This window comes from Sciurus vulgaris (genome assembly GCF_902686455.1).
Source record: "Sciurus vulgaris genome assembly, chromosome: 8".
Classification (NCBI taxonomy): domain Eukaryota; kingdom Metazoa; phylum Chordata; class Mammalia; order Rodentia; family Sciuridae; genus Sciurus; species Sciurus vulgaris.
The window spans coordinates 116,705,949-116,769,156 of NC_136468.1; the positions used below are offsets into that span (position 1 = coordinate 116,705,949).

The 63,208-nt window shown below is 49.7% G+C and overlaps 1 protein-coding gene and 1 pseudogene across 9 annotated transcripts; one reads left to right on the top strand and one right to left on the bottom strand.

Annotated features, from left to right (window-relative positions):
* The first annotated feature begins 38,745 nt into the window (after positions 1–38,745).
* Positions 38,746–40,087, top strand: LOC306667304 (large ribosomal subunit protein uL3m-like; annotated as a pseudogene). Its single transcript has one exon. The product of its transcript is annotated as a large ribosomal subunit protein uL3m-like (transcript).
* A 3,223-nt stretch (positions 40,088–43,310) lies between these two features.
* Positions 43,311–60,331, bottom strand: LIF (LIF interleukin 6 family cytokine). Of its 8 annotated transcripts, none has more exons than XM_079150797.1 (4): positions 60,198–60,331; positions 49,567–49,686; positions 47,695–47,873; positions 43,311–46,979 (listed from the first exon to the last, which is right to left on the bottom strand). In XM_079150797.1, the coding sequence occupies exons 2-4, from the start codon at positions 49,583–49,585 to the stop codon at positions 46,569–46,571; spliced, it is 609 nt and encodes a 202-aa protein (XP_079006923.1). In that variant the 5' UTR covers positions 49,586–49,686; positions 60,198–60,331; the 3' UTR covers positions 43,311–46,568. The 8 variants fall into 8 exon arrangements, with proteins under 8 accessions (XP_079006923.1, XP_079006925.1, XP_079006926.1 ...); XM_079150799.1 differs by lacking the exon at positions 60,198–60,331 and adding an exon at positions 51,872–52,026; XM_079150800.1 differs by lacking the exon at positions 60,198–60,331 and adding an exon at positions 50,012–50,029.
* Between the last annotated feature and the right edge of the window lie 2,877 nt (positions 60,332–63,208).

Here is a 63,208-nt window from a genome sequence, read left to right on the forward strand (position 1 = left end):
ATGCCCTTCAATTGATGAGTGGATAAAGAAACTGTGGTATATATATACAATGGAATATTACTCAGCCATAAAGAATGATAAAATTATGGCATTTGCAGGCAAATGGATGAAATTGGAGAATATCATGCTAAGTGAGATAAGCCAATCTCAAAAAGCCAAAGGACAAATGATATCGTTAATAAGTGGAGGTTGACACATAATGCGGGGGAGGGAAGGGTTAGTGTTAGGGTTAGAGTTAGGGTTAGGGAGGGGGGCAAGTATGGAGGAAGGAAGTACTGTATAGATGGTAAAGAGGGGTGGGAGGGGTAGGGGGAAGGAAAAAATAACAGAATGAATCAAACAACATTACTCTATGTAAATTTATGATTACACAAATGGTAAAAAAAAAAAAAAAAGAAACAAAATGAAAAGGGTTGGAGATGTAGCTCAGTGGTAGAGTGCCCCTAGGTTCAATTTCCAAGTACCAAAAATAAATAAATAAATAAAAATAACATTCATGAAGTAAACATTGTAGTTCAGATTAATCATCTGGTCCCTACGCATCTTGGTTTCCCAGGATGTTATAGCAAATAGATTGTTTTCCCTTAGTTTTAAAAAAAAAAATCCAATAGTTCTGCAGCTCCTTGGGACTTTATAAATATTCCTTTGTTTTTAACTAACAACAACAAAATGTTTTTAATATCTAAAAACTGGAAGACCAGATCATTTCTCTCTCTCAATCTCTCTCCCTCTCTCTCTCTTTCTCTCTCTCTCTCTCTCTCTCTCTCTCTCTCTCTCTCTCTCTCTCTCTCGCTCTCGCTCTCGCTCTTCCTCTTTCTTCCTCTCTATTTTTTTCCCGGGGGTGTGAGTACTAGGGATTGAACCCAGGGGCACTTAACCCTGGGTGACACTGAGCCAAATTCTCAGGCCCTTTTAATTTCTTTTTTTTTTTTTTTTTTTTTTTTTTTTTTTTTTGCGGTGCTGGGGATTGAACCCAGAGCCTTGTGCTTGCGAGGCAAGCACTCTACCAACTGAACTATATCCCCAGCCCCTTAATTTTTAAACTTGTTTTTTTGAGACAGGGTCTCACTAAGTTGATAAGGATCTTGCTAAATTGCTGAGGCTAACCTGAATCTTGCAATCCTTGTGCCTTGGTCTCCCACGTTGCTGAGATTATTGGTGTGTGACACCATGCCCAGCACATCTGTCCCTTGAGCACAGCTTTGGCTGGAGTTTTATGAGAGGCTAAGCATATGTAGCCCTAAGCATATGTAGATGCTGATTTTAAGTGGCCAATGCACAAATCTTGTTGGAGGAGGGTTCTGCCCAAGACACCAACTGGATACCACCTGGGAAGGGCCTAAGCCCCACAGAGGGTTGTCAGCATTCTGGATACCACAGGGACTCCAAGCAGAGAAAGGTCTGGCATGGTACAGGATAGCTTCATAGAGCGGGTAAATGTTGAGCTGCGTTTTAAGGGAAGGTCAGGGCGTGGATACTTAAAAAAGAATCAGGCAGGAAGAGCATTTCCTACTAGGAGAAACAGAGTCACAACTGACTTGGAGTTACAAGAATAGAGGAGATTTTTGTTACAGAAAATGTACCAGTGTAGTATGATTTCCAGATAGATCTGGAAAAGTTTCAGGACAAATTATGAATTAAAGGTTTATAAACACTTATAAAATCATGACCCTTAAGAGTCAAGCACAGGTTCACCAAGAGCTAGTTACTTCCTGTTTTTTTCATAAGATTACTAGGCTGGTAAATTAGAAGATGTAGAGAGGATTCTTGCTGGAATTTGGTCTTTTCTAATGTAAAGTTTCTCTGAACCTATGGGAGAGTAGAATGGAAGGCTTGGGGTTCTATTATGCTCTTATTTCAGCAGGGCATCTGACATAGGCTGCAGTACTCTTGATAAAACTATCATAAACATCCATCCCCAAAGAGCTGGTGATTGCGCAGGAGTAGGAGAGAGGACAGCCCCAATGTTGACAGGGCTCTACATTTGGCCCATTTCTTTTTTCCATCTTCATTCCTGTTTACCAATAACATAAGGAAACACACAACATATATATCTATCAGAGTTTCAGATGATATAAAACTGGAAGGATCAATAAAACATATTCATTGACATAAAAAAAAAAAATCTTGCAGCCAGGTATGGTGGCACACACTCATAATCCCAGCAGCTCAGGAGGCTGAGGCAGGAGGATCGCAAGTTCAAAGTCAGCCTCAGCAACTTAGCGAGGTCCTAAGCAACTTGCAAGACTCTGCCTCTAAATAAAATATAAAGAAAAGGGCTAGGGAGGTGGCTCAGTGGTTAAGTGCCCCTGCGTTCAATCCCCAGTTCAAAAAAACTTGCTTATTTTAGCAGGAAATGCCACCTTCCAGAAACTTGCCAAAAATAATGAACTCAAAGGGGAAGTGGAGAGGTACTCCTCTTTCAACTATGTTCTCTAGGCTTTCTAGAAAAGGTGGAATATAGCCAGGCATGGTAGCATAGGTCAGTGATCCCAGCTACTTGGGAGACTGAGACAGGAGGATCTTGAGTTCAAGGCTAACCTGGGCAACACAGTCAGACACCATTAAGAGAGAAAGAAAAGAGGGAGGAGGTGGTGGAATTAAGGGAAAAAGAGAAAAAAAGGCAGGCAGGCTACAGGGAATTGTTTCTTAGGCCACATACATGTGAAGCTACGAAAAAGGTGATATTATAGGCATGGAAGGAATGGGCACTGTTCAAAAAGGAACATCCTGCAACCATGGCAAAACTGGAAGTCTACAGTGTGACCCAGCATGCTTTTGGCATAGTAGTAAACAACTTAAGGGCAAGTTTCTTGCCAAGAGGATTAATGTGTGTATTAAGCACTCTAAGAAACACATGGAAGAAAAATGATCAAAGAAAGAAGGAAGCCAGAAAGACACCTGGGTTCAACTGAAGCACCCACCTGCTACACCCAGAAAACACACTGTGAGAACAAATGGAAAGAAGCCTGAGCTGTGAGACCCTCGTCCTATGAATTTGTGACATAATCAGTACAAAACAAACAACCAAAAAAGACCTCTGGACTGTCAAAAATGCTTTTAAAAGATCTTTCTGGACTAGAATGATAGGTAAAAACAAGCAGATGTCATATAGTAGGTAAAAATATAAAATACTGTACCAAGGGACAAGCTCTTGAAATCATTTGGAGAGACCTATTTTTATAACAGTTGAAACAGTGAAAAGAGACTAAAAGCTTTTAATTGCCCACTATGTGACCCAGCAGTGTGATGAGCTTGGCAAAAAAGATGGTGTTTGATAAACAAATCTTGTCCTCATAGTCTTTAATTCAACCAAGCTTTATTTAGCTCCTAACATGTCTCAGGCACTGGCTGGGGCAATGAATACACTGAATAATGAGACATGAGTTCTTGCCTTCACACGGCCTGCAGCTTAATGAGGGAGAGAGACAGGCACAGGAAGTAAACAAACACATAAAATCATGTTTTGACAGGGGCCTAGAGGGACAAATGAAGGTGAGAAAGAGAGGGATAAGGGCTCCATTTTTCACAAGGTGGTCAGGACAGGCCTCTCAGAGACCATCTGAAGACAAAGGAGAATTAGAGAGGCAGGACTTGCCAAGGGACAAAAAGTACATTGGCTCTGAGTCTAGAAGGAGCTTGATGTGTTCTCCAACTGAAAGACCAGCAAGACTGACTGACCCCTACTGTGGCCACCAATGTCCATTCTTCCAGTTTTCCTCAGTGATGGGGTTCTGACACAGGGCCACTGCATGTCACAGCCTCCCTTGCAGTGAACTAGGACCATGGGCCAGAGTTCTATCACTTGTGATGTGTGTTAACATCACAATTGGAATGCTAACAAGCTGTCTGTTTGGGGAGCTGGGCCCTTCAGAGGTGAGAAAACCCTCTCTTCACACTCTTTCCTTTTGTAACTGGCTGCATTTCAGACATGGCAGCAACCCAGCTTGGACAAGAATACCCCATGGAAAAGCAGAATTCACCTGGAAGGGGCCTGGGTTGCAGAATGACTGCAGCAAACAGGATCCCTTCTAACCTGGGTCACTCACCTGGGACAGATCTTGCAAGAGAGAAAAAGCATTCTATATTCTTTAAGCCACTGAATTACTGATACATTTCTTACCTAATCTAACTGCTATAGAAACAAAAGAGATTCAAGTGCCTCCAGCCAGTCCACAGGTAGAATACTGCATTTAGTTCAGAAGGTCCCTCGTTTTTTAGGAGTTGTTTGAGGGGGCGGTGACAAGGGATGCGGACATGTGAAAATCAATGAAAATGTGTTAAAAGTGGTTATTTAGTCTGAAAAAGAGGTTTCTCTGGAGTGGCATAATAACTGCCTTCAAATGAAGAAATGAAGTTGAATTGAGATAGTCAGTGACACTTTTGATGTTTGGCATTTTTGATGGATAGATACTGCTTCAGTGAAGGGAAGCGTTTTCTAACAATGTGGGATGCCAGGGGAAAGACCAGATTGCTTTGGGTTCCAGAAGCTTCTCCCTGCCATTACCTCCAAACAAAGACTGGTTACCCACTGAGGAGACATTGTAAGGGTGATTCTAGCATCCTTGTGAAGATCCCAGTGACTTCTAGGATTTGGGGTAGAATGTAGTAAATAATGCAGTTTGAGACCAGGTCATAATGGGAACTGAATGTCAGTTTGAATTGAATCTGGAGTTAAGGGAAATCTTGAAGTTTTCTGAGCAGAGTAGCAACATGCTCAAAGCAATCTCCTAGGCCAATGGAAGGAGAAAATTGTCCTGATTTTTACATCCCATGTTTGTCATTTCGTCCTTATACTCCCTGAACCAGTAGTGATTGAAGGAAAGCCAAGAGTAAAGAATATTGATATTCTTTCATTTTTGAGACAATCAAAAACTGTTTATGGGCTTGTATTTTGTTTTTTAGATTTATCTTCCAAGATGAATGATCCTTTCATTCCAAGGAACTCAAAGTACTTTACACCCTAACCTCATTTATGTTTGCCACATATCTGAACTGCTGTATCAGGGGCAAGATGGTCAAACCTCATCTCTCAGATAAGGAGAAAGGCTCAAAAAGAGGGGAAGTGAGTCGTTCAAGGTCACAGTGAGTCAATGGCAGGGCAGGATCCTTGACTGAGGTCTCCCAACCCACACTGCCCCAAGCCCATGCCAAGGGTGCCCTCAACTAGGCATGTCTCCCACATACCAGAAAAAATAACCTGAATAAATATTTTTTCCAGAGTTGGGAATTAACCCACACATTTAAGGTTTGATCAGCTTCACTTTGCAGATGAGGAAAGTGAGTGTCAGCAAAGGCCTATCTGACTTGAACCCAGTCCCTGGTGTTCCTGGCACTAGATCTTATCTTCCTATTTACCCATAAAATGGTAGACTCAGGAACATCCCACATGATGGCCTGGAATCATGTAGGCCCTCGCCGTGAGCTCCACTGTCTGAAAATACAAAGGCTCATACTGTATTGGCTTTGGCCACCAGAGAGAGAGAACATTCTGCAGTCCTTGAAAACATACAGCTGAGGGGGGCAGGGGGAAGTGTGTGGAGCCTTGTACTTACAAAGTCAAAAGGGAAAACATGTGTTTTCCATTTGTCTTAGGATGGGAAAGAAAAACTTTTCCTTTCACTTAATCTTGGTTCAAACAAACAGAGAGCCTGCCCTTTTTGTAAACTCACCGAATGTCAAATATTGTTCACTAGTGTGGCATCGACTTACTAAGCCACTGGAGAGCCACTTTCCTCACGTAATCCCCTTGGCTAGAAGGCTCTTCAGCCTGAAGAGGGGCGACTAAATGAATACACATTTCCTCTGATGAATTGGACAAGAGTCAGCCCGTGGAGTCAGGTTTCCAAATCTATAACCTCTGATTTCAGCCAGAGGCCCGAGGCAACACGGTCTCAGTCATGACTCAGGATTTTGTGAGTGAAAGCAAGCACGTCAAGTGATGTAAGAAAATTTCCCCAATCCACTGGCCTCCTCCTCCCTGGGGAATTCAGCAGAAGAGCACTGGGTGTGTGGGGGGTGGGAGGGCATCGTGTCCCTGGGTGCCCAGTTGCCTGGCACACCTATCAACCATTGCAGTGCCCAGGGTCAGCGCTTGACAAAGGAAGTACTCAGTGACAATTACTTTCCTGTTGGCCCAGAGCTCAGATAATTGCACTGCAATGTGTGTGAGAACCTCATAAACTAAACCAAGAAACAGAGGGGCCAGGTCTGGACTAAAGGGAAGTGTCAGTGGGGGTGGTAGGGCGGGTTAGTGATGCAAGGCTGCCTTTGAAGTCACTTTGTTTGTGAAAAGTCTGCTGCGCTCCCTTCAGGAAACTCCACTGGAATGAGGTCTCTGTGCATGAGGGGTTTAAGGCTATTGTCTTTGGCTCTGATTTTCACCTCAAGCTTTAGCTAGGACATGTATAAATCCCATAACAACAGCCTGACATGAAATTGCTCACCCTCTCATTGCATCAGGGGACTTTTACTCAGGCGGACTTTGAATGCCTCATTGTTTAATAAGACAGGAAGTTTACTCTCAATGTAAATGAGGAATCTTTTTTTTTTTTTTTTCTCCCTTACCTCCTTGGAAGATCCACAGAGGCCTGCCTTGTTATCCCCAGTCTAACTCCTTGTCTAGCAACTTCCAGGAGAGCAGATGCAGCTAGCAGTAGCTGCCTGGTTTCTTCCTCAGCTTAGGGGTTTTCTTAGGACCCAAGCTTTAGGCAGACTTTCTCCTGAAGGTGGCTCTAGGCGATGTGTTAAGACAGGGCAAATTTGGATCTTATGACAAAGGCTGACTTTTCTGTTTCCAAGTTCTTACTTCTGATCTGGACTGAGGTCTCCTTGTTACATACACACAGGGAAATCTCATGATGCCTTTAGCCCCCTGCCCCCCATCACACACACACTTGGGATATATCTCATGGTGATTGGCGCTCATTTGGAGTATCAGCTAGGACTCTGAAGTCAAATGACAGACTAACAGATATTGCCAAGAAGATGCCTAATGCAGAACCGCAACCCTACCCTCCATTAGAGCAAATCTCTGAGAAGAATAAAATTTTCTAGGAAACAAATTTATGGGCTCCTTCATCTCACTTCATATCCTGAGACAAACTCTTACACTTACAAAGGTACAAATATAACCCTGTCACCCTCTCGCTGATGCCCCAGCCAAGAAAGTGACTGAGGGAGATCCTCAAAGAGAAAGAAGTTCATAGATAAAATCACTTTGAGTCAAAGGAAACCAGATAAAGACGATGAAGAGGGAAATGACAAAGACACTGACTTTGTGGAATGAGGTTTTAATTTGGTATGTATCTCCAGATTCTTTTTTCCCTACATATCTGAAAAGAAATCAATAATGTGTGGGTATGGGTTTGGGGGGGGGGGTTAAGAAAGAAAAAAGTTGGAAACTTTTCATAAGAACAAGGAATCTAAGGTTGAATTACCATTACAATTGTCCTCATGTTTCCAAGAGTCATTCATCGTGGGACCTGACAGCAGAGGTGCTAAAGATCTATTTGTTTAAAAATTGCAATATTGACCAGAGTTTCGTATGTGTGCATGTGCGTATACACACGTACATATGTGTGAATTTTCATTTGCACCAACTCAGGTACCATTAAGCAAGAACTAGGTGGCATAGCTCTGCTCTCAGACCTTTGAATCATTTTCAGAGGGTTTTTTCCTATAACCTAGGAACACCTGAGTGCCCAGGTGTCTCCCTCCAAGATTGTGATTTAATTGAGCTGGCCTGGGATCTGGGGACAGAGTATTTTTAAAGCTCCTCAGGTCATTCTAATGTGGCCCCAGAGTCCCTGTCCACTAGTCGAGTGGACAGTCCCCTAATGCGGCCTCTCTCTATTGGCCCACAAAATGGGGCCACACGTGCCGGATACTTTTCTTGACTCAGGCACTGCTGTTCCTCTCATCTCCCTGGTCCCATCCCTGGTTTCACTCCACACTTCACCCACCAGGGATCTGGCCTCTGTGACTATACCATGGCAAGAAAATTCTTTCAAGTATAACAATTTCAGATGGTCATTAATACTCAATATGTCACAGTATTTGTAACGAATCCCATCATTCTCATCCCATCTTATCTAATATGATAAGAAAAACCAAGCGTTGTTCAGTGGCACATGTCCACTCAACTGGACCTTTCCTCAGTGAATCTGTGTCCCAGCCTCCTAAGGGGCCAGCGCAATTCATCTGTGGAAGTCACAAATAACTAAGTGTCATGAATCTTCAGGAAACTCTGGGACCTGGCACAGGGCTTGACACATTTTAGGTGGTCAGCAAACTTCTGGTGAAATTCAGAATATTACTCTATGAACTCAGGGTGCTTCCCCAACATAGTGTGGTTCTAGAAATTCAAATGACTGAACCAAGGAAGAGTTGAACTGGTGATTACCAAAACCCTTTCAGAGAAGGCAGCAAGGGGCCTAACTAATCAAGAAATGCAGGGGTGATCAGCACCTATCTCCCCACTTCTCCTTCTTCCCATCCCTCAGGAACAGCATTTTCTATCATTGCAGATGTAGGACTCAGGGACTTCCTTTCCACCAAGAAAGAAATTTAATTGGTGGAGTTATAAACCAGGGCCCTTCTGGGTGGGGATGATGCTGTATGTTATAGCTTATAAACAGTAAACAAGGGAATTTTTCTTCAGTCTGTATAAACACCCAAGTGACCCAGATTCTCAGCATGCCCCATCCCACCTCACTGGATGGAGGTGATAGATATGGAACCAGCATTTGTTAGTTTGTGGTGTTATATTGTATTACACTCATAGTATTTTTTTAATTTGTTCTTTTCAGTTATACATGACAGTAGAATCTATTTGGATATATTACTTATAGTATTTTTGTTACTATTTTCTAATATCTGGTAGGACTAGCCCCTCCCAAACCCACTACTCCTCTTTTTTAGAACTGTCTTTGTCATTTTCAATCACTCATCAAATATGATATTTTTAAATCAATGAATTCTGCTGGGGTTTTGGTTGAAATTATAAGGTCAGCAAATTAATTTGAGGCTGAAGAAAATTACTAAATATAATTTTCTATTTAACAATACCCATTTTATTCAAATCTCTTAAAATTTCCAGATAACATTGTGTGATACTATCAAGAGCCCACACAGGCTTGTTGCTAAGCAATTTATGACCTTGGGTGCTACTGTAAATATTGTGATTATGGTTCTTAGTAGCATATATGTGCAGACTAATGCCCTAGCCTTGTTTATCTTATGTTTACCTTTTATTCAGTCATTTTTCTAAATCCTTGTATTAACTCCAGTAGTTTTTAGCTGCTTCCTTTACATTTTTCAAGGGTATCGCCACATGATTGTGAAAATTTTTCATGTTTGTTGATGACCAAGTCAAGGGCTGTCAGTGGTCCAATATATTGGTGTTCTAAGGTTGCTATTACACAGGACCACAAACTAGGTGATTTAAACAGCAGAAATGTATTCTCTCACAGTTCCAAAGGCCAGAAGTCCAAACTGAGGTACCAGCAGAGTTGATTCCCTCTGGAGGCCTGGAGGGAAGATCTGTCCCATGCCTCTCTCTTAGCTTTCAGTAATTTCTGGTAATGGTTGGTGATTCTCAGCTTGTAGATACATCACTCCAGTCTCTACCTCTGTCTTCACATTCTTTTTCCTCATGTGCCTGTGTCCCCCAAATCTCTCTTTCCTCATAAGAATATCAGTCCTTGGTTCTAGGTTTCATCCTAATCCACTGTGACCTCATTTTGACTTGATTACATCTACCTTTTTTCAAAAAAGGTCACATTCACCAGTACTGTGGAAGGTTAGGATTTCAACATCTATTTTGCGGGGACACAGTCTCACAACATCCAGTGTTCCTGTCTCTGACCAGGCTACATCTAGAATTTTGGAACCACATTTCAAGATGTGTAATGAGAAAATTTCTTGTGTCCTGATGAAGGGGACCACACAATGAAGAATCTTGCAGTCACAAATATGAGAAATGATTATGGAAACTGTATTCACCTTGGCTCTAGGTCTTTAGAAGAATGTAATTGTCTGCCTTCTCAGAGTTACAGGGCTTTCCTGGTATACCTAATAAGTATTGTTCCAGGGTAAGCATTCAGAGGAAAGAATTTGGCTCAACATAAGTTTGGCCCAAAGAGCCAAAGGATCTTTGGAGTACATCTACCAAGGACTTGTACTTGCAACAATAGTGAGTTACCTCATCCTTCGCTCATCTGACAAAAATGTTTGAGACCTAGGATATGCCAGGCAGCAGGCCCCAAGTCAGATGGGGCAATACCAGGCTTAACTGAGAGACTCATGCCTTGCCCTCAGGAAGCCTGCAGTTTAGTGGACCCTTAAGGAATCCGGGTAGGCTGACAGGATATGTGTGTTGAGGTGTTTCAGAATTAAGGCACCATGGTCTTTAAAATCTTTGAGAGAAAAAAAAAATTGTAGAAGAATGCAGAACCCCATCTTGTAGAGTCACAAAGCCATTAGCATATTTAATATCTGAGAACTCCTATCAAAAAAAAAATCCTTGCGAGGCAATTTATAAATCAAGCAGGGGATTAGGGGCATGAGTAGGTGGGTGGAATGAATTTTTTAAAACCCAAATTTTAATGAACATGGGGCTTTCTTTGGCAGGATACATGCAAAATAGCAGACTTCCTCACACCATCACACAATTCCTACCCTCAGAGGAGAATTTTTATCTGCCCAAGTCTCAGATTCCACTCTCCTGCTTCCAATTACAGTGTTCTCAGCCTTACCCCACCCACCCTGAGTAACAAATGCTCAACAAACAAACAGCCCAGACCCACAATGGCTGCTGGGGCCAGAGCCACCTCAGTGAAGAAACCGAATCCCTCTCCCAGATCTCAGCAGACAAAATAGCCCAAGCCATAGGTGTTTCCCCTTCTGCCTAGGACACCCAGCCAGGGAAAGCAAAGCGAGAAAGCGCTAAATCAAGTATTTTCAGCAGAACCAGGCCCTGGGGTGGAAGGGAGAGGCCTCCACTCTCAGCGGCTGCTCCCCCTTGATGAGCCAAAACAGAGTTGGTGCCAGGAAAGTTAATCTGCCTTGAGTACAGCAGAGCCGCTCCCAAGGTGCACAGGGAGCCCTGGGCCCAGGGCACGACTAGCCCAGGAAGCTTGGCTTGACGTGGCGTGGGAGGCCAAGGCAAACTTCATCCTTGAGGCCCAGGTGAATGCCAGCCAAGCCTCCAGGACAAGGAAGCCCATGTGCTTGAATGCTGCCCTATGGCCTGTGAAAAGATAAACATGTTTTAAAAGATCTGCCGTTGGTGTGGGAAGATGCCTGGTACTCCCCACCTCTCCCTCTTCCCCACATGTGGGCACACTCCTCACCCAGGGTGGCGCACACCAGACGCATGCAATCCACCCTTACATCTGCACACATTATGCTCCTACACGTTAGTGTGCACAACCAGCACACATCCTCATGCATAGGTGCACCTTCACATACACACATGTATAAACACAGATGTATATGCACACATTCCCTTACAATACAACGCCCTCACACATGCACATAAACTCTGACACATATCCTCACACACAAATCCATACACAAACATATACCCTTACACATGGATGTACATTCATCCTCTTTCACACACATACATTTTTTTTTCTTTTCTGCAGTGCTGGGGAATCAAACCAGGGTCTTGAATATTCTAGGCAAGTGTCCTAACCACTGAACTACATTGCCAGCCCTTGCACATCCCTTCTCTCTGATGCTTCTTCCAGAACTAATTTTGCTCTCTCCTCCATGACAAGGGAAGACCAATAATAACATCTTATTGGGTCAGGTTTCAGTTCAGAGTTCCTGGGCTGGCACCCAGATGAGCAAAGGCCCAGACCCCAGGGCCATGCACAGGTCACAGAGTAATGCTTCAGCAGTCATCTGTCATGGAGAGAGCCAGGCTCGAGTTGGACCAATATGGTTCTCACAGTAGCTCAGTGACCCTGGACCAATTATATAACCTCTCTGGGTCTCAGATTTTCATTTAGAAAAGGAAGCTAAAAGCATCCACCTCATGGGGTTGGGAAGACCAAGATGAGATAGATGCAGTAGCCAACCACAGTAGGTGTTCAGCAAAGAACTTGTTCCATTTTGCTGCCTTGGATCACCAGAATTCCCCAGGTTGCTGTTTTCCAGGGACTCAAGTATGTTGGGGATGGGAACTAATGAAATTCAAGTGCAAATACTAAGGACATTCATATTGTTGCTGCTCCTGTGCACATTGTATAAGGCATTCAGCTGTCCCAACTCTCCCTTTGTGAAATCTGACCACCCAAGACATTCCCAGGGATCTTTTGAGAAAGGAGCTACGTTTGGGCAACTTCAAAGGTAATGGGAAAGATGAAGGTTTTCATGTACAATCCTACAGTGGCCAGTTGGGGAAAGCAGAGGAAAGAGAAGAAACTATGGGGAAAGAGATCCAAACAGACAGAACCTGAAAGAGTTCCCGGGGCTGCTGCCTGAAACATCTGGAACTGTACTAATAGGCATGAAGGGAAAGAGAAGCCGCCAAGCCTGCTCTTGGCAGGAGCCCTGAGAGATGCCTGAGGGGACTGAAGCAGACAATGGGATTTTTCCCAAGTTATTGCAACTTCCTTCTGGAGCTGGTGTGGTGTGGCGACTGAAACACGGAAGTGTGCCCTGAATTCTCTTCCCACCAGTGGCCTCTGGGCCTCAGTTTCTCTGTCTGTAGGTAGAGAGTTCAGCAAAAATGAACCGGCCCATATCTTTGAGAATAAGATAAAAATACAATTTTGTGAGTGCCTGACACTGTGCCGAATTCTGCATAAGCATCATCTCACTTAACCCTTAAGACAACTCTGGAGGTGGCAATTATACCCATTTCAACTGCTCAGAGAGCCCTGCCTGAAGTCGTGGAGCTGGCAAGAAGGAGGAATGGGGATCTGGGTAGGGTGAGAATCTGAACCCAGGACCATTTGCTTCATCCCTAGCGCTGTGAATCTGCTCTACTCTCCTGCTTCACCCCCGCCACCGGGGGAGTCAGGATGCTGTTGTGACCTGGTGGGCTGCCAGAAATTGCTGTCTGCATGACCTCAGTCAGCCTCCTCCTTTCACAGCCGGGGACAGTCAGAACCAGTGACTGGCCCAGGGTCATGTTGTGTCCTTTCCTCATTCCCGGACTTCAGGCTCCCTGACGATCCCAGGACAGAGCTGGGGAAAACTTCTGGGACATTCCCTCGGGAAAACAGCTGGAAGGCGGGGCCAAGTTGGGGGCTTTTGTGACCCAGTGACGAAAGGATTATTTCCCCCTTTTGAGAAACACTTTGGCATCAGAGGAGTTTTGGGGGAGGTGAGAAGGACTTGGCAAGGATCTGATTATAAGCCATCTGGAGGCCAGTGTGAGCACCAGAAAAGCTGCAGCCCTTTCTGTTTGGTCCTGTTCCTTGAAGGTGGCCACAGCCCTCTGTGTATGGGAGGCTCAGCCACTGCTCCACTCCAGCCTGATGGAGAAACTCAGAGAGAAATTCTACCCCAAATCCCCAAACGGGGACATTCCCGCCATGTGAGTTGGCAGCCTTTCGTCCTGTGGGACCAAGCAAGGAATGATCACACACACTTCCTCACCCGGAAGTGAGTCTCCCATCATTGCATCAAAAGGGTGACATCCCAACAGAGGTCACCATTGCTAAGCAACTCCCTGGCCAGGGAATGCGCTTAGCATTTGCATTTTCTTGCTTCATCCTGGCCATGATGCTACTGTGTAGGAGCCATTTACACTGGAGGACCTCTGGGACCCAGAGGATTTTAGCAAGGCGATGAATGATGATGGTGGAGCCTGATCCGAGGACCTGACATACGAGCTCAGGCCTCTACCTGTGACACCGTGATGTACCTGTTGCCAATTCCAGGCACCTCGCAAGACACCGGAGCATCATTTAAGCAGAAGTGGTTCACTTCCTGGCTCTCACCCTGTCCTACTTTCCCTTTTGAATTGGGGACCTCAACAGGGACAGAGCCCCAGGAGGTCCCACCCACACCCTCCAGTAGCCTTGTTCACCCATGGATGAGTCAGCTGGAATTTTCGGACATCCTGGGCTCAGTGGCTATGGTACCAGGAGCTGTCAGGAGGTAGGAATGCTGGGAGTTCATTCCATCCTACCTGCCCTCCCCCAACACCCCCGCCCCCTCCCACCCAGTCTGCAAAAAAGTTTGGAAGGTGAATCTCACAACGTTGGTCAAGAGTTTGGGACGACAGGTGCATTCGAAGATGAGGACAAAGACTGATTCTTTCCTCAGAGCAGCAGGCAGTTTCTCATCCCGCCCACACATGTCCGCATTCCAGGCTCAGATCCTTTCAACCCTGGGCTCTGTGTAGGGCAAGAAACCACTGATTAGGAAGCAGGAGGGGAAACATGTCCCAGGTTCTTAAAGCACAGTTAAAGAGTTGACCTCTTTAGCCAGCTCCGACTTAGCCTTGCAACTCTGCAATCTTGAAACACAACTTTGACTGTGTCACCCCTCAAATGCATTTAGACACCCCACATAGATTTTTCCAGCACCTTCTATGTGCAGGACACGGGTCAGAGTGGTAAAGAGCATCGTGGTATTCCTTTCCTTAGGAGGCTTTCCTTGCAGTGAAGAGCTCAGACAAGTGAGCATGTAATTACATGTGACCAGTCTGATGAGGGAACACATCAGGTCTATGATAGCATGTAGGGGAGGGGGCTTCTTTAGGATGAAATTGAATTGATTTATGTACTGCCCAAATATGTCACCTTCCCACCCACTGGTCATATGAAGTTTCCCTGCCTGCTTCCTTCTTCCTCCTATCTTCCCAGGATCGGTACCTCTCAGGCATCCAACCCTTGCCCACCCACTGGCCACCTTCTCATCTCCTTCCTGGATCATGAGCCCCTTGGGGACAGGGAGTGTGGTACTCTTGTATACCAAACCTTGCCTCATGGGATTTCTCTCTAGCACAAGTGCCCCAAGGCCCTTTATTTTGGGGAGACACAAAATAAATATTTATTTAGGGAATGAGCACCCCAGACTCTGGCTGGCTGTGGAAGGTCGTGAGGTCATGGAGCAGGGGCATCTCAGCAAAAACCACACTTAGGAAACACTCAGTGCTGGGATCCAGCTCGGACCCCATGGATTCTGGAGGTTCAGGTCACACCATGCCACGCAGGAAGAAGGGCTGAGGGTGGAGACGGTGTGAGCAGGCTGTCTGCCGGAAGCTCAGGCCCCAGATGTTGCCTTGATTACCTATCAAAATGAGCAAATGCCAGAAATCACCCAAAGCCTTGCTGACGCAGGGCACTGGAGGGAGAAACCGCTGGGTTGATTATCTTGGCTTTATCCGCCACATCTGTTTTAGCTCAGCATCTCTGCTTTTCATGTTTAAAGAGATGGCAACCAAGTTACAGAATCTCAGAGCTGGGAAAGGCCTCTGAAGCCCTCACATCTCACCTCATTCCTTTGTAGATAAGGGACGGGTGGCTCAGAGGCGGTGACTCAGCCACGGCCACACAGCTAGTGAGACTGGGTTATGGCTCTTGCCCTGCGGACCGGAACTTTTCCTGGTTTTCTAAGCTGCCTCTCAGAACACACCAAGTCATCTCCAGGTTTACCCCAATTAGGCCTCATTAAAGAGAGGAGCTGCCCAGGGCCCTCTCTCTTGCCCTTCTCTCACTGACTCACAGAAATGGGAACAGAGATAGTTTCTCTTGTCACCTAATGTTCTGTTCTATCCATGGCCCAGGTTCCCTTCCAGGGACATTTACAAGGTGTCTTCAAAGAACGCATTCACCTTCCGGTCAACCCTGAACAATAGGCCAGTTCTCAGCTGCAGAACCACAGCCCCCGTGAGTACCAGGAGTCAGAGACTGACTTTCATGACCAGTCATGCTGTCCTCGGCAAGGCCTCCCCAGGCATGCCAACTCTTTCCTGAGCCCCTCCGTTGGGTAGTCAGCCTCCACTCAGGTTAGGTGGGCACTCGGTATGGGAGGTGCTTCACATCCACTCTGGAAGGGATTGTAGTCCCTCCACCACCCCTCATCTTTCTTCTAAGAGATGTAAAAACTGAGGCTCAGAGGGGTTTAGTTACCTGCCCATGGTTACCCAGCCAGTGAGTGGCAGAGTCAAATTCTAACCCCAGTATGACTCCGGGAACCCATATCGTCCCACAGGCCCTCTCCACGTGCCTGGAAGGAGCTGGAAGCATTTCAAGATGTCCTCACATGCTCAGAAATTATTTCCCCAGTACCCGAAATCCCGTCTCAGGATTTGTCTCCTGGGGGACCCCAGCCCTGGGTGGGCAGGTATTCCTTCCTAAGGGAAAGGCTGGGAGGAGGGAATAGGGGGAGCCCCTTGACAAAGGTGTCATTATCATAGAAATGATTGGAGGCCTGATATCAAGGCCTAGAGGGTGAGGCCAAGGGACTAGAGTGGACAGCAGGAAGGAAGTGGAGCAAGAGAAGGCCCCTGAGTGCTGCCAGGGGGCAGGGCTGGTGGGGGCAGGGCATGAGAGCAGCACCGGAAGTGGGGGTAAAGAGGCCACCCTCAGAACCCCCAGGGGCTGGCTGGGGGCAAGAGCTGGTTTTGGGGTGGAAGGTGGAAGGACCAGTGTGACCAGGAGGCATTAGTCAGCGGTGGAGGTTTATGAAAGGAGGGATTGTCGGCCTTCCTTACTCACTGAGCCAATTGGGTCGCCCAGAGCCCGGGGTGCGGGGCTGGTATCAGAGAGGAGCGGGAACTGCCAGGTTGAATGGCCGGGGCCACAGGGCCAAGTGTGGGGGCCCTGCCTGTGAGTCACAGCCTTTTGCTGAGTTTCTTCATTGTCCACTGTCCCTGGGACAGAGGGACCAGAGCCCTGGTGGGAGGTCTGACTCCTCCCTCTTGAGATAGAGGAGACCCAGGGCTGGTTCACTGACACCTACCCCACAATCTCACCCTGCTGAACTGCTGCTCCCTCCAGAAACCTACAGAACTGCAGCCACAGGGGGAGATTCCGGCATCCCTCCACCCTGCCTTCTCCTGTCATTCTAGCAATCATCCTGCTGATTGTCTTTGCCCCACATTTACTTGCGAAAGTTACCTACTGAATATTATTCAGCCTTGAAAAGGAATGAAATATGGCACACCCTGCCACCTGAGTTAAACTTGAGAGCACCACGCTGAGTGAAATCAGCCAGGAACCACGGGACACACACTGTGCCATGCCAGAGTCATCAAAATCTTCAAGACAGAAAGTTGAATAGAGGTTACCAGGGTTTGTAGCAGCGGGTGGGAAGTTAGTGCTTCATGGGCGTGGAGTTTCAGCTGTGGAAGGTGAAAAGGACCTGGGGACAGGTGGTGGTGACAGCTGCACAGCAATGTGGATGTAGAGATTAAAAGTGACCACTGTGGAAAATTTCACGTTATAAAATATAGAAACAATAAAGAAAAACAAGCAAAGATTAATCTACTGTTCAAACTATATAGAGAGCATAAAAATAGACATCCTCAAAATCCCACCTTAAGGCACTGTAGCTCAATGATAGAGCTTAGCAATAGTGAGGCTCTGGGTTTGATGCCAGCACATAAATAACTAAATAAACCCAATACTATTATTGACAGTTTGGAAGTTTGGGGTTTTTAAAAATTACTTATTTATATGTTTATTTCTTTCTTTATTTAACAGTACCTGGGATAGAACCCAGGGGCGCTCTACCACCGAGCTATATTCCCACCCTTTTCTTTTCTGTTTTCTTTTAATTTTGAAACAGGATCTCACTAAGCTGCTGAGGGCTTCCCTGAGTTGTTTGAGGTTAGCCTCGAACTTGAGATCCTCGTGCCTCAACCTTTGGAGTCACTGGAGTTGCAGGTATGCGCTACCATGCCCAACTTCTTTTCAAATGTTTAAATGTTCCTACACAACCATGTATGTGTGAGCAAAAATAAACCCCAAGGTAGGAAGGGAACATGGTCCCAGGTGCCAGCCATACTCCTCATCTCTGTCTCTTTGAAGGATAATGTCAGGTCTACATCCATGGGTGTCAGGCAGCAAGGTCATGTGAAGTTCACAGCAAGGCATTAACAGTAACCGCCATGGGGTGATGTCTTAGATGTGTCTGGCTTGGTGCTAAGCCCTTTACACGCATGAACTCACTTAATCCTTACCCCAGCACCATGAGGAAGGTATATTGTTATGCCCGCTTCAAAGTCCACCTCATAAATAAAGACTCAGAGGCATGAGAGTAAAGGAGATGCCCATGAGGCTGGAAGGAAGCAGAGCAGGGTAGACTGTCAGGTGGTGTGGCTGGAATGTGCAGACATGCCTTGGTCACCACACGTTCCCCTCCTAGAGCACACCGAGGCTTTGGGGGGCATTTGCATGGTTGGTAGTAATCCCTTAATTTCTGGCTTCCCTGTCAGCATTCCCAGGAAGAGGGCTTGTGCCATCGTGTTCTCTATTTGATCTTCTCCAAGTCCCGGGACACAGTAGGTGTTCAACAAATATTTGTGGAGAGAACAATTCTCATTCATTTCTCTGTTTGATCTTCTCCCACACCCCCGTAAGGTAGCAGGTTAGGAAGTATGATTGCTGCTGGTGTGAGTCACATGGTTAGCCGGCGAGATGGAGTGACTCCCTCCAGGTCACACGGCCAGGGCCTGCCGAGCTGGAGTCTCAGGCTGCTGGCTCCCCTCCCAGGCCTTTCCAATTCTGTCATCCAGAACTTGGCTCCTGCTGTTAGAGGACAAAGATATTAATTGGGAGGAGGAACCCTTTGAGTCATTACCAGCAGTAATAATAATTACAGTCATGCTTATTGTAATCTTTAATTTATGTAACCCCACTTCCTCGGCACCAGTGAAGTAGGTGCTAGTGTAATCGCTGATGGATCAATCTACACATAGACAGAGAGGCTGAGTAACTTCATCAACATCACACAGCTAAAAAGGGAAGAGCTAGGATTTGGGTTCTGTCTCGTTCCAGAGCCCACAGGTCACATGCTGCAAAATTTTCTGGTCCAAGCAGTATCCTCTGCTGGACCCACAACACCGGTGGGCTGCATGCTGGTGAGGAGGGCGGCTGAAGGAAATGCCCATTTCCTCCCTTCTTCACCCAGTCTGCCCACTTGTGCGCCCTCAGGGCTCAGGAAAAAGCAGGAGCAGGATGAAGCTTCCCTGCCCCCAGGAGCCTCTGACCTGGCAGGAGAGGCGGATCTGAACGACATCGTTATGTGGTTAATTGTTTCACTAGAGTGAAGATGTGTGTCACCGAGGAGAGTTGGTGCTTAGTCAACCTCAAGAGCACTAGGCAGGTGGGAAGTGGGAAGCTTGCCCCTTAGAGCTTGCCATCTTAGCTGAATCCTGGGGGCAGGTAGGAATCAGGGAGCAAAGAGCCGAAGATCTTTCCAAGGCAGGGCAGGAGCTTGGCTCTGACTGGGATGGAAAGACGCTGGCATGACTGAGCTGACAGGGGAGGAGGCAAGGAGTTGAGTGGAGGGCGCAGGGAGGGTGGGCCAGTGCAGACCTGCCCAGTGCCTGAGTCTGTCCACATGAATGAGAGCCACTCTTGTCCTCTTTACTTTCACTATTATCTTCAGCAAAAGGAAATGCAATGTTAAAAGTCCCCTTCCTCTCCAGGTTTCTGGGCTTGGGGGACCATCAATAAGCGTCTATTCCACATCACCATGTGTCTGATACAGTTATTTGCGATGAACAACATGCTCATGTTCTTGTTTGATCTTTGCAACCACCTGAAGGGAGCAGGGAAGAAGAGCAGTGTCAGGCTCCTGGACAGAGGAGGAAACTGAGGCAGAAAGAGGTGGCAGCATCTGAGGTCCAGGCCCTCCTTTTGCAGAGGCCTTTTCTCCATAAGATGCACTTAATGGCTCCTCCGTCTCTTTGCCAGGGGAAAGGGGGTGCAGGTCACGTGACATAATCCAGGTAAAGAGGCAATCAGGTAGAGGCTCAGCGTCAGTGTTCAGTAAATGGTGGCTGTTATCATGTCATTATAACCATAACCCTGACTCTTCAGCTTCCTACTCTTGGCTTCCTCCTGAGCACTTGCTCTGCTGTGTGCTGGCACCATACCAGGGGCTGGGAGGCAGGGAGGTATGGCATGTGTTTCCTGCTCTTAAAGAACTTACAGTCCAGCAAGTCGGGCAGGTCAGAGTGGCCCGTAGCAGCCAGGCAAAGCCAAGGACCAGGGATCCCTAGACTTGCAGGCAAGCAAGGAGCGGGTAGAACTGGAGCTACCCTTGAAAAGCAGTTTGAACTTCTAAAATGGGTAAGTGGCCCTGGGGACGTACCCAGGAGCAGATGGGGCTGAGGTTGGTGAGTTAGCAAGGGTCACATCCCCCTAGCCTGGAATTGTGGCACCATATCAGTTGGTAAGCAGGTATGAGATCACCACTTGGACAATCACAATCAACCCTTCAGTGAAAAGCTAAATACTAGCATCTGTTTGGAATTCTGTGTGTGTGTGTGTGTGTGTGTGTGTGTGTGTGTGTGTGTGTGTGTTGCTGGAGATTGAACTGAAGGCCTTGCACATACTAAGCGAGCACTCTACCACTGAGCTACACCCTCAGCCATTTTTATATTATTTTAAGACAGGGTGTCTAAGTTGCCCAAGCTGACTTTGAACTTGCAATTCTCCTGCCTCAGCCTCCTGAATAACTGAGATTAGAGGCCCACATTCTTTTCTAATTATAGAAGTTTTGTTGTTGTTGTTGTGTTGTTGTTTTGTTTTGTTTGAGATGAGGTTTCACTGTGTGGTCTCAGCCCAAGTGATCCTCCTGCTTCAGCCTCCTGAGTAGCTGGGACGATAGGTGCATGGTTTATAAAAGTAAATTTTACAGGAAAGGTGGGATGTGTATGTATGTGCACATGCACAGTACATCCAAGAATGAGAGCCAAAATCATTGGAAGCTCACCATTCCAGATAGCCTGCTTAACCCAACGGAATACAAGAATACAGTCTTCTATTTATTTCTTAAAAGGGCTAATTTAAAGTGCTGTAAGAGGGGAAGTTGAGGAAGGTTACCAGGACCAGGGAGGTCCAGAATGACTTTGAGGAGGAAGTAGATGCCAGGGGTTGCCTGGGATGGGGACTGGTCAGTGGGGATTGGGTTCTGCTAGCTCCAGTGACCTGGGCCCACAGGGTACCCGTCCTTCTGAGGAGGGAGAGGAGCTTAAGGAGCCAGGGTTATGGGGCAAGGTGAAGGAGGGGATGTGCGGGGACCTTCCGCTGATTGGCCCCGTGCTGTGGGGCCTTTATCAGGAATCCACAGACCCTGATAATCATCACCATCTATCTGAAGCTGGACTTCCAGGAGCTCAGGCCTGTCACCCTCGAGGCCAGAGATAAGGCAGCCCTGGTCATGGGGCTCTGACTGTTGGTGACCAGGAAGAAACCAAGGAAGGATGATGGCCAGTTGGAAGAGAGGCCTCCCAGTGCCTTCTGACCAACTTCCCTGGCCACTCTGAGTCAGAGAGAGCAGGCCCGGGGAGGAAAGAGTCAATAAGAATGATTCTTAATACCTCACATTGGTCCTGTGACTTTTGGCTTACAAAGCACTTCTGCTTCCATTCTTGGCATGCAAGGATCCAGTGGGGCCTCAGAGCCAGCCCGAAGTCCAATCCCCAGGCCACACTATCTGACTTTGTGACTGTAGGCAGGTGACATCACACTTAAGAGCTTCAGTTTCCTCAGCTTGTAAAGTAACAACTGTAATGCGGTCTCTCCTTTTCTGAGCTCAGTGCCCAGCCAGCCTTCCCCCGGTCCCCTTCCCCTCCCAGTGCCTGCCCCTTTCTCCAACAGGCACCACCTCTGTACCACACCAGACACCCAGGCCCTTGCCAGGCCGGGAGCTGAGTCAGACCTCAGTTCACCAACGTGCTGCTGGGGTGAACGAGCCCAGACAGCCAGAGATTCTTGTCCCAACTACCACCCGGCAGCCAGCATTTCCCAGGCCCATGGGAAGCTGGGTGAGAGAGAGGGACGGAGGGGAGCCCGGATGGAAGGCTCTGATTTTGCCAGCGAAGGCTTTTGTGTTCAGGAATGCCAGGCCAGGGCAGTGCACTCTGCCAGTGAGGAAACTGGCCTCCAACAATAATGTTTCCCCTGGATTTTCTACGAAGCATCAGTTGCTTTCTAATTCAAACCATCAGGAGGAGGCTAACATGTGCTGAGTCTCAAAATGCCGTAGAAGAAAACTGCTGCACAAGCCAGACAAGAGCTGGCCTGGAAAAGGCTGTGGCCACGGGGACCCTAAAACCCAGGCCTCCCTGGGTCCAGCCCAGCCTCCAACCTGAGCACACTGGCCAACCATTCACTCCACCCACACCCAGCAGAGCCCACTGGGCACCAGAACTTGTGCAAAGCTTTTGGAGGGACGCTTATTATTAGAGGGTCTCTTGGAGCTGCCTCCAGGGCTCCAGTGGCCAGCCTCACTGTTTAGCAAACAGAAGGTTCAATACTTATCACTTTACACCTACTAGGATGGCTAGAATCCAAAATTTAGATAATAACAAGAGATAGGCAGGATGTGGAGATGCCAGCATCTGAGCACATTGCTAGAGGGAGTGTGGTGGGTATGGCTACTATAGGAAACCAACTGGCATTCCCGCAAACTTTTGAGCATAGAGCTACCAGGTGACTCGACAATCCCACTCCTATGTATATACTGAAGAGAAATGAAAACATACTTCCACACTAATACTTGTACACAAATATTCATAACAGCATTATTCAAAATAGCCAAAATGAGGAAACAACCCAAAAGGATAAACAAATGTGGCATATTCATAGAGTGGAATATTATTCAGCCATAAAAAGGAATGAAGAAATGATACATGCTATGACATGGGAGAATCTTGAAAACATTAGGCCAAGTGATAGAATCCAGTCCCAAAAAGCCACCACATATCATTCAATTTGTATGAAATGTCCAGAATAGAGAAATACAGAGACATGGAAGCAGATTATCCATGGACTTCCTGAGGTGGAACATGGGCATGGAGTGATAGAGAAAGGGCCCAGATTTTTTTTCTTTTTGAAGTGATGGAAATGTTCTAAAACTGACCATGGTGTTGGTTGCACATATGTGTGAATAAACTAAAAACCACTAAATTTTACACTTGTATGGTATGAGTAGTCAATCTCCATACAGCTGCTTAAAAAAAAAAAAAGAAAAGGTTTTAGGGACAACCTTTGAGGAACTCACAAGTGGGGGAAAGCCTCTGCCCCCAGACGCAGTCACATTCTTACCTCCCTGTCTGTCAGGATGGCCTGCCACCCAGGGATCACATGCCCCCACCCCCACGGCTCCCCAGGAAACACGGTGCCTGAGGAGAAATCGAAACAGAAATGCAGGTGTCTGTCCCTGGGCAGATTCCAAGAAAGAACAGAAAGTGGCTTCCACAGGAGACAGCTCACCAGCTTTGAAGGGAGGAAGGAAGCCCAAGCCACGAGAGGAAGCGAAAGAGAAGGGTAGGTGTGAGAGAGAAGCAGGTGCCCCCGGTAGGGGCCATGCGAGCCACAAAGGTCACACGCCACATGCACATGGCCTTACGGGACACTTCCCACCAGTCACTCCATTGGCCTCCTGTCTCCTCATACCCTGACACTCTCCTCCTTTCCCACCATGGTCCCCTTGAGTCCCTATCACCCTGGCATTTGTGGGTCTTGGATCTGGAACCAGAAGATCTGGGATGAGCTGAGTCTGATTTACAGTGTTAATGATCCTCAACTTGCTCACCTGTAAAATGGGATCCTCATTGCTATTCAGCAAATTAGGAAAAAGACAAAGAGACTTGAAAACACTTGGTTCACAATGGAGACGCAAGGGAAGGGTTCGTCTTGGGCGTGATGAGGTTCGTCTCTTACACTGTTCTGTGTGGCCATTTCACCTGTTTGTTGACTTCTCTTGGCCTCACAGCACCTAACGAGGAAGGTCAAGGGTGTCCTTATATCCATTCGCCAGGAGAAAAAACTGAGGTTTTGGGGAGCAACAGAGTTATTGGGTTCCTGGGGCTGTTCTGCTCTCGTCTGGTTCTGCTGGCTCTAAGCTAGGGTGATAGGATCTCTCACTTTTGCCCAGGTGGGAGACCAGGCTCACACCCCAAATCAGACTTCCTGAGCACATGGAGGTTATTCAGTCTGGCAGGAAAGGTTCTCAAACATATCCTCAAATATTTAAAATCTTCAAGGCAGAAACCGAATAAGGCTAGTTCTAGTTGATCCCAAGGGCGGGTTGAGGACAAATGCCTTTGGAGGCCATAGGATCATGGAGAAGGGACGTCACCACATTGTGAGGATCATTCTGAACACACTGAACTGATCACAGATGAACAGGCCGCTGAGGGACAGTCCGAGGACGGATAGGGAAAATCGGCCCAACTCAGACCCCGGTTCTCCTGCCGCACACTCGTGACACAGAGCACTTCTGTGACTTCCAAAGGTGGGGCTCCTCCTCACCAGCAAGCAAGCAAGCAATCGACTCTGCGGCAGCGGACGCCAGGTGGGCATCCTCTAACCCAATTCAGTTCTGACACCATCTCTCTGGAGGCGATGTCACATTCCACAGGTTGGGGTTCCATTCTGAAGACGGTCCCCGCTTTCTATGCTGGTTGCAGGCCCCAGGTTGTTTTGCCTGTGCTTCTGACCCACTGGCTACAGATCAGGGCTCCTGTATCAGACCCCCACAGGCTTAAGTCACTCACAGAACTCAGGGAGACATTTGCTTATATTAACTTATTGTAAAGGAATTACAAAGATGGGCCCAGGGCGAGGTATGGGGGAAGGGGTGCAGAGCTTCCATGCTACCTTTGGGAGCACCACCCTCTAGAAACCTCCATGTGTTCAGCTATTCAGATGTCCCTGAATCCAGTCTTTCTGGGTTTATGGAGACTTTCTGCACAGGCATGATTGCTTAAAGACCAAGTGAAGAAACTCAGCAAGGCCTCTGTACAGATTCTTCTTGCCTTCTGTATACAGCATCCCTCCCTGCAGGGTATGGGGCACGACCCCTCTGGAATGAGGAGGGTCTTATGGCCTAGTACCATACAAGGTAGGTCAAGAGTTATAAGCCAGGAACTATAGACAAAAAAGGAAAGGAAAGAAGGAAAGAAGGAGGGAGGAAGGAAGGAAGGAAGGAAGGAAGGAAGGAAGGAAGGAAGGAAGGAAGGAAGGAAGGAAGGAAGGAAGGAAGGAAGGAAGGAAACGAGAAAGAAAGATATAAAATCACAGATAGGGAGCTCCACATTCCTGGGGTAGCTCAAGTGTCTGATGGTCAGTTGCTAGAGGAAGCACAGAGGGAAGCAAATGCTTTGAGAGGTTAACCTACAGCTAGGCCCCTCAGCCTCAGCATGATTGATAATTGGCATTTCTGTGTGTGTGTGTGTGTGTGTGTGTGTGCACTTTTTTATTGTTTTGGTAATACTGGGGATTGAATACAGGGATGCTCTGCCACTGAGCCACATCCCAGCACTTTTTATTTTGAGACAAGGTCTTACTGAAATGCTGAGGTTGGCCTCCACTTTGCCATCCTCCTGCCTCAGCCTCCCGAGTCACTGGGATTACAGGTGTGTGCCAACAAACCCAGCTATGATCAGTATGAAGTGGGGGCTTTCTTTTGCACGGAAGGATGTTCAACAGCCTCCTTACCCTCTACTTACTTAATGCCAGCAGCACCCACAGCTCTGACAATCAAAAATGTTCTCAAGAATGGCGATTATCAAGAATACAAGCAACAATAGGTGTTGGTGAGGATGTGGGGAGAAAGGTACACTCATACATTGCTGGTGGGACTGCAAATTAGTGCAGCCACTCTGGAAAGCAGTATGGAGATTCCTTAGAAAACTTGGAATGGAACCACCATTTGACCCAGCTATCCCACTCCTTGGCCTATACCCAAAGGACTTAAAATCAGCATACTACAAAGATACAGCCACGTCAATGTTCATAGCTGCTCAATTCACAATAGCCAGATTTTGGAACCAACCTAGATGTCCTTCCATTGATGAATGGATAAAGAAACTGTGGCATATATATACAATGGACTATTACTCAGCCATAAAGAATAATAAAATTATGGCATTTGCAGGCAAGTGGATGAAATTGGAGAATATCATGCTAAGTGAGATAAGCCAATCTCAAAAAAACAAAGGACGAATGATTTCACTGATAAGTGGATGATAACACATAATGGGGGGTGGGAGGGGTTAGTGTTAGGGTTAGTGTTAGGGTTAGGGAGGGGGGCAAGAATGGAGGAAGGAAGGACTGTATAGAGGGAAAAGAGGGGTAGGAGGGGTAGGGGGAAGGGGAAAAATAACAGAATGAATCAAACATCATTACTCTATGTAAATTTATGATTACACAAATGGTATGCCTTTATGCCATGTACAGAGAAACAACATGTATCCCATTTGTTTACAATAAAAAAAAAATATTCTCAGATATTGCCAAGTACCCTGGGGTCTGATCATCCCTGATTGAGAGCTACCAGCTTAGATGACCATTGGGATCCCTTGAGACCCTTTGAGGCCCTTATACACACAAGTGCAAACACAAGCATCACTGCCATATTTTGAGCCCCACGTGGCCTGCACAATGCTGAGCGTTTGTGCATCATCTCATTTAACGCCGTACCCACCTTGGCTGGTCCCCCGACATGCTGCTCTCCCTCACGCTTTGACAGGGCCTTCTCCAGTTCCTCTGCACATACCGGATAAAGCACTGCTCTCCCTACAGGACCTTCCTGCATGTCCCCCGCTTCATCATAGTCTGGCCCCAGGGCTCCCCTAAAAGTCACAGCACCTGTGCCTCCATGTGTGTCTTCCCGCTAGATGGCGGGCTCCTGGACAGCCGCCTGGGCCTTGCTCCACTCTGGGTCCCCACATGTGAGGGACTCAATCCATGTGTACAGGGGACCAAGGCAGAAACATCAGCTCAGCTACAGCACTGGACCCATCCCTGTCAGCTGGAGCCACCTGCCTCTGTGGTCAGAATGTGACCACAGTCCCACGGCTGCCCACGTATCCCCCAAACACTCCCTCAGGAAGCAGACTGCTGCCTGGCAGCATCCCCTATTTCTCTGTGCCAGCCAGTGTCCAAACAGACCACTGCACAGGAAGGACAAGGAGTGGGAGGTGTGGGTAGAACCTTCCCCTGTAGGAGGAAATGACCTGGATAGAGAGGTGACCACAGCCTTGTTCACCAAACCCCAGACACCCAGGCGGCCCCTTTCTTCAAAACTGGAAGGAGGGCACTTTAGGATAAATAGGGGAAGCCCAGTCAAGTCCTGGCCAGCAATGGTCAGGGGAGGGTGTTCCAGTTAACCGAGTGCCCTGATTAAATGGAAATCATAGCCCGGGCCGTCGGGAGGGCCTCCTCCCTTCATAGGACTGCCTTCGGGGTAAAGTGAAGAAGAGTTGAACTAATTGGTGGTTTCCAAGCTTTTGTGGGTGTTTTTATTTTGTCTGTAGCAAAAGAATCCCCCACTTCTTAGAGGAAACCTAAAGTGGCCCTGGGTCATCTCCCCGCCTCCTGGGGCTCCCCAGAGCCCAGCTTAGAGGTCACGGTTTCTCTTAAGCCCTTAAGCTGCTTAAGTTACTGTCCCCACCTAATGATGACATGCACCCCCACATATGAGGGTGGGCTCTGGGTGTCTCGAAGGCCCCTCTTGCAAGGCCCGGGGTGATGGTTGTCTTGGGTTATCGTTGGACATGCTGAGATGGAAAATTCTGGTCATGCGAGTAGTCTGTTTATTTCTCTGGATCCCAGGATAAACAGGAATTCACAGCACCAGCAAAGATAAACTTATGGAACTCATTACCCCAGGAAGGGTCGCAGGCCGTGGATGGTGCTCACCCGGGCAGGCCCTGCTGTTGGGGATGACAAAGCCCAGAGTAGTGCTGCCCCAGGTGTGGTCCCAGCCTGAGATCAGCAGCCACGGCCCCCAGAGAACAGCTGTCGAGGGGCGGGAGCTCTGAAAGCTGTACTAGCATTTTTTTCCCTCTTTTTAAAGCTTGTCATACATTCATTTCCCTTTTTTATTTTTCTAAGAAACTGAGGCCCAGGCCCACTTAGAGTTCTCAGCTCCACTATCAGGGGCCTCCCACAACATCCACTGGGTGACCTGAGCAAATGTAGTCTTGGTTTTCCTGTCCTGGAAGTTGGGAGTATCTGACAGGAGTCTACCAAACACAGACTGTGAATATACAGGGGTTATGTGATTGCTCTGGATTCAGATTGAGTTAGATACTCTTGGTAATCAATAAAGACGTGTTGCCTGGGACAAAAGGTCAAGAGTTATCTGGTGGGGGAGCAGATAGAGAAGGTTTTGCTGAGAAGGGATGTCTGAGCCTATCTGGAAGTTGAATAGTCAAGTGACAGATGAGAGATGGAACAAGGAACAGCATTTTCACAGAGGGAACAGCCTGTGCTAAGGGGAAGAGACATCTTGAGGGATTCCTCCATTTGTAACTGCTTTGGGTAATGGTGGGCCATTAAGAGATGCTGAGGAAGAAAGGTAGGTATACCAAAATCAGTATCTCAGAAAGGGGCTAAAGCTTATCCTTCCAGAGTCAGATTCCCAGGCTTTGAGGGACCCTGCACCTGCAGGAGAACATTTCTGGTATTTGTGAATTAGTTCTTGTTGGAACTGGAAGAGCCCTTTATGAATTGTATTAGTTCCCTGTAGCTTCCATAATAAATTACCATAAATTGGGTGGCTTAAAACAATAAATGTTTTGCCAGGTGTGGTGGCACATGCCTATGATCCTAACAACTCAAGAGGCTGAGGCAGGAGGATAGAAAGTTTGAGGCCAGCCTCAACAACTAAGAGAGACCCTAAGTAACTTAGAGAGATCCTGATTCAAAATAAAAAATAAAAAGGACTGGGATGTTGCTCAGTGGTTAAGCACCCCTGGGTTCAATCTCCAGTATGAAAACACACACACACACACACACACACACACACACACACACACACACACACACACACACACACACACACACACACACACACACACACAGATGTTTATTCATTCACCATTCTGGAGGCCAGAAGTCTGAATCAAGGTGTCAGCAGGGTCACACCTGTCTGAAGGCTCTCGTGGAAAATCCTTCCATGCATCTTGCAGGTGGCTTCTAGAAGGTAGCTCCAGTTGTGCCTTAGCTCATAGCTGCATCCCCACATCTCCACCTCTGCCTCCACGTGGCCTCCTCCTCTGTGTGTCACAGATGGACCTCTGCCCTTCTCTCACTGGGTTTAGGGCCTCCTTGGATAATCCAGGAAAACCTCACCTAGAGATCCTTAACTTAATTGAATCTAAGAAGAACATTTTGCCAAATAAGGTCCCATTCTCAGGTTCTGGGATGTGGATTTATCTTCTTGCAGGGCCACTACTCAACCCACAGTAGAGATCAACCCTGCACAGTTGGGGGCTGCTGATACACAGGTGGGAAAGGGCTCTTGCCTGAGGTAGCCACTCGGTGACACGGGAATCCCCAGGTGTCACAGGATCCTGGTAATGAAGCCACCACTATCATCACAGCCCAACACACACCTTGCAGAGTAAAAGTTGGACCTGTGTTGTACGTTGATCCACTCAGAGGACCCCCACTCTATAGAGAAGGAGGAGAGGTCCAGAAACAGAGAGGTCCAGAAACTTGCCCAAGATCACAGAGCCCATTTGCTGCTCATGCTCCCCGCTGGGAATTCATATGCCTCCTGGTGTCCAGCGTAGTCCCAACACACAGTGGACAGGACATGTTTGGGAATATTAGCAGTGACTCCCCTACGTGGTACTCCTCAGGGTGTCTCTGGGGCCATGGTGGGATAGAGCAGGAGCCGATCTAGCTGGGGAGAAAGACATGTTCACGATCATTTCATAGACGGGGAGGAGAGGCCAGCCTGGGAGCATCAGGGGAAGTTGAGCAGGGAAGAGATTGAGGTGAACCACTCCTAAGGAGGAATGAAGAGAGGGGAAAAACCTGCCAAGGGCGCTCAGGAAATGGGCTGGATACCCAGAGGCAGGCAGTTCAGTTCTGCTGGAGGACCAGGCAGAAAGCAGTGGGGATGAAGAGAGGTGTGGGCAGGGCACAGCCTGAGGCTCTGCCTTGAGGATCCTGAGAAGCCACCAAAAGTCGAAGCAGAAGCTACCTCCATCAGTTTGTGGTTTAGAAAGATTACTCTGGCTCTAGCTTTGACTTGGATCCCGGGCCAGTCCCGGTGAGGCCAAAATGTGGGAGCAGGTCTGGGGTTCTCTGCAGGGACCTCTCCTGAGAATGCCACCAGCGTGCAGCTCCAGGCTCTTGCTTGGCAGGTGAGAATGAAACTGCAACTTGGGGCAGGCGGAAGAGTGCCTGACGGGCTCCCCACCTTCTTCCCTGCTGCTCAAACATCCCAGCTGACAGCGGGAAATCTGGAGACATGGAGGAGAAAAGATCTGCAGATAGAATTAATTGTGATGGGGCTGGGGAGATAGCTCAGTGGGTAGAGTGCTTGCCTTGCATGCACAAGGCCCTGGGTTCGATCCCCAGCACCGCAAAAAAAAAAAAAAAAAAAAAAAAAAAAGAATTAATTGTGATGCCAGCTCCACCTGGGTTGGTCAGGTCAGGGTCCCTGGGAAAAATGCTAATGGGACCTTAAAGGAGGTGGTCAGGTCAGTGTTTCCCAGGATGTGGCCACAGAATGCAGCCCTGGAAGAGCCACTGTAGGAGACTCCGCGGACCTACGCCACACTCCATCCCCCTTGACTGTCCTAAAGGCTCTGAGAGATTCTCAAAAAAAAAAAAAAAAAGACATCGTCTAAATTTCGTTGAACCTAGTGTTTCCCAAACGTTTCCTGATACAAAGTCCTTGTTTTCTTTGAACACCGATGAATTTCCTTGTGAATGAAGAGCTGTGGACCCCATTTTGGACAATGCAGGCGAAAAAAGAAAGAGTACAAGACCAGGGGTGAGGCACCCCACCTCTTCTCTGGGCCTCTGTCTTCTCCGTGCTCCCACTTGGCAGCTGTTTTATGTATTGCAGTGGCCACATAGCCTCACTGTGAGAAGGACCTTGTGCTTATACCCTAGGGCTCTAGTGCCTGGCCTAGGGCCAGGTGTCCAATGAAAACATGAATGAAAGCTTAAAAGGAGAACCACCTCTCCAATAGAGTTATTATGGAAGTAAATAAATGAACGCCTATGCGGCGAGAGTTTTACATAATAAATTTTAAAGCCCTGTTCTCCAATAAGGGATGATGTTTTTATATATCCTGGATTTGAAGAGGCCTTACCCCCCACCAACTTGCCATGTGCCAAAATCCCATTAGTCACCCATTTGCCTTTGGGCACTGAAGGCCCCAACCAAAATGTTAAGGTGTGACCAAGTGCATCTCTATTGAACCCCCAGCACCCCGACACGGCCTCATGTCATCATCCTCGGCTACTCATTCACCAAATTAATCCAGACAGAAACTAGTTTCGATGTAAGTATTTGGAACCGGGAGGTCCTGTGTGGAAGAACGATGACCAGCTTACAGTCATGGTGCTGGTGTTCATGAGGGCCTTGGGGAGTCTGATGTGACCATTGCCATGTCATTGCCCTCAAGCAGACAGGTTTGAGTCTTGTCACCTACCTCCAATGACACCTGGATCTGGGGGCATGGAGGGAGTCACCATAAGGTTGTGCCCTAAGGTTGAGGGTGAGCTTCTGGTTCAGAAGGTCTGTACTGTGCGCAACAGGAAGACCACAAGGCACAGCCCTCCTGCTGGGGTCACACCAGCCCCTCCAGCTGTGGACTCAGGACAGGACAGGACCCTCAGGAAGAGAGGTAGTTGCTGACCATGGGCTCTTCCTCCCCACTTCCCCACCCTCACCTCCTACCAGGTGGCAGCCCTGTTGGACCCAGCTGTCAGCTGCCACTCTGCTCCAGAGAGAGGGTGAGATGAAAGGCCCTGGTCTTGGAGGGTCTTTGCCAAGGGGACATAGGAGACACACAGCCTCATGGCCAACGCCAATCAGTTCCTCCCCTGGGCTGTCCTGGCAGGGCCAAGGAGGCAGCAGATAAGGAAACTGAGGCTCCTTCTCCTCTTCCGTCAGGTCTATGCTCAGATTGACGTTCCTTTCCCAACCACCCAGCAAACTCAGCTCCTCCCCAGACCCTGCCACGTCATCCTTGTTTTTGTTTTTCTTTCCAGGGTGTTCTGTCACCGTTGACCCCATCCGTGTGTTTATGGACCTGTTCCTCATCTCTCAGCCAACCTGAAGCTCCATGAGCAGGGCCCTCTGTCCTTCCAGCATCCCACACATAGTAAACATTTTGTAAATATTCTTGAACTAATGAAGGATTTAAGAACTGGGACTCACAGAGGGGAAAAGCCCTTCCCAAGGTCATTTGAAAATCAGCAAAGGGTCTGCATTAGAACCCAGATCCCTCCCGCTCCCAGATCTGTACTTTTTCTAATTTCTTCTAGGCTGTGTGGCCAGGGTAATCAAGAGCACCCCCTCTCATCTGCATGTATCTCCTCTATCCACTGTCCAAAGCAGGGGACAGTTACTGCATGGGCTCCAGTCACACACCCCACCACCCTCAAGCAATTATTTCCAGACATAGGCCCAGGCCCAACAAAACTTCTTGTCTGTAGAAAATCAGATACTACGTTAGGCTTCATTGAGTCACCATGACTCAATTCTGTTATAGTACAAAAATGCAGCCAGAGACACTATGGAAATAAAGGGGCATTTCAGTAAAGTTTTATTCACAAAAACAAATAGTGTATCAGATTGAGAAAACTGAAATTCAGTACAGTCAGTCAAGTGAGAATTTTGGTGTCCTGTGTTTTATCTGCGACCCCAGGCTGGTGGAGCAGTTTGCTGACCCCTTAGCATAGATTCTGGGTTGGATTGGATCTCAAAGAGACAGGGAAGACCATCACAAAATGCCTACTCTACAGGTGACACTGGCTCCAGTGCCTCCCATGTCTTATTTCATTTGTCTTTCCAACAGTCCTATGAGATGAACATGGTGTACCATTTTACATACAAGGAAATGGGGACTCATAGAAGAGATGTCCTGGTTCCCAGAGATGAACAGGAACAAAGCTGGGATCCCACCTCAGGACAGTCAAGCTCTGAAGCCTGTACTCTCTTACACCAATCTCATTTCATCACGTGAAAACCAAGGCTCAGAGAGGTCAGTTGAGGGGGTCTGGGATGCACAGAAATAGGGAGGCCTGCCTGGGATCAGGGTGAGAGTCCTCTTAGCTGCCTGTGCCTTCAGCTTTCCAGGGGTCACCTCAGGTTTCTGTGTGTGAACTTGCATTATTGTTGACTTCTCTGGTTACTGTGTGAGTGTGTGTGTGTGTGAATGTGTAAGAGTGTATGCTCATGCCCGGGCACTCACAAACTGGACCTGAAGCAGAGAAGACAGACAGTGACAGTTCATTTCAAGAGGCTGGATCTTGTCTCCGATGTCACCATCATCTGCTGAGAGATGGTGAGTTGGATTCATTTCCACCAAAGCTGCTCAGCTGGGGCATTATGGGCAGGTTGCGCTGGATGATTCTTGGTTGGTGGGGGGATTGTAGCATATTCCATGCATTGTGCCACGTTTAGCAGCATCCGTGGCCTCTACTCACTAGATGCCAGGAACACCCATCAGTTGTGACAACCAAAAAGGTCTCCAGCCATCGCCAAATGTTGCCAAAATTGCCTCAGGCGGAGCATTAGCAATTTGATTACTGAGGTTTGAACCCACTCAAGGGACACATGGAGGAACCTGCATTCACCTGCCCCTCCAGAGGCCAAGTCACCCCCAGGTTTGCTCTGGGACCTGTCTCTATGGACACAAGCAGACTTTGGTCCTGGAATCTGTCCTTTGTGTGCTTCTTCCTCAGCCCGCCCAGCTCTGTTGCCCCAGCAGGTGTTGGAGGTAGATTCCTGAAGGCCCCATGCAGGGAACAAGGTGGAGAGAGTTGGAGGCCAGGGCTGCTGTCAGGGGAGATGACTTGGAGAGGGGGCATGGGGTGCCTGCCTGCTGCCACGTGGGTGGCTGCCTTCTTTGCGTCAGGCTGGTCTGGTGGAGACAATGACCTCACCTGCTTGGACGAGCCCTTGGCGGCTGCTCGAATCTGGGGTCGGGGAGGGGTCCTGAGGGCCAGACAGAGAGGAGCTTGGGGGTTGAGAACACCTCCCCCCCAGCCTGGCTGCAGCCCAGCACGGCTGCCTGTGGTCTGGCCCCAGAGCAGGGGACAGACCTCCACTGTGGCTGGCACCCACTCAGCAGCCTCTTCCCAGCCACGACGGGGAGAGGGAGAGGGGCTGACGTGGGGCTGACCTCACGCCATCTCCCCCTCCTCCAGAGCCTCCCTCAGGGCTTCCCTGCTGCTGGGAAGTGGGACCTCCCCCAGGGCAGTGGGGGAAGGGGAGGCAAACACTGCATTCAGTAGGCTGGACTGGAAGACAGAAGCCCTACACACACCCCAATCCCTCCTCTGCTGCCTATAGGAGATCTGAGGTTTCTCCTAGGAGGGTTACCACAGAGGCACACGGGGCTCATGAGAGCTCTAGAAATGAATCAGGATGAATGGTCAGTGTGGATAGGAGGAGACAGATGGGACAGGGACATTCAGACACCACCTGGCCCACTTACCTTATGTGGTAGGCCTTCTCTTAATGGCCATAGGAGGGAAACTGAGGCACAGAGAATCTATGAAACTTGCCTAAGCTCTCACAGCTGGAAATGACAATGCCCAGATTAAAATCCAATGGTATCAGAGCCCGACTGAGTGTTGCACATCTGCTCTTGACAGATTGGAATGGACAGAGCCCCTGAGAACCATATTGAAATGCAGATTCCAATTGGCCTGGTTGGAGGTGGGACCAAGGTTCTGTATTTCTAAGCTTCCGGGGTGTGTCTGTGACAGTCTGTTCACTACTCATTTGACACAGCATAACACAGTTAAGTGCCTGGCACATGCTTTTAATAAATGGAACCTACTATTACTATTACCTGTGTGAAGTACCTACAACATGCTCCGGCATGCAGGTGCTCAATAAGCAGTAGGTCCTTGTGAGGTGTGATCATATGAAGGAAGAACCTAGTGAATCTTAGAACTCTGAAAAAACACAATTGGAACTACAAGGGACTTAGGAGACTCCACCTGAAAGAGTCAAGGAGCAATGCTTCAGGGATAAGGTAACATCGAGCAGGCCTTGAAGGAACAGAAAGGAGAACTGAAATTGTAGACGAGGAGGAACAAGAAAAAAATTGTCGAGGAGGTAAAAGGATGTCATTTAACGGGTCTCCAAACTGGGTATGTGGCACATGCCATCCCAGGGCCTCAGGAGATTGAGGCAGGAGGATCGCAGTTTCAAAGCCAGCCTCAGCAACTTAGCGAGACTATAAGCAACCTAGTGAGACCCTGTCTCAAAATAAAAATAAAAGGGCTGGAATGTGGCTCAGTGATAAAGCACCCCTAGGCTCAATACCCAGTATCTCTCTCTCTCTCTCTCTCTCTCACACACACACACACACACACACACAAACACACACACAGAATTTCAAGATAGCAACTGTAGACATTAAAGCAGCTCAGGATCCTGCTGCATGAAGGTACTGTGTAGTGGCCCAAATTATGCTCATATGCAGTGGGCCTTGAAGTTGGGAACCGGATCTTGGTCCACAAGCTAGAACTGGCCTTACCCTGTTGTCCACTTGTATAGGAATTCTTAAGTCTTTTGAAGCGAGGAGATGGTTTGATCATACTGGAATCCCTGAGGTTGGGAGATGAGCATGAAGACTGTTGCAACAGTGCAAGAGATAAATTACAGAACTGCAGGAGGGGAGGACTTTAGGACATAGGGAGTCTGATTTAAACTTGATGCAGGTGGCAAGAGTAGGCATTAGGAAGGTCTAAGTGACTGTATCAGTGTCTCTATTAGTTTATTTTCTATTACCATAACACAATACCTGAGATCATCAACTTTAAAAAGAGGAAAGGTTTGCCAGGTGCAGTGGTACATACCTGTAATCCCAGTAATTTAGGAGGCTGAGACAAGAGGATCAAAAGTTCAAGACCAGCCTCAACAATTTAGCAAGACTCTGTCTCAAAATAAAAAATGAAAAGGGTTGGGGATAGCAAAGTGCCCCTGGGTTCAATCCCCAGTACACACACACACACACACACACACACACAAAGATTTATGTGGCTGACAGATTTGGAGGTTTCAGTTCATGTTCATTTGGTCCTCTTGCTTCTGGGCCTGTGGCAAGGCAGCACATCATGGCAGGAGCATGAGGTGGAACAAGCAGCTCCCGCATGGCTGCCTGGATATGAAAAGAAAAAGAGAGGTAGGAAGGGGTTGGATTCCCACTGTGCCCTTCAAGGGCACACCCCCAATACCTAAGTCTTCCCACCAGGTTCACACCTCTTAAAGGTTCCTCCTGATAGCACCATGGGCTGCAGATTAAACCTTTACTTAACATACAGGAATCCATTCTCCCCCAGCTTTTAAGTTAAATGTCAAGGTACTGGCAGGACCATACTCTTCCCAAGGCTCTGGGAGAGAATCCTTCCTTGCCTCCTTCAGTTTCTGGTGGTCCTGGAAGTTCCTTGGCTTGTGGCTACATTGCCTCAGTCTCTGCCTCTATCCTCACATGGCCTTCTCCTCTTCTTTCTTCTGAGCATTTCTGAGAGGGGCACTTGTCCTTGGATTTAAGATTTACCCAGATAATCTGAGATGATGTCACTTTGAGATTCTTAACCTAATGACATCTGCAAAGATTCACTTTCCAAATAAGGTCACATTCACAGGTTCCGGGGATTAGAACTCTGCCATATCCTTTTTGTGGGGGTGGTTAGGGGACAGGCATTTAAACCACTCCAACCGGGATCTCAAGCAACACTGCAAAGGGAGGTGGAATGAGAAGAGCAGGCAGAGGTCGATCCTGAGAATTTTGAACTCGTGGGCTGCCCATGTCTGGCCCTTGCCTGTGACATGCTCTCATCTGAGAAGAAGGAATAACGGTCCTTCTGGGGAACTGGGAGGGGTCCAGCTTACGGCAATGAGGAGAGGGCCAGGAGTGAGGCTGCTGACAGGTAGAGCCCTTCCCGGCTTTGATTCATTGACCGTCTGGGCAGGAGCTAGACCAAGCCACCAGGAATTACAAAAATGCCTCGCACATATTTTCCTCTCACTTGGTGGTTTTGCTCTCAGCCAAGAAGAAGGCCCGCTGGCTCCTGCCGGGTCCCCATCCATTGCCTGTCTGCGGCTCTCCTCTGCATCCCACCCCTCACCCCACCCAACACCTTCTCTTCACACACACACTGGCCCCGGGTCACAGAGGCTGGCTGAAGTGGGCAGGGCTTAACCACGTCCTCATAATTGAAATATTTAGCCCCTGAAGTGAGGCCAAAGTGGGGTGGTGCTTCCCCTAAGTCAAAGGGACAGATTCAAGCTGGACTGTCTGCTAGGGCAGGAGGAAGCACCGGAAGCGTCTTGGATGCCTAAGTCAAAGACTGGTCAAAGACTTCCCGTCTGGGTCCTAGAGGACTCAAGTGGCCTTAGAGTAAGATGGAGGCAGAGACTCAAGGCCCCCACTCCCAAATTTCTGCCCCAGTTATGGCATTTTCCTTTTTGCCTGCATCCTCAGGACCACCTGTCATCCCCCCTCCAGCCTTCCAGAATCTTCCAGGAGGAAGTCAACGAATGGCCACATTGTGGGTATTTCATAGATAAATAAAAAGATTTTTGCAAACTTGGGAACAGGTGAAAACTTCTGAGGTAGATTTAACCCCCACTCAAATTTTGAGACTCAAAAATCCATCCTTAGGAAGGGGCAAAGCCCCAGTTTATACCTGTGTCAGCCTGGTCCTCTGTAGAATATCTTTAGTTGGGTTGCATTGGATGTTAGATTTCAGCTTTTGAAGACTGCTACAGAAAACATTCCCCCACCAGAAATTTGCACCAGGGAAGGTGGGGGCCTTCGTGTAGCCTGCTACCCACTGTGGGTTTGTAGGGAGAAATTCCCTTTGGAACCTAGTCCCAGTCCCAGAGTCTGCTTTCCCTGAGTCTCCTCCTTTCTAATTATGAGAATCATATAACAAGATCACATTTCCCTTTTTCCTTTAACTGCCAGGAATCTCAGCACTAACTTTGAAGCTCAGCCTTGGTAATTATATGGCCCCTTGTGATCTGAAACATTATTTTCTCTGTAGTCTCAGTTTTCTCACTCTGTTTATATCGTCTCTGGTACTGATTCTCTATTTTATCAGCATTTTTATTATGTACCTTCTGTTGTAAGCTGCTATAGGTGCTGTCGAGAACAAAGAGGATTATAGTCAGGTTCCCGTACGATGTTCATATTTACTGCCAAAAGCATGGTTGTTCAGTTTAATAAGCAGATTCCTCTTCTGTATCATCTTCAAATTTAGGAATTATCTGAGATATTCTCTTTCTTCTACAACTATCTCTTGAGCCCCTTAAATATAAAGCCTGGCACAAAGAGACCCTTTAAATCCTTGACCCCAGGCCATGGACAGATGGTGAATTCAAACATCAAGAGCATTCGATGACTGGGGGGTGTAGCTCAGTGATAGAGCCCTTGCCTAAAATGAGCAAAGCCATGAGTTCAATACCCAGCACTGCAAAAATATTTTAAAAATATAGACTCATTGGTAAACGGATCAGAAGTGGCTCCAAGGGGCTGGGGAGATAGCTCAGTCGGTAGAGTGCTTGCCTTGTAAGCACAAGGCCCTGGGTTCGATCCCCAGCACCCAAAAAAAAAAAAAAAGAAGTGGCTCCATTGCTCTCTTTCCATCACCTAGGACATTAGCAGACAGTGGGTGTGACGGCTCCCCCAACCCCAGGGCAGCTATGAACTCATGGTGCTTGAGGGTGGACACTTTTAAAATACAGAGGCGGGGAGCACCTGGAGGTGTCGGAAACTGAGTGCTGCCCGGTTGCTTCATACCAGGTTGGAGGCTGATGGCTCAGACCAGCTCCCAGGTGCTGGGCTGCACCAGCAGCCAGCGACCTGGGTGCTAACCTGAGCTTGGGGTGTAGAACAAACATTTGACTTTTTGTTAGAAGTCTCCATGGCAAGAGTAGTACTCAGTGGTATGAGCATCTTTCTGAAGAAAATGCCTCATTTGTTAAGCAGTTGGTCTCTGAAGAAAGTAAAGCCCAATTAGCAAGTAAACTGAGTCCTCTGAAAGATGAACCATGGCCTAGACATTCTTGGCAACCGAGTTCTTCTAGAGTTGGCCTTATTGCTGTGAAACTGGATATGATGCCTCTCTGGACTAAGGCTGGTCAGAAACATGCAGTCACATTGCTTCAGGTACAAGATGGCCATGTTCTAAAATATGCTTCGAAAGAAAAACCATAATGGAAAAACCACAGCCCTAACTGTAAGAGGAAAAACTGCATCACGTTTCCATAAACCTGCATCTGTATTGGAGTTTTACCGAGAACTTGGATTGTCACAAAAACAGAAAATTAAAAATCTTTCATGTAACAGATAATGCTGTAATTAAACCAGGCACTCCTCTTTACACAGCTCACTTTCGTCTGGGACAGTATGTGGATGTCACAGCCAAAACTATGGGTAAAGGTTTTCAAGGTGTCATAAAAAGATGGGGATTTAAAGGCCAGCCTGCCACTCATGGTCAAATGAAAACCTGTAGGACACCTGAAGCTATTTCACTTAGTGATATTGCCAGAGTCTGGCCTCGAACTCAAATGCCTGGACAAATGGGAAACGTAGATAAGACATCATATGGACTGAAAGTGTGGAGAATAAACACAAGGCATACTACAATCTATGTAAATGGCTCTGTACCTGGACATACAAATTGTTTAGTAAAGGTCAGAGATTCTCATCTACCTACCTCTAAGAATTTCAGTAAAAATCTACCATTCCCTACATATTTTCGTGATGGAGATGAAGAGGAACTACCAGAAGATGTATGATGAAGATGTATGTCAGTCCAGTGCACTTTCTATTACGTTTGCCTAATTCATTGGATGTGGCAGAAACTTACATGTTCTGTGAACTTTAATGAGTCAGAACAATATTACATACTTCTTTCTTAGTCACAACAATACTGTACCTGTCAAAGGGCATAAATATATCACCTACCTCAACTGAGTTTTGTTAGAAAAATTCCCAAATTAAATACATCAGTTAAGTAGCTAATTTTTTTTTTAAAAAAGCAAACACCTAACCAAAAAACAACAACAACAACAACAAAAAAAAAAAAACCAGTATTTTGTAAGTTGAGTAACATCAGGATAGTTGTTCAGCCCTAGGGCTGCAAAAGCCCCAGCACACTGTTCACCAATCCCAAAGAAAGAACTTGGAGAACTCAATGGAGAGGGTTTGAGCATTTCATTACTTGTGTGCTCCAAGGCTGGGATACAACCCAGGGCTGCACAGCACCTATAAGCAGAAGAATGTATCGGGTAGGTTCCATGCCCACTGTGCAGATGGATGCTTTGTGAAGGCATCCTCTTACTTTACAAACAAGGTCACCTAAGATTGGAGACAAGGGAAATGGCCCGTTTCCCTTCTCTGCTCCCTTCAATATCACATTCTTTGGAGTCCTTCCTATCTCCCCACCAGGAACAAGCCTTCCTAGAAACTTCAGTAGTAGTGTTTATCCCATCAATGATCCCTTTGCCATCCCCCTAGGCCTCAGTCGCCTTGTCTATAAATTGGAGAGAGTAACCCGCACCCATCCTCACGGAGTGCTTGGGAGGATCTAACAATGGCTGAGAAAATGCTTTGTAAACTGTAAAGTGCAGGGTCTCACTGAGCCCACAAGCTTGTATGTCCATCAGGATGGATGTGTCAATTATCCTCCTAGGATGGGAGGAGGTGGGGGTTCTGTGTCTTGTTGAATTCTTGAGAATCAGGACAGGTAAGACTCAGCTCTAAATCTGGGCTGCCCTGAAGGCTCCAGTACGTGCCTGAAGTCATGAGGCCTCTCTGTCCAGCTGTCATGTGGGTCTGGGACTCAGGTTACCATCAGGGGAGAAATCAGCTGGAGTGCTTGTCCATCCTGCTTGCTGCATCCCCATCAGCCAGGTTATGGCCTTGAACTCAGAACTGTCCAAATCCTCACCTCTGCATTCACCTGGGGAGAGGAATCTCCATCACCCAGCAAAGAGGGCACCAGGTGTTTGAGGTTCATTTTGCTTTGTGTCTCCACCCTTGGATGGATAGACAAAAAATTTCACAAAGGGCTGGGGCTGGGGCTCAGTGGTAGAGCGCTCACCTAGCATGCATGAGGCCCTGGGTTCAATCCTCAGCACCACATTAAAAAAATAAAATAAAATAAAGGTATTATGTCCACCTACAACTAAAAAATATATTTTTTTAAAAAATCACAAAGCTCTTCTATCTCCCTGCTGCCTGGCTTCTTTGGGCAATGTTATAGAGGAGATAGGGTAGCATTCGCCACTAGTTGTTCTTGCAAGTTCACAGATAAGAGAGCTCACAGAGAGGGACAGATCTGTGTGTGGCAGAGCCAGACCAGGACCCCAGTTTGCCCTTCCCAGCAGACCGGGCCACTTGCCTGCCTCCCACCAAGTGCTTATTTTACCTCTCACTTGGAGGGTGACCCAATAACCAGTTAACAGTCCTTTGTTCTACCTGGTCAGGGCAGGGCCCTTTCCCTGGTGGAGAATTCCAGAGACTGAGGCAGGGAAGGAACCAAGGACCTGAGCCACGCAGACAGCTCCACAGCCAGCCAGTTAAGCCCAGGACGTCCTTGTAATTCCCTCCCTCCCTATGTACTGGCATTTGTTTTGTTTTCCTCTAGTTTCCTAGTAAAGATTTCTTTTGAAAAGCTTCAGCCTGGTCTTCCCTGAGCTATGGAAAAGGGCGTTCCCACCCCCGGGCGTGCTGGGAGAATGCTGGCAGTAGCGGCCTACCTGAAGGATTCAGTCAGCAGGAAGGAAAGGAGAGATGGGACTGCCTTCAGGGGAAAGATTCGGACACAGCTATGGGGCCCTCAGCCTCTCCTTCCCTGGCAGTTGCCTGCTCTGCCCTGGGCAATTTTTATTTAGTGCAGTGCCCTCAGAAGGAGCAAGAGATGAAAGGGCTAGGTGGCCTCTTTGACTTCATGCACACAATTCGCTGGGTATCTTGCTTAAGGCTGGATTCCAATTAGCAGGTCTGGGATTAAGGGTGAGGTCAAGAATCCTCAATTCTAATCTGCTCCCGGGCAAGGCCGATGTTGTTCCATGTTGTAGACAAGTCCCTTCATTGTACAAAGAGCGGAGAAGACCTCAGCCCAACCCCACTGCTGACCCCAAGAGTGAGTAATCTGCTCTCCTTGACCTCATTGCCTCCTAAGGGCTCTTCCATCACCCACAGCTTCCAGAGGGGGTTATTGTCCCCACCAGCCTATGAACTTCCAGAAGGCAATGACTGACACTTATAAACATTCATGTGTGAACAAGTAGGTGACTCAGAAATCCTACCCAGATCTCCAGAATAAATCTCACCTAGAGGAGCCCAGACCCACATCCCAGAGCAAAGCCAAGGAGACATCTAATGCTACTCTGGGCCCCTGTGTTTACACTCAGTCTGAACCTTGAAAAAGTTTCACTAAGGTAGGGTTCCCAGGAAGCTGGGAAGAAGCATGCTGTGGAAAGGGGTCCCCAAGTGTGAGGCAGAAGGAAGGACAGCAGGGTCACTCTGGGAGTTACTCAGGCCCAGAGAAGTCTGACAAAAAAAACATCAAGCGGAGCAGGTCAGCCAGACTGGCCCCGGTGTTCTGGGTGATTCCAGGAGGTCTCCTGAGCCCATTATGTCCCATTGGATAGTCATTGGACCACTCCTGAACAACAGAAACCTGGGCAGTGGGGGTGCCTTCTAAGTCCCTGAGGTTCCATGTAGGGGAAGGAACATGAGGTTTACAACTGAAGGATGGCCCTAAGTGGCCCTAAACACTTTAGATGCCCTTGGGCATATATTCTCATCTCTCTGAGTCTGTTTCCTCCTCAGTTGGATAGGAAGAAATAAGTTTTCTGTGAAAGTTTAGTAGATGGCCAAATAACACACTTCCCCACATATGAACAATCCAACCCTCTCTTTGGTGGCACCCCATGATCTGGACATAATCTACCTTGTTTTGCCAAGGCCAAAATTCCACTTACTTACCAGCACCCTTGCCCAGTAAAGGTGCCCCGCCACACACACACACCTTTTCCCACCCTCCCGTCCTTAATCCAGCCGAGTCCCACCCTGCTGTGACAAGAACAGGGCCCATTCCCGTCCCTCCAGCCTTGTCTCCCCACATCAGTACACTCCATAGGGCTTGCCAAGAACAGATTCTTTATTCATTTCTCTTTTTTCTTAAAAAAAAAAAAAGTATTCCTTCAGTATAAAAAATAAATATTTTAAATATGACATTGAATAAATAAAAATAATCTGTCAGTATGAAACATTCCCACAGGGTACATTCATCAAAGAGGAATTTGTTGCCCAAGGCCAAGTCCTTTCCAATGGAAAGGAAGGAGGGAAACATCTGAGGCCCCATGGGGCCTACTGAGCTAGCAATGCGGATGAGAGATGGAAGCCCAGGTACCAGGATTGGGGCGGGGTGGGGGGTTAGAGATTATTTTAACATAGGAACATCTGTACCGTTGGAAGACAATTGCTACCTGACTGCTACCGTGCTGGATTCTAGGGCTCCAATTCCATATGCTGTGTCTGCTCTGGAGAGCCAGCAAAGCAGAGCTGGACTGCTTCAGTCAAGGAGGAAGATGAGGAGGATAAGGAGAAGAGACAAGTAAACTAGCAGTGCTGTCTTGGTTTAAATCTTTAAATAATAAATAAGGTTTCCAATACATCTCTCTTAATAAAATGCAAAATGACTCTCCTACCCTGTCCTCTACAGATGACCCATCTCTCCTCCTCGGCCCAGGCACCCAGCCCATCACGCCAGTTGGTGGTCAACACCCACAGATGAAAAATGCCAAAATGCACAATTTCCTGTCCCCAAAGCTTTTTCACAGAAAGCCTCCACAATTCAGTGCTGCTGTGCAAAGTGGGCGCCAACCTGCTGGAGTCGAATCTAGAAAGAGCATTGAGAATCAGTCCTTCAGGGCAGAGTCCAGGCGGGGCAGAGCGTCATGGAGCCAAGGGCTGTGCAGGCAGGGAGGAGGAGAATATCTTGGTTCCTGAGCCCTCAGAGGCTGCCAGGTGGGCCCAGCCCAGGGAATCCGTGTCCACAGGGAAACAAGATGATGGCAAGATCCAGCCAGCCCCAGGCTCCGGGCTACAGAATCATCCATTCTGGCTTTCAGACAAGTTGTCTTTCTTACAGCTAACCTTGGAGAAATGCAGCCAGTCCTGAGTCCGATGGAGCAGACAGATAGGAGGGTAGCAGGCTGCGATCCTGGACAAGGGTGTGACCCACATTCAAACAGATAGAAAAAGATGCAGCTGCTGTGGTGTCCTCGGCCACACGCCGCCACATCTTAGCCTAGCCATTGGGATGGATGACTCCTAGCCTTCCCCACCCCAGGTTTCAGAGCCTGCCTGCTGTCTGCCCACTTGCCATCCGGGTAAAGTGCTTAGAGAACAACAGAGAAAGGTGCAAAGTGATGTGAAATACCATCATCAGTACCGTAATCCTGTGGCTGAACTGCTAGGATCACTGCCGCGAGGGGTTTGAGAAGCAGCCAGAAGGCTGCTCTCAACAGCTGCCCAGCTTGGCTGCCTCTCTCTCTCCCCTACTCCCAGACCGGAGGGCGTTTCTCAGCTTGCCTGGCCTCAGCACAAAGGAAGAGATCAGATCGGGTTCCCTGCCTGGGAGCCCAGACATGGGTGGGAGTGGAGGGAGGCGGGGCACCAGGGACCACAGCTTCCTGGTCTGCATCCCAGGCGTCTTGGGCCTGGCTTTCCCTGTCTCTGGAGCACAGGGCAGCTGAGCAATCCCGACACTGCCCTGGCTTCCTCTGTGCGCCCTCTGTGGGTGTTCAGGCCACCAGAGGAGTTTCCCCACTGTGTGGGAGCATGCTGCATGCTGGGTCAGAATTGCTCCAGGTGCCCTCAACTGCTCATTGATGAGGACAAGGAATCAGTAACAGGTCATGAAACAGGGCTGCCATGTCTACTAACTCAGGGTAGACCATGAATGGTACCCCTTGCAGCATGATTCCAGGGGGCGCCAGAGCACAATATGCAGAAGCCCCTGAAGCCAAGAAAAGAAAAAGCACCAGGCCACTCCACAAACTGGCCCAGGCTCTGCCGCCTGGACCCTGACACCCACCCCCAAAGGAAGTCAGAGTGGGGAAGGACAGCTGGCCAGTTCTCTCAGATCCTGACCCTCCTCTGAGCTTCACCCGTAAGGCTTATTCCACTTGTAACATCATCAGTTTCCACCGGCTCCACTAAGTGAAGCCTAGCCCTGGCTCCTGTGTAAGGATCCACTGTGTTATTTCTGCTGGGTAAGGAGCAAGGAAAGGGAATTGACTTTGCCATTTAAAGCACCAATAAGTTAACATAAATAGGATATCATAATAAATAGGTAATCAAGCTGGGTCAGACACACAGCACTCTTGGATCTCAGGCATCCCTGAGACCCTGACCTCAAGTCTGCTGCCCTTGCTATAGGGACCTGAGTTGGCCTCTGGTCCCCCTCAAGTACCTTTGTGTGACCTCACATGGCCCCTAAGGACCTCAGATGTGAGCTGCTACTCTGAGCTACCTGTCCCCTCCCTTATGGACTCTTCCCCAGAAGGAAGATTCTGGATTGCCTCTGAACCTCCTCACCTAACTTCACAACCTGCCCCTGCCCCTGCCCACCTCCACACACCCCACCTTCAGGTCTAGCCCCCAAATCCTGGTCACACCAGACAGTAGGAGAAGAATGCAGAGGAGAAAAGAAAAGCCATCAAGGCTTCTGGGGCCTCTCCTCCTTCCAGCCTCTTCCTTCCTGGGCCTGATGTTGGCCTCACTGTCATCCTAAGACACGGAACACCAGCAACCTTCTGGAACCTTCCACCTAACAATATGTAGGCCTGAGATCTCCAACCATCCTCAAGAGAAGACAGCATCCCACCCAAGAGCCCCTTCTCTATCTTCCATCTATTTCTAGGGTACAAGGAGCCCTTTTAGATCCCAGTCCCTCTGGCCCACCTGAGTCCCAACCAAGCCTTTCAAAGCCTACCAAAGGGACCACAAAGGCACAGACAGTGGTCATTCCACCAGGGAACCGAACAACTCCCCCAGCTCCTTCTGGTCAGAAAACTCATGCAGTTTGCTCACTGCATAATGCAAGCAAGGGGCAGAGGGGACAAATGAGGGCAGAAATCTTGCCCACACTTCCCCAGTCCTGGTTACCATCTCCCAGAGGAAGGGGCATGTCCTTCTGGTGGGCTTTGAATAGAGGCTGCCTATGAAAGTTTTGACTCTGTGCTGCCCCATCACAGCCCACCCAACTGGGCTGCCAGCAGCCCACTATTTGGGTTTAATGATGCTCTAGGTCTCAGCCACACTTGGAGAATCCCACAACTGGATCCTGCTCCTGAGACCCCCACAGTTCATGGCACACTTCAAAACCTCCTTTCTAGAAGGCCTGGGCCACCACTCCAATAACCTGCTTATACTTCCCCAGGAGCTGACAGCCAAGCTTCTTCTTCTGGAAGACATCCTTCCCCGAGGTGTCAGGGCCATAGGTCACGTCCACATGGGCCACATGGTACTTGCTGCACAGGCGACATAGCACATTGCTGAGGAGGCCCCGCATGATGTCTGCAGTAGCATTGAGCTTGCTATGGAGACTGAGGGCATTGGGGTTCAGGAGCTTCTGGTCCCGGGTGATGTTGCCCAGGGAAGTGCCAAGGTATGCAATGATGCGGTACAGCTCCACCAGCTTGGCCTTCTCGGTGCCATTGGCATGGAAGGGTGGGAAGTCCGTCACGTTGGGGGCACACAACTTGTCCAAGTTGTTGGGAAATGGCTCCCCCTGGGCTGTGTACTGAGAAGCAGAAGAGCAGAGGAGAGGTGATGTGGGAGTGAGGGGTTGATGTTCCAGCCCTGCCACCAATCCTCGGGACACACTTTTAAGCCTCAGTTTCTCCACCTATGGCATGGGGACCCAGCTCCTTGTCTTGTCAGCATCTAGAACTGTCATGAGAGCTAGAAGTAATCATAAGTGTGAACACACTTGCTAACAGCCCAGGACTAGATCGTACAGGCAGCTGTCATCACCATCACCATGACCACGTGGGAAAATAAGTGAAAATGCAGCATCTCCTAAGTGTCACCTCAGTTGGTACACCACACACACTTGCACTTTCACCCACCCCACTCGCCCCCTTCCTGGGTATTTCCTCCAGTTACACACAGCTCCTTTTCTCCATGGTACCTCCCTGTGCATTCACTGCTTTATCCCTCTCAGTCTCTCTTCCTTGGCCTCTTGCTCCATGTAGCAGAGGCCCCCATCTCTGCCTCTCACTAACTGGCCACCTCAGAAAAGCAACTTCCAGTCTCAGAGACTAGTCTGTGGGGGTAGGAAGGAAGTGGAGGGAGTCTGGGCATGGTTTAACCAAGTCCCTTCCGCTTGACTCCTTCTAACTCCAAAAGGGTTCCCTCCAGCCCAGGTCAGAACGGCCTCTGCTGATATTTGCAAATCCCCTCTTTCCCCACCCTCTCTTCTTCCTTGGTATCCTGGAGGGGAAGGGGTAACTTACATAGAGAATAAAGAGGGCATTGGCACTGCCATTGAGCTGCAACAGTTGGTTCCTGATCTGATTCATGAGGTTGCTGTGACATGGGTGGCGTGTGGCACAGGTGGCATTGACAGGAGTGATGGGAAGGGGGCTCCCTGCCCCGTGTTTCCAGTGCAGAACCAGCAGCAGGGGTATGACTCCTGGTAACAGGCAAAAAGATGTGATGAACAGAGGGAGGTTAGGGTGGCTTTGGGGTTCGTGGCACATTGGATGGAGTTTGGGCAAAGGCTTGACCATGTCTAGTTTTCACTGTGTTGCTGCATCTGTTTCTCTGTTTCCCTGTTTTCAGATGATCACCTCAGCATCTCTCAGCTTTCTTTTCTCTTCCTGGGTTTCCAAGTGTCTGTGGCAGGAAAGTGTCTCATTGACACTCACCAAGCATCTCACACTCACTGGATTGAGTGAAGGAGCAGGAGGCAAGACAGTAGCTGTCCACACCAGCTGGAAGCTGGGTCCAGGGGACACTCAAACATCTGGCCCCTCTCCTTCAGGAAAGCAAAGGTCCCAGGCCTCCTGGTCCTCTGGCTGGAAGTCATCACTTCCCAGGTCCAGCAGGTGCAAGGAGGCCTCTATTGTCCCATCTCCCAGAAGGTCCCGATCCTAGTGTTCTACCATGCTCACTGGTCCATTACAGTCCAAACCTTCCAAACCCCTGGGGACTTCTATTGACCTTCTTCTCAAACCTGCAGCTTGATTCTAGCCCCCTGAACCAAATCTCCCTAATTCTACTATCCTCCCCTCATCTCCTCCATCTCTGTACTTCCCCATTGTGACCACTCCCCTCTCAGGACCCTCTTCTCCATCCCCGCCCTCCACCACCAAACTAAAAATCCGCCCGCCACCCCTTATAGCTCCCACTCATCACACTCTCCCCTTGTGTCCGCTGTCCCTTGCCCCTGGCTCTGGATTAGGGCAAAGACCACATCCCCCCACCTGGCTTGGGGAGGGAAAGGAAATGGTGCAACCAGGAAAGAGAAAAGGGAAAAGGTCGCAGGCAGCAGCGGGGTGGGCGGGGAGGAAGGAAAGCGAAAGGTGCCAGGAGATCTGGGAGCTGTCCGGGCCTGTCCCGGATCACCCTCCCCCCCGCCGGGCTCCTGCCCCCACTTCACCCTCAGAAACCCTCAGACCCGCGATTCCAGGACCCAGCATAAGGCACCTGAGGGTGGCCGACCTGAGTGTCTGCCGACCTCCTGCTCGGATCCCCTCTGCAGGGACACGAGGGACCGTGGAACCTCAGGTTCACTTCTCTTGAGCCCCCAGTTCCTCCCAGCATCCCCAGGCAGTATTGCGATCCCGGGATGGCTCGGGGGCTCCATACCCCTATCTCACCTAGCGCAGACCACAGGCTTTCCAGGCACTAGTAGGTGAAGGAGGCACCTGCTCCCGTCCCGGGCCGGAGTTTGCAAGCTGCTCGGCTGCCTGAGCCCCTCCCAGGGTGCAGCCCGGGACGCGGTTGGAAAAGAGAAAGCGGAAAGAAAGAAAGAAAAAGAAAGAGGGAGGGTGAGTCCCGGAGAAGGCAGAGAAGGAAAAGCAGCACCGGAGAGTGGTGGAGCGAGGAGGAGGAGGCGGAGGAGGAAGGCTGCGGCGGGCCCCCTCTCTTGCTGCCAACCTGCTGGCCCGGGCGGGCTGGGCGCACGGTGCCCAGACCATGTGCTACGCTCGCTCCCGGCCGCCACCCAGCGCCTCCGGCGGGCCGGGCCGGCTGCGCGGGCGCCCCAAGTGTCCGAGTGTCTGCGGCGGGCGGGTGTCCCGCTAGTGCTCGCCAAGCGTCCCAAAGTTGCCGCCGCGCCCTCAGCGGGGACGCGGAAGCCCGCGTGGGGCGGGTGGATTTACCTGCGGCCAAGACCTTCATTATGGGCTGGACTCCAGGGGCCTTGGAGGAGACCTTAGATGCCGGCCGTTTTCAAAGGTTCATGCTCAAATGGGGAATTTGCCTGATTTATATACTGGAGCCTGTGTTGTAAGACAGAAACAGCTATATTTAGCCGGTATCCCCAGTCCAGGAAGTTGTTTGAGGTGCATCATAGGAAATTATGAATGGAAGAAAAGTGAGAGTGAAGGAGGGGGGGACTAGTGGGGGGGAGAACAGATTTTTTTTTCCCTCTTCTAAGAATTTGATTGATAAAATTATAATGAAGTCGTCGACAAAACGCCTTGCGGTTTTCCTGAGTGGTTTGCCCTGGGCGTTTTTGAAGGTGGGACTGGTGGGGAAGGGACCCCCCAGGCCCAGTCAGTGGTGGTCCCCAGGCAATGGGCACCCCAGACAACCCCGACTCACCTGGGTTTGGGGAAGTGTCAAGAAACTGGACTAGCAGATGGCGGCTGGCACCTGTGGCCCCCTTGTTGGGGGGCTTTGGGGGCAGTGGGAGGAGGCAGGCTGGGACTTGGCAGTGAAGGAGGTTCCAGGAAGAGGGGCTGGGGCCGGGCTTGGACTTTAGACAGTATAAGGCGGAAATGTGAGTGCTGGAAGCCACCTATGCTGTGACCTTCTCCAACCTGCCCATTGCCACTGGGCAAAGAGGTGCTCAAAGGGAACATGTTGCCCAGGGTCCCAAGGATCAGTCCCCCTGATGGTCATCAGCTATGCCTTCTCTGCTGACTACCGGTACGGTTGAGGCTAGGAAACCAGCTCGGAAGACATGGGGATGGGGGTGGCTGTGACTTGGTTTTTTGGGGACAGTCTAGGGAGAAGCTTCTGCGAAAGTGGTTCAGCATTTCTATTCTGAAAGGGACACCTGAAGCAGAGACCAAGGATGGCTTGGCAAAATCAGACCCCAGCTTCCTCCTCAGGATTCTGAGGAATGGCTGGGGAAATGGAGAAATACCCAGGGGCTCCATGTCCCTCCTTGAAAGCTCCCTGGAGCTCTAGCTCAGAGAATGATGGTGGCTTCCAAAAGATGCTTCTGGTCTCTAAGATAGGGCTCCAAGTTCTGGCATCTGCAGTAGCTAGACAGATTGGCATATGAGTGAGGGGCAGTAAGGAACAGTGGGAACCAGGGGGAAACGAGCACAGGGATGCCTCTATAAAGAGCAGTAAAAACAAAAATGAGGTGAGTTTGGGCCAGACCACATACCATACATCTAAGGCCATGCCGTCCCCCAAGTGTCCAGGTCCCCCTGTATCAGAAGACATCTCATTCCCCTGGGTATCCCATCCCAACCCTCCCACCAGACCCTGACCCAAGATCTTGGTGAACAGATTGGTTTTCCACTGCCAGGGCACTCACAGCCTTGCCTGGCCCCTGCCACCTCTGCCTGCCCCTTTACCCATCCTCCATGCCCCCAGCTCCTGCCTCTTGCCACATCCCGGACCTGCCCAGCTCCTCCCTCATCGTGCCAGAACGAGCCCTCATGCTTGCTACCGGCCCCCCTCCTTCACACACGCCCTGCCGTATCCAAGCTCCTGCTCCCCCGTGGTCTCCTGGCAGGGCGTTGAGTGGAGTGATAAAACTGCCCATCCCAGCTAGTACTTCCCAACAGGAAGGGGGCTATAGAGCAGAGAATGGCTCTCTTTTTCCCTTTCCTTTTCCCTGCAACCCCCCAACACACCTTGTTTCTTCCATGGGGTGCTGTGGAGGGTCTCACATGGTGCTCTGAGATAGGTGTACACCCTCACCCACCTGCCTGGCTCAGCAACTCCACATCCCAGGATACTCCAAGTTAACCCCCTTTCCCCTACCCCAGACTCTCAATTAGGACCTGACTACTCAGAGCATGAACTCTGGATTAGCCACTTGTCCCATCCTTACATCCCCTAGATGCCTGTCACCTCACAGCCTGGCTCACTTAACCTGGACCCCAAACCTATTTGACCAGGGCCCCATTGTGGCCCCTGTCTATAAATCCTCTGAGTCCCACCCAAGCTTCTTACTAGGTGCTCTGGTATTTCTAAAGGCTGCTGCCCCATCCACCCCCTGCCCTGGGCTCTCCCCTACGTCCTTTCCATGGTCTTCTGGGTCTTGCACTGCTCTCTGGCTCCCCAGACCCCCATCAGCCTTACAATCCACTCCATTCTCCATTTAGTCTCAGCCCCACCCCACAGAAAGCAGGAAGTGGGTCTAGAAGTCACTGACACGGGCCATTTAATCCCAGCTCTGGCAGTCTCTTTCCCGTGCCTCAGTCTCCCCTCTCACAGTACCTGACTTAGTTCGTGCTCCCCAAGTTCTCTGGGACCCTCGGTGCCCCAGGTCCAGCCTCCCCCTCCTGTCCATGTCTGGGCACCACCTGTGCTGGACCTCTGGAAAGAAGGCCTGACAGGGTCTCGGAGCCGAGTGTCCGCCTGCAACGTGGCTGCAGCCGGAGTTTGTTTTCTTCCCTCCCTCTCTATTCTGTGTGTGTGTGTGTGCGCGTGTGTGTGTGTGTGTGCGTGTGCAGGCGCGCGCGCGTGTGTGTGTTCCCCTCTGCTCCCTCACAGAAGGCATCCTCCCTTCTTGGCTGCCTGCTCCCAGGGTTGTGACCCTGGGCCCCACCCTAGAGTGGCAGCCCCAGCCCAGCCCCTTCCAGCTGTGACTTCATCCGCTGCCTGTCCTGCTCCTGCAAAATGGGCCTGCTGGGGATTTGACAGGCCTCAGGGCAAGAGGGACAGCTGGAGGCCATATGGAGACCCCAAGAACCTAGGTAGGGGGTTGACAGGCTAGGACCCAGGGGTGCTGTCTCCAGGTGGCTATGTCCTCTCTCCAGGAAGTGAGCACATGGGATGGCCAGGGGGCCTTCCCAGCACCCCTCAGGGCTCTGTCTTGTGTGCACTTTGGCACATATGGCCTATCAGCCTCTCCTTTTCTGTTGATTACCCCACACCACAAGTCCCTCTGAGAATGCCACAGCTGCTTATTTTTCACATGGAGAAACTGAGGCTCAGGAAGTGAAGTCTTGTTCAAGGCCACACAAAGAATGAACAGTAGAGGCTGGTGTGGACCCCAGGCCTCTGACTTGCAGGCCAGAGCAATCCCAGGGGCACCTCACACTGTGAGGGGAGTGAGGGGCTTCCTTTGGGAAGCCTCCCTGGCCTCCCACACTCCTGAGGGGCTCTGTTGGCTTCGTCCTGCCCACTCTTGTTTCAGTCAACACCCATCTTATTCCTCAGTCCTAGAGGGCTTGGATAAGGTCTGCTACTTGTTTGGATTCCTTATGGTGCCCATCTTGGTGTTATTCTACAATAGCTGCCAAGTCATTTTGAAAGCATTTTCCACTTTCCAAAAGCTGTCCATGCCAAATCTCTCATGAAGGTAGGTACAGAAGTCTGGTGGCTTGAAGTATGGACTTTGACCTCATTCAGAATCAAGCTGGAGGTTTGACTCTGCCAGTTATGAGCTGTGCGACTTTGGAGAAGTGGCCACTATCTGACCTCAGTTTCTTTATCTGTAAAATGGGAATGATGTACCTATATAGTGGATTTGCTAGAAGGGCCCAGGGCTCAGTGTGGCTCCTGTCACCCAGCAAGACTTCTATGTGGCAGCACGGATCATGCTGACCTCCATTTGAAGGAGGGATCCTTGACCCCATTCTACAAACAAGCAAACTTGGACACATTCCAGGACTGAGGGAGAAAACGGATAGGAGAGGGGCTACTTCTCTATCCTACAGAATCCCGCTTCAGGGGTGCCCTAGAAAGATTGGACAAGGTGTGGGAGTGAGTTGACATGGTAGTGTTCTTCCTTCCCCTGGGTCTCCCCAAGGCCTGAGCTGAGGACAGCTGCTGACCTGGCCTGACCACCGCCTCCAGGAGCTGATTCACCCCCAGGCCCCATCCGAGAAGGATGGGGACACAGCTCAGCTCAGAGGGGCTTGAATCACCAGTCGCCCCCTGTGGAGCCCTTGTGGGGGGGATGCGGGGGTGGGGACCAGCCCCCTGCCTGCCTGCCAGTCTGTCTCTTTCCTGGGCCCCAGGGCACTCAGGAGAAAGAGCCACATGGCAGTGCACAGGCAGGGGGTGTGGGGTGGGAAGGTACCCTCTCAGTCAGGCATCCTGTGTGGGCAGCCAACAGCCATTACTCAGCAGGTAAGCAGCTCTCTGGACATGGGGAATTCCCCAAGACCAGTGACCCAGATACCAACAACCCCCACTGCCCAGGCCAGCCCCACTCCTGCTCCTGGCTGGGATCTCAGTTTTCTAAAATCCAGACCAGCTTTAGCCCACTGCTTTGATATTCCCACCTGGGAGATGAGCATAGAGTTATCAGATGGGTCTGGGGGAGTCAGGGGCCAAACGTGTTTTCCAAGTCCAGACCTCGGGACAGGTGGCCAGAGGAGAAGGGAGAATTTCAGGAATTCCTTGTACAGTCCAAGCAATCGGGTGTCAGAAAAGGTCAGAGTGCCTCATTATTCAGTTCTTGGGAAATGACTCTACCCCACAGCATCCTGGAGCTGTCCGTACACCTCTGGTTCCGAAGTCAGCTTTCAGCCGACCAGTGCTGACTTGGCAGGTGCATAAGGGTGTGAGGCTTACAGCCTGGCAGACCCGAGTTCCAATTCTGCCCACACCACATATTGGCTGTGTGGTCCTGGGCCACTGGCCTCTCTGAACCCTGGTTTCTCCTCTGAAAACAAGGATGCTACAGCACCAGCCTCCTGAGGCTGTTCTGGGGACACTGGACAAGAAACACAGATAAAGCACAGAACATGAGGCAGCCATTCTGACTAAAATTTCATGTGGCCACAGAAGGGGCTTCTACCCAGCCTGAGTCAAGGACTTTGGTCAGGCCTAGGTACAGAGGTCAGTAAAGGTGGGGACTGAGAGTTGGGACAGGGGTTGGCTCCCAGGTCCTGTCAGTTCATTGAGCTTCGCATGGGACATATATAATTCTTCCCTCACCTCGAGGCCCTGGAGAGCCCAGGTTCAGAGGCTGTGATCTACTTCCTCCTCGCCTAACCCCATCAAATCTCTGGCAGGGAGCAGAGACATCTCCTCAGGGCCAAGGAGAAGCCAGAAGCCACCTGGTCTCCTGCCAGCTGCCCCCAGCATCACCCTGCCATTTCCCGACTGGTTCTACGTCAAGAATCAACCCCCTGGAGGTGAATCAGAGTGACTGCATTTTTTTTTTCTTCATTTCTGATAGAAATTGCAAGGGAAGCAACAACCCACAGAACCCTGATCACCAGCAGGGCCAGAGACCTGGCCATGGCGTTGCATGGGGGCTGGTTCCATTCCAGGCTCGGCCTTTGGCCTCTCATTTGTCCACCCTGGTTGCAGCATTTCGTGGTCAGGCCATGTAGACTCTTCAAGCATTTTTTACACCCTCCAGCCCTAGACTCTTGTGGGCTGCTGTAGGGAGCACTGTTTTCACACTGTGGGTCTTTACCTCTTAGTGAATCATGGATTCAATTTAAAGGGTTGCTGCCAGCACTTTGAAAAAGGAAACGGAATAGCAAAATTACTTGGCATCACCCAGAGCACAGGCAAGCATTGCTCCGTGAACCACTCCCCCCGCCTGCCCCCAAGCCCCATTGTCGTCTGTATGTGTGTTTCACCCTCTGGTTGCAGTATGCAATGGGTTTCTTCCTGTGGGTCAGAGTCAAAAATGTTTGCTAGTTGCTGGTATCATTGATGAAAGCCAGGCCCAGAGGGGTTGAATGACTTGCCCCAAACCACTCAGCAGGTGGCAGCATGAGGCCGCCGCTGCCTTTCACCTCAGGTGCCACCTGTTCCAGCTCAGGAAGGGCCATAGGTGCCACTGGGCAGGGCAAGGCAGATACTCTGGGTAGGGGTGGAGACTTGGCATCACCTTGTGCCATAATAAAGGAGCCCCCAGAGCCAGCCCTCGCACCATTCACTCCCTTTCTCAGCCTCAGACCCCTGGGCTCTGGCTGGAGACAGGTGGGACAGGGGAGTCACTGGCCTTCCCTCACTCTGCAAGGAGGCCTTCTTCCCTACTGCAGGGCGCAGGAGGAGGGAATGGCCACAGCCTACCTTTTTTTTTTTTTTTTTCTTTTTTAATTTTCTAATTTGTTCTAATTCCTTACACATGACAGTAGAATGCAGTTTGACACATTGTACCCAACTGAGCATAACTCAGTTCCTCTGGCTGTACATGGTGCTGTCACACCAGTAGTGTAATCAGACATGTATACAGGGTAATAAAGTCCGTCTCAATCCACCGTCCTTCCCAGCGCCCCCGCCCCCGCTCCCCTCACTCCCCTCTGCACAATCCAAAGTTTCTTCACTGTTCCCTACCCACCCCCCACTATGGATCAGCATCCCCTTATCAGAGAGAACATTTGGTCTTTTTTGGGGGGGATTGCACAGCCCACCCTTCTGGGGCACCCTGAGGCTGGGAGATGGGCCTCAGGACTCCCCTCGGATCTGGGAGCATGCCTGAGTCTGTCTGTCTGTCTGTCTAACTGGGACTGAATGGACATCACCTGTGTATTTTTGTGTGTAGTAAGCACCTTGGTGCCTGTGCCTGTCTCTGTTCAGCTACATGTGCCCTATGTGTGCTCACGTGTGAGGGGTGTGTGTGTGTGTGTGTGTATGCAGTTGTTTGCCTGTGGGATGGGAGAGAGCAAGACCATGCACATCTCTGGCTGGCTTTGTGAGTCCTCTGTGTGGTTGTTGGTGTGTGTGTGTGTGTATGTGCATGTGAGACCCTGCACCTGAGTGAGTCAGTGTGGGACAGTGGGTCTCTGAGCAAGAGGGCTGGGTGGTGGGACAGCAGGCATGACCCTGTGCATGTGCCCCAGTCTGTGTCTCCAGCAATCCTTGCTCCTTACTATCCAGCTCCCGCCCCTGGGAACCACGTGGCAGCCTCACTTCACGTCACGGGGGCCACCAGCAGCTGGTTTCCTCCCCACCCCACCCGCCCCTACCCCCCCACCCCACCCGGCCACCCTGACTCTTGGCTCAGGAACAACGCTGATGTCAGAGCCGAGCTGACAGCTTCCTTCTCCCACTGGATTTTCCAAAAGAGAGAGACCACAGCATGGCTCCTATTAAATAATCGAGGGTAGGGGGTAGGGGATGTGTCACTCAATGATTTCCTGAACTCAAGGCAATAAACAGAACAGGAAGCGACCCAGGCCACACTGGGGCTGTAGCTGGCCACAGAGGTGGGGCCTAGCCTTCTCTCTTTCCCCTCCCCCAACTAAGCTCACTGGGGCCACTACAACTGGACCAAGAGATGATGTCAGGGCAGTGGCTTCTTCCCAAACTGTCCCTTAGCACTCAGGATGACCCAAAGAAATATTCTGAGAGGATGCTAGGTGGTGGGGTGATGCAAGCTTTGGACCTGGTAATGGAGCTAAGATGAAAAGAATAATGTGGTCCCATCCCAAAAGGTAATGAGGGTGGAGGGGATGAGACCCAGCTAGAATTGGACTATCTTTGTCCCTAGGAAGAGACAAAAACACAAACTCCCTGAATCAGGGAAAGGAGCAGGTAGGGGGAGCCACTGGTAGAAGCCAGAAGGACAAAAGCCAGGTCTCCCCTTCACATTTTTGGGCAACCTGCATGATGCCTGTCTCCCACCAGCCCTGTACCTTTGGTGAAACAAACCTCAAGGAACCTCCCAGTTTAGCTTTACCCACTTTCTGGAGGACAAGGCTGGCACACCACAAACCCTCAAGGCCTGATAAGCTATTGTCCCCCAAGCAAATCATTACAATGCTTACTAGACCCCCAAGACCTCAAGTCCTAAGCCCTATTCTCTGCAGGAAGCATTTGCATCCTCATTTGACAGATTTGGAAACTGAGGCTGAGAGTTGATTTCTCCAGGGTCACACAGTATATAAAGCCCCATGCCCCCACCTCAGTTCAATCGCTGAAACAGGGTGTGGTGTGGGCAGCCAGGCGATGCTCCAGACAGGAGGGGCCAGGGGGAGTCCCTTAGACAAATCGCCCCTGGGGAGTCCCTCCCGCCTGGACTAGGCGGCTCTGCTGCTTATCAGCTTTGGGGCTCCATGACACAACCCTACTCTGATCTCCTGCCCAGCCAGGCCTCCACCCCACCCCACCCCTGGACCCCATTTCCGTTTCCTCCCATTTTGGGTGGGACCCACGCCTGGCCCTGGCGTCACAGTGGGTTGTCCTCTGTAAATCCGTAGCTGTTGAAATCTGTGTCCACTCTAGCCAGTGAACTAATGGCAGGGGACCCTCACAGAGGGAGGATGATAGCTGGCAGCTCTCCACCTTACATGCCTCTGCAGAGCCCACCTGCTTTCCCAAGCCACTCAGCTAGCGGGGAGCGTACAGCTTATAATGGCCTCTGCTGGCCTCAGCATCCCTGCTTGTAAAGGAAATGGTTAGAGGAGAAGAGGCTCCGTGGTGGAGGGGAGAGGCCAGGTGGGCTCTGGAATCAGCTGGACTTTGGGTTCATTTGTGGCTCTGCAACTTATAGGCTGTGTCTCTTCACACAGAAGACTTCACTGCTCAGACCTCTGTTTTAACATCTGCAAAAGGGGAATCAGTGCTGTCAACATGTGAGGTTGGCAATAACCCCTCTGAAAAGCCCAGCAGGCCCTGAAGATGCACCTTTATTATTGACATTATCTTAAAGGTGGGACCTAGAGAAGGGAAGTCACTTTTTCAATGCCACATAGCAAATTAGTGGGGACTCTCCCTATAATATGTAGGCTGCTGCCTCTCTTGGATTCTCAGACAGGGAAACAGGAACCCTGGGTTTCAATCCTGATTTGCTTATGAGAATTTCATCAAAAGATCCCCTGGAAGCAAGGTGTGGTGGCGCATACCTGTAATCCCTGCAGCTCAGGAGGCTGAGGTAGGAGGATCTCCAGTTCAAAGCCAGCCTCAGCAACTTAGCAAGGCTGTGAGTAAGTTACCAATACCCTGTCTCAAATTTAAAAATAAAAAGGGTTGGGGATGAGGCTCAGTGGTTAAGCCCTTCTGGGTTCAATTCCTGATACAAAAAAAAAAAAGTCTCTTGGAAGTCTCAGTTGCCCTGCCTGCCATCTAAAGATCCTCAAGACCCTCAGGACTGCATGGATTGTGGGGTGGAGTGGTAGGAGATAGAGAAGGCCTCCCAGGTCACTTGGAAAGATGGGTCCAGGGACAGGGGAGAGCCAGGGCCAGGACCAGGATTCCCTTCCCTTCAGGTCCAAGCTCCTCCAAGCTGTGGGCAGCAGCGCCCCCCACTGCCCAATGGACAGCAGGCACCGAAGCCACAACCCCAATAGCCACAGACCTTGCTCAGGCAGTGTCTCTCCAGGGACTGGGTGGGGCAAGATTTGGGGATTTGAGGAAGTGAGCCAGAATGCCTGAGGCTTGAAATGGGGGATGGGCAGAGGCCTTCAGGCAATACAGGGGAAGGTGGCCTAAGGGGTGGGGGCTCCAGGAGGGGCTCTGTGCCCTGTTCAGCACTTCCTGGGGGGAATCCCTGAAGACCGACCACAAGGGGGCACCAGGACCACGCACGGTGGGCAGGGAGACAGAGACTCTGTCCAGCTAAGGCTCTGTGGAGAAGAGGAGGGAACAGCTCTCCTCTGTCGGCCCTACTGGCCCTTCCCACAGGGTCTCACTCACAACAATTCTTTGAGGTGGGGATTATGTGCTCCATTTTACAGAGGTGCAAACCAAGGCCCAGAGGGGTGAAAATAAACTGCCCAAGGTCACCAAGCAAGAAGTAGGAAGCAAATCCAGGAACACCCAGCTGCAGAGCAGGGACTGGGAGGCTCCTTGCTGACCTGCCAAGGCCCTGCCCTGCTTCAGCATGCCAGGTGACCCCAGCATCCAGACCAGGGATAAACCAACAGGACAGTTTCCCGCCATCCTAGAAGCCTCTCCCCAGGCTTTGGGAACTGCTAACAGCAAGAATTGAGCCTCTCTAGTTACGCGTGCCAAGCCTCCTCTGCAAAGCTGTGTGCAAAGATTTCACTTAGGGCTTTCTCTTCTCCCTGCCAGAAGCGGGTGCTTCCATAATTGAGCCCATCCTACTGAGCAAGCAAGGTGCAGAGCTGTCTAGTTCTACGCTGGCCCAAGGTCAAAAGCATGACTTTAAGTGATCTCACAGCCTGGATCCTCCCATGAGGGACTCCATGATCCATTGCAGCACCTCCAATGGGACAAGGGACCCTCTGATGCCATCTGAGGGAAAACGAAGCCTCTGTTGCTCTGGGAAAAGTACACTTGAAGGTCCTTTGTGAATGCTGGAACCAAGACTCCCAGAGAGGTGACCCTGCCAAAATCGTACAAAGCCAAACTTCGAATTCAGACCTGCCTTCAGCCTCCCTGGCCAGCACTCTTTCTGCCCTTGAACCCGTGGATGATCTTTATCCACTCATGTGTTCACATGAAACCTTCACAGTTGGTCTCTCCTGCTTTGCCTGACATCCTCCAGGAGAGGTTCAGGGCGTGTCTTACCACGCTGTTACACGGTGGCTAAACTGAGGCATGGAGAGCTGTACGGGCCACCATATACTCTCTGAAGTACCAGGGAGCAAGTGATGTTTGCCCATGCTAAGGATAAATTTGGGAGCTGATATCTACCCCACAGCCCTGCCCAGTCCGGGGAGCCTACCGTGGTCTCTGCGCCAGCATGCGACCCTCTGGAGTCTGGAAGGACGTTCCTCAGGTCTTCAGTGGGACACCATCATCTTCGGGGCCAGGCCCCCTCTGCTTCCCTCTCCTGCTGAACCTTCTCTAGCGACAGCTCCTCACCCCGCCCCCCCACCTGACTTCCCGTCCAGAACTGGGTGGCCCCAAAGCTCCCCCCACTTCCACCCCACCCCCAAGTTGAGGATTGGGATAACAGGTGCGGAGAGCCCCAGGCTCCTGCCTGGACCAACCCTGACACGTGGGGGTAGGGTCTTCTGGGTGACCTGAGGGAGCAACAAGACTGGGATGTGGGGAGGGGGCGTCCCTGTACCCGTTGCCCCTGCCTGGGCTGCGTGGCGAGGCTGCTGTGGCCTGAGTCACAGCTGACTGGGCCGCGCCCAGCCTGCCTGAGTGACCCAGGCCAGCATAAGGCGATGACTGGGCAAGCCTCCGCATGACCGGCTGGGGTCGGCCTTAGGTGTTTTGACTCAGACATGCCACAGACCGTGTGCACCAGGGCCGTCCTCCCCTCATCCCTGTCCCCAGAAGAGTCACAGGACTGCAGCCATACCCCTGGACATGGTGCCCCCTAAGCCACCACTCCCTGCCCTGGCACCCACCTCAGAACCCCAGGAGCCACCTGTCCCGTCTGATCTGCCCTCTGTCCCAGGATCCAGAGCCCTACCCGCCCAACCCCTCTCCTTTAGAGACCTTCGCCCCTCCCCGAACAAGCCCAGCCCTCAAGGACGCCCCAGGAAGCAAGGAGCTGGCCTTGCTAGGGCCTCCAGCTCTGACTGTGGACTGTGACCCTTGCCTCAATGCTAGAAAAAGGGTTCTGTGGACTCCCTGGGTCCCAGGCCTAGTGTGGCAGGTGGGAGGTGGGTTGGGGGAAAAAAAGAGAGAGAACTGTAAAGAAACTGGTGACTGTCACCAAAAATGCTTGAAAAGGGAAGGAAAGGGAAAATGAGAGAAAGAATTTTACTCACGTATCTGCTCAGGGACAGTGCTAACATCAGCTTCTGGCCTGTGTTATCTTCCAGAAAATCTTTGTTACAGCTGGGAGGTGGGCCGAGGTAGTCCCATTGGGCAAAGAGAGAAACTAAGGCTCATTCCAGGCAGGCTACTGGTAAGGACTGGAGGCCAGGGTGGGAGGGTTCGTTTTGCTGAATTCTAAAGTACTGTATCATCTCTTGCTAAAAAGTAAATATATCACATTAACACTGGGACAGGGCTGGGGTATAGCTCAGTGATAGAGCACTTTCCTAGCATGTCTGAGCTTGGGTTTGATCACCAACACTGAGGGAAAAAAAAAACAAAAAAACCTGGGACAGCAAAGGGCTGAAGGCCATGAAGACCCAAGAAAGATCAAAGTTTGCACCTGGCTCTGCCATTTCCAAGCTGTGAGTTTGTTTTGTAGGTAATCGATATGTGCCAAGACCCCCTTCTCTGCTTTTTCCTGAAGTTTCCCTATTCTCTATACCTCCTGTCATAGGGGACTTTTAATCCAAGTATGTAGCTTGTAGCATTAAGTGGGAGTCTGTGACTGTCACCAAAAATGCTTGAAAAAGGAAATCTAGTTTCAAGTGGGGTTCCAGCACAGGACCACATTGGGGTCCCTCCATCATCCTGAGTTTGGTGCCGGCTTACCATTGTGATGACTTTGTCCATTCATACAGGTCAGTGGAGGGACAGCACATTTATTTGCATCAATCTTCTAGGGAAAAAATTGTCTGGTGGGATTCCCAAAAAAACCAAAGGCCAAATGTTTTCTCTGATATGCAGATGTTAATTCACAATAAGACGGGGGACACTAGGGAAGAATAGTTACTATAGATTAGGTAGAGGGGCGTGAAGGGAGGGGAAGAGGGTATGGGAACAGGAAGGGTAGTAGAATGAATCAGACATTATTATCTTATGTACATATATGACTGTATGACTGATGTGATTCTACAACCTGTACAATCATAAAAATGAGAAATTATACCCCATTTATGTATGATATATCAGACGAGATCGGGTGCGTTCAGGGTGGTATGGCTGTAGATTACGTATGATATATCAAAGTGCATAAATGCATTCTACTGTCATCTGTAACTAATTATAACAAATTTTTAAAATTTTTTTTAAATTGTCTGGTGGGAATAGCAGTTCACATTGTGGCCAAAAAGGTATTGTTTCCATAGCCCAGTTCCTGGGTCTTTCACAGGTGATGGTGACAGGGACCCAGTCAACAATCAGTTTGGGGGAGGTGAGGGATGTGGAAGAAAGGGAGATGGGGAGGGGAGAAGGGTGACCTGGGCTTTCCCAGCAGTAGGCAGGAGGGAAGGAGTTTGCCTGGAAGATCTATAAGCAGGGGGCCCTTTGATGAAAATGAGTTTTAAACTGAATCCAGGGAGCCAGACCCTGGCTGGTGAAGGGGAGAGAAGGAGGTGCATGCAGAAGGCTAGGAGAGGGAGAAAACATGGAATTGAGTGATTGATGGGGAGGGGAGAGACCTCAGGAGAACAAGAAGACGGGTGGGGATTTGGGACCCTGTTGTGGGGGGCAGAAAGCAGGAGTGCAGCTTGAAGGAGGATGACAAGTTTGGTTTTGAGTCACCCCAGTTCTCCCTGGAACTGGGGAGGGGACAAATCAGGCCTTGGGAGATGATCAACCTGGAGATGGTGGTTTAGGGTTTCCTTCAATCATGACTCACAGGATGCAATATGGAGCCGACAAAACCCCCTAGATGGGGTACCTGAGACCCTTCCCCAGAGTCTGGACCACCCTCCTCTGCTTCCTGGGGAGTGAGGGCTACTTCAATTCAAAGCTGGCTCAGATGCCCCTCCCCAGAGTGTGGCGGTGAAAGTCAGGAGCAGGCACACCAGACTGCCCAGTTCTTCTACAGATCAACCTCTGCACTCTCCGTGGGCAACCTCAGTGCCAGCCACAGCACCAGCTCCCCTTCCGCTTCAGGAAGTTGAATATGCCTGGCTTTTGGTGTCTGTCACCTCC

Coding starts and splice junctions, on each gene's coding strand:
- LIF (XM_079150797.1), bottom strand. Junction 46,980..47,694: donor ATGCCCTCTTTATTCTCTAT/GTAAGTTACCCC, acceptor TCTGCTTCTCAG/TACACAGCCCAGGGGGAGCC.